The sequence below is a fragment of the Vitis riparia genome, chromosome 12 (assembly GCF_004353265.1).
Source record: "Vitis riparia cultivar Riparia Gloire de Montpellier isolate 1030 chromosome 12, EGFV_Vit.rip_1.0, whole genome shotgun sequence".
In the NCBI taxonomy this organism is placed as follows: Eukaryota; Viridiplantae; Streptophyta; class Magnoliopsida; order Vitales; family Vitaceae; genus Vitis; species Vitis riparia.
In genome coordinates this window covers 12314228-12375085 of record NC_048442.1, presented here as the reverse complement: position 1 = coordinate 12375085, position 60858 = coordinate 12314228, and the positions used below count along the sequence as shown (strand labels likewise).

The window sequence follows — 60858 nt, the reverse complement described above, 5'->3', positions numbered from 1 at the left end:
TATCGGCTGAGGCGTGACAAGCACTGTCCTTGAAATAGATCCACCCTCCTCGAAGACGAACTCGATGCACTAGGGTACTAGTGGTCTACCTCTAGGATTCAACTGTCAAATCTTGCCTTGGGTGCACTCTGTAAGCAAGATGTGTACAACTTGGGTTTTAAAAAAATTCCTCCAAATAGATGTATGAAAATACTCCCTGAAAAAACTTTCTGAAAAATTGGTATTCATATTCGTATTTAGAGAGTGAGGGGTGACCTATTGTTATAGGTCACTAACATAGTCCCAATGGGAATCTACTTGTAATTAGGAGATGATACAAAGTGGAAGGGGAATCTATTTATAAAAGGAATGAGACTCCACTAGCACAATCTCAATAGGACTCTTCCCAAAAATATAACACTAATAGAAAAAAATAAAAAATAATTCTCAATAGGACACTTCCCAAAAATATAAGACTAATAGAATAAAATAAAATAAAATAAAAATAAAAATTATTTACACTCTTCCTTCAATCCCCCATAGAGTGTAAACATAATTTATTTTATTTTTATTTTTATTTTATTTTTTGAGGAAAAAAGAATTCAATGCATCAGTACTAGTGTCCAAAGGCTATGAACCAGTCTTAGGACAAATAAGTATTGAATCAAAAAACATGGTGAAAATAAATTTCTATGAACCAGTGTTTCTTTATGTAACTCAAGGGACTTTTATCCACAACGGTTTTCTCAACTACACTATAAGCTGTACAAAACGGGTTGGCACAAATAGGTCATGCGCCCTGCCTGGATATTCATGAGAGCTCTAGAGAACCTACCTAAGTTCTCATAGGAAGCGGCCCCACCTCCACTCTCATATAGGTGAACCCATCAAGTATGTTATGCATTTAAACATACCATCCATAAGGAATATGGTATTCATTAAGAGTAAACACTCAACCTTAGTCAATGCAGAATACACTCTATCTACACCATAGGGATGAACTCTCATACAATTAGAGTTGATAGATTACCTCAAGTCAACAAGTGATTTGTTAGTACCCATATGAACCTACTTCATGGAATTTCCATTCTAATAGGTTGGGTTACCACCACTCTTGACTTCTGTAATAGGCATAAGCCCCATCCCCCTCGATGTTTCTTCCACTAGTTTCTTATTTAGTGGTTTGGTCAAAAGATCAGCCAAATTCAACTCTAACCTCACAAATTCTAGGGATATAACCCCTATTTCAAGTAGCTGCCACACAATATTGTGCCTTAGGAGTATATGCTTGTTCTTCCCATTAAATATTTTGGTCTTAGCCTCAGCAATTGTAGCTTGGCTATCACAACGCATAGACACAAACGAGGCTAGTCTCGTCTATAAAGGGATATCTGCTAAAAGGTTTCTAAGCCACTCATCCTCAGAACTTGCCTTTTCTAAGGCAATAAACTTAGTCTCCATAGTAGACTGAGTAATGCAAGTTTGCTTAGCAGACTTCCAAGAAACTACACTTCCACTAAGGATGAAAACATATCCACTAGTGGATTTCATCTCATTTGAATCCGAGATCCAATTTGCATCACTAAATCCTTCAAGGACACTTGGAAATCCACTAAAGCACAAACCATAGTTAATGGTGCCTTTCAAATACTTAAGAACTCTACGAACAACAATCCAATGGTCCTGATTAGGACTTTGGGTGTACCGACTCAATCTACCCACTGCATAAGCAATGTTGGGTCTAGTACAATTCATTAAGTACATTAGGCTCCCTATGATCTGAGCATACTCTATTTGGGCAACACTATGTTCTCTATTTTTCTTTAGCTGTGAGCTAGGATCATAAGGAGTTGACACTGATTTACAATCAAAGTGTTCAAACTTCCTTAGGATCTTTTCAACATAGTGCTCTTGAGAAAGTTTAAGCCCATTAGTTGTTCTAGTTATTTTAATTCCTAAAATCACCTCTACCTCTCCTAGGTCTTTCATATCAAACTTAGAACCTAGGAATTTCTTGGTCTCACACACAACCTCTAGGCTAGTTCCAAAGATCAACATGTCATCAACATAAAGGCAGATGACTACACATGTGTTATTCTCATACTTGTTGTAGATACACTTATCAGCATCATTAATGGAATATCCATTAGTTACTAACACATGATCAAACTTCTTGTGCCACTATTTGGGAGCTTGTTTTAACCCTTCCATAACTCATAAAGAGTTTTACCAGTTTTCTTGTAAGGTATTCTACTTTGAATATGACATGCGGATAGGATAGCTTCCCCCCCCCCCCCCCCCCCCCCCCCCCCCCCCCTCCTCCCCCCTCCCCCCTCCCCACAAGTTCAAGGGTACTCTTGAACTTACCAACATTGCATCAAAGGTTTTAGGTCAGTCAAAATGTGTCTCAAGTTCACTACATCAATTGTTGAGAAAACCCTTTCCTGTCATCTCTTAAAGAATGTCCCGTTGAAGGGATTAATTTTAGAGGTGTCAAGACGGGTGTGAACTAGGGAAGTTGTCATTTGGATTTATTTCAAGATTGTTGGAGTTTAAGGGTATGGAAACAAAAGACTAGCCCAAAAGACACAAACAAAGAACATAATGAATAAAAAGAAAAACTTATCGCCTGAGGCGTGACAAGCATTATCCTTGAAATATATCCACCCTCCTCGAAAACGAACTCGGTGCACTAGGGTACCAGTGGTCTACCTCCAGGATTCAACAGCCACATCTCACCTTGGGTGCACTCTATAAGCGAGATGTGTACAGCTTGGGTTTTGAAAAAATTCCTCCAAATAGATGTATGAAAATACTCCCTGAAAAAACTCTCTGAAAAATCGATATTCACATTCGTATTTAGAGAGTGAGGGGTGACCTATTGTTATAGGCCACTAACATAGTCCCAATAGGAATCTACTTGTAATTAAGAGATGACACAAAGTGGAAGGGGAATCTACTTATAAAAGGAATGAGACTCCACTAGCACAATCTCAATAGGACTCTTCCCAAAAATATAACACTAACAGAATAAAATAAAAAATAATTCTCAATAGGACACTTCCCAAAAATATAAGATTGATAGAATAAAATAAAATAAAATAAAAATAATTCCCAAAAATAAAAATATAAATTATTTACACTCTTCCTACATTAATTTTACATGTTTCCATAGCCAAGAATTATCATTTTTTTTTCCTCTTTTTGTGACCTTTCAAGCAACTAGCTTTAACAATTTCGTCAGTTGAACCTAAAGTATGATGAATAGTGCAGTACTATTGGAAAATGCATAGACTCATTAAACTATAAAAATATATATATATCTTTTATATACCTCTCGAAAAATTAGCCCCCATTTGTAATTAGCTGAAAAGATACTAATATAGTGTTTAATTTTGAGTAGTTTTTAATTGTAATGATGTGTTGGAGTTGTAACTCTAAACCAAACACAATTTGTCAACTCCAAACTTGGTTTATTCGTCTAAATTAAAGTCAAGGTTTTGTATTTGAAATTATTTTACTGTGGTGTATATATGTAATGTAAAAGCAAATCAATGAATATTGCAACCTTATTCACGTAATACTTCAGTCTAAGACTATGTGTCATCCTTTCCTGGTATCGAAGCTTAAAAAAACTTCATCTAGTTCTTCAATGCTTAATCCAAAACTTTTGACTCTGTCATCTCCTCTTGACCAACTCCTATCCTAAATCTTTTGAAAACAATCAACCTTTTATATCTATCATCAATGTAGCACAAATTCCTCTGAAAGTCACCACTAACAATTACACCTCATGGCACTTTCAATTTCACATGGTCCTCATTGGCTATTATCTCATGTGATTCATCGATAGAAAATGTCCATGTCCACCTAAAATATAAAAAAAATATAAAAAAAAAATGATGAAAAAGAGCTTATCAACTAAGAATACTCCTTATGGATTCTTCAAGATTAACTCATTCTCAATGCAATTGTCATCTTTCTCTCCCTCTCTTACATGATAAGCTCATTCATAGCCTCAGCAAAGACTTCTCAAGAAGCCTAGGCCACTCTCATAACCACATATGCTAAATTATCATAGGTTAGTAATTTGGAAAAAGCGTCCCAAAAATCTGCCTTTACTACCAAATAGTTGTCATGAGCGGTTAAGTGCCCCTTAAGTGATCAAGTGCCCAAAATTTTCCAAAGGCACTTGAAGCACTTCTAATGCACTATATATGACATTAATGCTAGATGCAGCTTACCATCACTGGATGCAGCTTACCATCACTATATGCACCAATCATCAGTCAAGGCACTCAAACACTAATCTCATCACTTAAGTGCTCCTACAAATTTCTAGAATCCAAGAGCTAGTTCCTGAGTTTTTCGACCAAAGTTCTCAACTTTCTGGCATGATACTATGCATGATCCTCTTATGGTTATAAGAATTCCTTCCTTACTCTCCATTGGTTATATAAAATGATAAAAAATGAATTTTTACAACAAAATCTTATACTCCATTAAATCGAAGTTTACAAATCATTCCAAAGAAAACTGAGATTTTTACATTGAATGTAAAAACCTATGCCCCTTATGGGGCTTACAACCAATCTAGAGAGTAACAACAACAACCCACGAAATAATAATCATGAGTATAATCAACATATTATAACAAGATCATAATATAGGAAGCATTCATTATCCCTAAGGTCATGGGATGAATAGAATATCATGTAAAACCAAATTAACACATCCTACAAAACCAAGTTAACGCATCCTAGAATGGTTCTAGAATGCTTACTAACACATGGCTTTGATACCAATTGATGGGAAAATCCCGAATCTTTCCGTTTCTCAAGCTCGAATCAAGTTAGGAACATGTTTGACAATCTTAAGCTTTTCTAAATCCTATGCAAGATGGAAAAAAAAAATCATTTTTAAACTTAAAAAAGATTTAGAAAGTGCTAACAAAAAATATACCTTAGATTTAGATGTTCTCAAATTGAATCCACGTGGTGAAGATAAAGAATAAAGTTGCAAAAGTCTTTTAAACTCATAGTCTTCCGCCTAATGACTTGAACCTTGATCAAGACACACTTCCAACGGGGATGGAAGAAAGGGTAGAGGTCATGGCTCTCTCTCTTTTTAATGTGGAAAACAACTCTCTAGAAAAAGTTACGGAAACCCTAACTCTTAAGGGAGTAATTATAAGGTTCCCCACTAGGATTAAGTGACTTGAGCTCACTCAGGGTTTGGATCACTTAATCTAGCCCAAAACGGATCCCAATTGATTGATTAACCCAATAAGGTCTACTAATTAATCAATTAGTCCAATCTAAAGACTTTGTTCACTCACCCCTATGCATCTTTATAAAATTGTCAAAATGCCCTCATACACAAAAGTGATCCTAGAAACAATCTGACCCTCATAACTCATGCTAACAAGATATATGAGCTCAATGTGAGAACCACTGAGACCCATAAGAGTACTAGCTCCCTCAAAATCCAATTATGGAGTTAATTCAACACCTTACTATAAGGAATCAGATGAACTATAGTATCATATGTAAATAACAACAAGACACCATGTGCTCAGGTTCGTGACCTACTATGTATTGCATTCAGTCTCCCCATGAACTAGTGTTTGTAGTCTAACAAGGTAAAAGTTATCAGTCTTTTAAAACTACCTCTATTATCCTTAAGTTACAAATCATCCTATTGTATGTACAACTGACATGCTTAACTCTTCAAAAGGTAATGTTAAGTTCCACTTCAGAAACTACTATGGTCATAGTGTTCATGAACGCACATCCTTAGGATCACCCAAAGGAACACACTGTCTTAATCCCATGAGATATCATGATGCCTCTATTATGAATACCTATTACTACTAACTCCCATCAATAGTGACTCAATCCATAGGGAATATATGATCCACGTACGACCTCACCTGTAGGTCAAAGCTACTACTAACTTTAGCATAAGCTCAATATTCTCTTAAGGTTGAGAGATAAGGATGGCAACGGGGCGGGTTTTTTCTGGTACCCGCCCCACCCCGCCCCTAATGGGATGGGGTTTAAGTTTAATAAATGGGTTTGGGATGGGTATGAGATTTTTTTTTTTTTTAAACCCAGGGCAGGTTCGAGTATTGCCCCATCCCGCCTCGCCCCGCCCCGATTATATATAAAAATAATTTTAAATTTAAATTTAATTTAAATTTTAAAATTAATTTAATTTAAAATTTTATTTTACTATTTTTAATATATAGATAATAATAAAAAAAAATTTAATAAAATAAGTTATAAAAAATATAATAATTTTATTATTTATAAAATATATTTATTTTAATGTAATTAAAAAATTTAAAAGTAATTTTTTTAAAAATAATAATAATAATAATAATAAAAAGTTGAACGGGGCGGGCGAGGCGGGTATGGGAAATTCCACCCTTCCCATACCCGCCCCACCCCATTTAATTTTTTAAACAGGACGTGGATGGGAATTGTTTTTAATAAACGGGGCAGGGTTAGGATGGGGACAACCCGTCCCAAACCCGCCCCGTTGCCATATTGAGAGATAACACAATAAAGCAGGTTGGTGAAGTCATGATCGCTTGATAGTCTTATGTTATAACTCATCATAGGTCTTGTTCAATATATAATCATACACACAAATGCACTCACCACGGGAAACTCATCCCAATAGCCAAGACCAGTCATCCCTCCAATTAAAAAGTAGTGCACTATAACCTCTAATGAGTTGCTTAGACCCACAAACCGATTGTGAGCAAGTCATCTATTGGAAAGGAACCTATGACTTAGTTCTTTCATGCAACTCCTAATGCACCCAAATCACATGCAATGCAAAAGATGCAAGCAAGAGTACTTATAAGTTGTAATGCATGGAAATAAGATAGATAAAAGTGAACTAGAACTTTATTAAATAAATAATGAAAATCCACATATTTATTACATCATGTCACGCTTTTAAGGGTTCTGTCCAACACTATGTAATAGACTACCTAGGCTTCAACGCGATATAAACACAACCTACCAAAACAAATTACCACCCCCTAATGATAGGTGACCAACATCAATAACATACGATTCTTTATTAACTAAAATCAAAATCATGTTGAAGAGGATGATGCACTCCATTCCTATAGCTAATGTCCTTCCCAAGTTCCAACAAGCTTGGTAATTAGAGTAGATATGGACTATTTAGACTAACCAACATTGAGGTGCCATGTCATGAAACTTAATACCTAATATTTAATTATTTGAAATAATTTGAACTTAAATTATGTTTAATTTGTTAACTAAAAAAATTATGCTTAATTTTTAGTTGAAACATTAAGATTATTAGATAAAACTCAATTTTTTTCAACTATTAAATTTTCATATTTATAACCCTCGTTGGTATTGAGTAATGAGAGTACAAGAGAAAAACATAAAGATAAGAAATAAGGACAATAAATGCACAAAAAAAAATTTGGATTTAGATAAAAATTATTTATTTTAGTTTATTACTTTAAAGTATTTTTAACTTTTAGTTACAATATTAATTTGTTTTACCAAATATATTTAATATATTTAATGATTTAATCACTAAAATATATCAATTCATTAAAGAAGTTTACTGAACACCTTCTAATTACAAAAGTGACTTACTTTTATATGTTTCCACAACCTAGAATGATCATTTTTTTCTTCTCCTTTTATAACCTTTCATATGTAGCTAGCTTTAACAATTTTTTTAGTTAAACCTAAACTATGTGATAGGAATCCCAGATTACTCCATTCCCTAGCCTTGAATCATGTAGGGTGCATGCATTCTATCCTAGGCTTTCTTAGATCTATCATAGTAGAAACATACAATATCAAAAACCATATTATGATTTAGATCTAGAGATTAAAATTTCATGCATGTAATTTGGATGTTCCTAGATTGAATCCAAGCTGATGAAAATGTTGAAATCGTCATAAAACTCGTCTAACTTGTGTTCTTCCACCCGATCTCTCCTCACATAAGTCTAAGCATAAGAAAATAGTGGGTTTCTCTCTCTTTCTCTCCCATGAGGGTGGCCAAGGTTTCTCTTTGGAATCCCAAAAAATTGAGTAGGAAGAATGAAGCACTAACCCCTTAGGGGCTTTATATAGATTCCCCTATGGGCTTAAGTGACTTGAGCCTAAATTAAGTTTGGGTCACCTAATCCAGCCCACTTGAGTTTTAATTAATTAATTAGCCCTAATAAACTCTGTAACACCCAAATTAATTTTAGAAGTAAAGTAATAAAAAAGTAATTAAATATTTTTAATAAGGGTAGAAAGGTCATTTTTCAATTAATAGTCCTAGGTACAAATTACATTTCTTTTTATTTCTTGTCTTCTCTATTCAAAAAACCTTATTAAGCAAAAATCAGAGAATTGGAGAACGTAGGGTTGAAGGTTTAAAGGTCAAGGTTTGAAGTTCGAATTTTTTCCAAGATTCTAACCCCTAGATTAATATATTAGATTCGTTAGTTAGTTTTTAACACATTAAATATTCTTTAGAAAATTTCAATTTAGATTAAGGTTAGTTATTTAATTTTTCTTTGAGATCAAAATATTGGAAATTTATGAATATGGGTTGATTTATTGATGAAAATTAAGAAATTGGGAAATTCTAGAAATTGGGAAATTCTAGAAATTGGGAAATTTTAAGTTTTTAGATGAATAAATCTAAAAAAATAATAGATAATAAATAATAATAATAATAATAATAATAATAATAATAATAATAATTTGTGACTTATTAGAAGTGTGTTATATAATTTATATACTTATAAAGGCTTTGATGCACAGTATGCACGACAATAATTTGGAGGAAATAAATAAAATAAAAACTATTTTGCAGGAAAGTAGTTAAAATGAAACGTATAGTAGAGTTGTTTGGCTTGGAGTAACAATGTTGAATGGTTGTAGTCGGTGGCTTGTAGGGTATTGAAAAGAATATATATATATGTTTAAAAAATTAAAAAAAAAATTTTTTAAAAAAAAAAAGGAATTTGGAGGAGATGGTTGCAACCTTACAAGAGGTTAGTTGAAGGCTTGTGGGATGTTAGTTAAGCATAAATATATTATATATTAAAATATTAAAGATGCTTCATATTATTGTTTCTTTTAGTAAAGAATGGTGAATATATATATATATATATATATATATATATATAATGAGAAATAAATAAATAACAAGAACCACTCTTAATAATTATTGCATAAACTTTCTAAGAAAAAATAATAATAATTTGACACAAGAAATAGAAAGACTACACTTTTAGGAATTTTAGTTTAAAATATATAAATATTAAATGATTCTTGGGCATGAATTTTATGTTTTTTTTAGAAAAGACACAACTTTTATGAAAATTTTGGAGACTCACTCATTAAATTGTTGTTGATTAGGAAATCAAAAATAATATAGACGATAAAAAAATATATCAATATAGGATTTTTTTTAGAATTGTCAAACTTATAATTTTAGATATATAATCAATAATAATAGTTATTTTTTATGTTAGGTGAGGAGTAGATTATTCAAAATTACATTTTTCTCCAAGGTTTTTGAGGACTTCTTTTGAGGTAAGGGAAATTAATATAGGCTTTGCAAACGAAAATGATTTTTATATATGTTGTTTGAAATGTGTAAATATTTTTTTTTCTTTTATGCATGGATCAAATATATTTTTGCATGAAAAATATATTATAGCATTTCTTTTGTTTGTAACAGAACATATGGAGATATTATACTTTTGTAAGTTTGAATAAATAAAACAAAGAATTTGACTCTGGTTTGTTTGGCCCTTGTCAACGGGATATAATAGTTGACTTTTTGGCCATTCTCAACAAGATATAATAGTTAACCTTAACATTTTTGTAGTGTGGAATGTAATTGATTTGGACCCTAACCTCTAAGGGTTTGGTTAGAAGTTATTAGTACTTGTAGTGTTTGGTTTTGTCCACCTTAAAATGAACAAATTTGAGGCTGGCCATCCATTTGTAAAGTCCCACTTAACTAGGCACCAATTATTATTTGATAATCAGAGTGAAAATAATTGAAATCTATTTGATTTGGATTTGATATGAAATGGTTTTAGCATGTATGAAAATGTTTGGTTGAACAGTTTAAAATGTATTAACATGTTTGAACTCAAACGTTTTATGAAGATGATTATACCCTTTATCTCCTATTTGCAAGCAAAATGAAAATATTTAATCCATGAAGCTATATTAATATTCTTTATTGGGCTTTGATTTCATCCCCCTTTGTTGTTAATTTTTCAGGTACGCTCAATTCGGGCGAGAAACGACGATTAGGATGGGAAGTTTGGCTTTATTAGGACATTTGTTTATACTCCCTTTTTGGGACTTTGTTAAATGTTATAATTTGATTATTGTTAGCTATTGTTTAAGTTTAAAATTACTTGGACAAAAATACTGTGGTTGATAAGTTGGTTTAAAAGTTGAGATTTGAAGATCTTAGCATTTTTGTTCTACTACTCTGAATAGGAATTTGATAATTGGTAATTTCCAATTAGAAGATGAATATTTGTGTCATTTCCACTTTGAGCCTTTAGGCTTGAGGTGTGAAATGATCGTCATGCCCTTGGAGTGGGTTTTGGGGAGTGATAAACTCTAATTAATTAATTAGCCCATTCCAGAAAGACTATTCATAAGATCTAGTGCAACCTTATGTTTTTAATAAAATACTTTTCTACGCACTTATGAATTACATATCCAAATCCCTCAAATAAAGTGTACTACCATGAACTAAGAGCTCAAGTAAGGACCATTGAGACTCATAAGAAAATATTAACTTCCTCATAATCCAATTCTGAAGTTGACACAATACTTCATTAGAGAAAGTCAACTACACTCAAGTATCCTATGAAATTACAATAAGTTAAAGCTCAAGTCTATGACCTACTATTCAATGCATACAACTCCTCATGAACTAGTACCTATAATTCAATAGGATAGTACTATCAACCCATTAAGATTACCACTTCAATCCTTAAGTTACGGTTTCTTCTATCATGTGATCAACTAAAATGCTCTAACTCACATTAGCATATTTAAAATTCCACTTAAGGAATTGTTTAAGCCACAAATTTCATAATCACATGTCTTTTGGATCACCTAATGGGACACATTATCTCAATACTATGAGATATCTGGTGCCTCTATTAAGAATATCTATTATCTTCAACCTCCATCAACAATAATTGAATCCATAGAGATATATGATCATATTAGGTTTTCACCCATAGATTAAAGCCGCCTGTTGATTTTGGCACAAGTTCAATATCCTCTCAAGGTTGAGAGTCTATGTAGCATAGTAGTTTGGTGAATCATGACAATTGATAGTCTTATGTCATGATTCACCATAAGTCATGTTCAATGTGTAACCAAACATATTAATGCACTCACAATGGGAAACCAATCGTAACGACCAAATCAAGTTATCCTTCAAGTTAGGAGGTAGTCTACTACAGTCTCTATTAGATTGCCCAAATCCATAAACCAACTATGAACAACTTATCAACTTATAAGGAACCCATGCCTCATATCTTCTATGTAACTCCTAATGCACTCAAGCCATGTACAATGTAAGTGATATGGGCATATATGCTCAGAAAACCAATTAATAAAAATGGAATAATAAAGGGAAACAATGAAACATAAATAAATAAATTTATAAATGAATCTTAATCAGTTATATCATGTCATGCTTTCTAAGGCTTAATCCCAACAACATAAACCCTCTTAAGGTTTAGGATTAGTCTAACTTCAATTTTTCCATCTTTTAGAGAAAACTATAATATCCTTTTTCTCAAGGTTGTGTAACCACTCTACATAAATGCATAAGATCAAAGATAAAGCCATTAGGTGGAAGACACCTAGTTTTGAGATCCTTATATTAATTGGAAACTGATCTAAGAGCATCCGGATCAAAGGCATTTTTTATAAAAAAAAAAAAACAAAACACCTAGATCTAAATTCTATTGTGAAATATATTTACTTTCACAATTATTAGATCTAGTAGCTCTAGGATCTTAGAGAGTATGCACCCATGATCCATATCCTACACTATCGACCTAACAAAATTGTCTTCAAAATGAATGCATTCTCCCTTCCTAAGCTTTTTCTCTCTAAAAAGCTCTCTCAACCCTAAAATTGAATAACCTTCTATATTATCATCAAAAGCATGACATGTGGGATGCCCTAATTTGCCACTTTAATCCCAAAACACATTAAATATCCAATATATATATATATATATATATCACACACAAAAATATACAAGTTCCAAATTATAGTTCCTAAAGGAATATTGAATTTGCTAATTTCAAACTAGAGAAACTTAATTTTGAATCACATATATGTGAGTTTGAAATATTTTAAACTTAGCTTTTCCTCATTTTTCTTCCTTGCTTTTCCTAGTTCCAAATGCATATGCAATTCGAACTCAACAACTAGTCTTGCTCCATTTTGCTTCTCCAACTTCATTTTGCCTCTTTTCTTCCATCATTTTCTTATTTTGACCTCCCACATGTCTCTAAACATGATTAAATCATCCTACATGCTCTCCAAAGCTTCCAAACATGGTTAACTCTCATGTCTTTGGTGTCTATATCTTGCTTTTGCTTATATTCTTGCTTTGGGTTCCCATGCACTTTCCTTGATTCTTCTCATCTTTCATAAAGCTTCAACTCTCTTTTCATGCATGATTTAGCCGTCTTCCACTTTGATTGATGAATGCTTGCTCTTTTTCATTCTTTTCCCCCTTTATCCTACTTTTCTTTTGCTCAAGATAGGGATTAAATCCACAACTAGAGTGCTAACACAATGTCAAGCTAAGTTAGATTATTTGAGCCTTAAGTATCGTCTAGATCATGTCATTCATGTGCCTTTGGAGAACATGTTTGGGCTATAATTTGAGAACCCTAATTTCTTTGGGCAGATGTAAACAATAGATTCAATCAAACAAATCACAACCCTTAATAAAAAAAAAAAATGAATGAAACCATAAATAAGTTTCTATCCCTCTCACCATTATAATTGTCTTTAAAGATGTCATAAAAAATTAAGGTCCTCAAATCGATAAATCGAAGCCCTCAATCCTAAAAATTGAAGCCCTTAATCCCAAGAATTGAAGTCCTCAATCCCAAAAATTGAAGTCTAAAACAAAAATCCTCAAGTATTCATTATCAAATGTTGTCACCATAAAACAAATAGAAGCATAATTTGAAGCATAAACAAAAAATGGGAATAAACAAATTTAGGGAAGAATGATATTGCCATTGAAGGAGTAGATGAGAAAAGTGACAAATAAGAGCTTTGAAGCTTAGTCTTCACATATTTGAAAGATCGTAACATAAAACTAATATAACTTCATAAAGGGTTAATTTCACTCACCTCTTTTAAGATTGAAGATAAATATAAATTTGTCATTGAAATTTCATCAAATGTCTCCTCAACCCTTTTTATTTGTTGATTTCATACACCTTTCTTCTAACTTAAAGTAAGAGAATTACTTGATAAAATTTCGAACAAATAATGATTAATTGTATTTAACTCAAACCTCGAAAGAGATTAGTGAAATTAGTCATTTCAGATACTATATAATGGGTTATGTAAATGTCATAAACGTGAAGGGATGTAAGTATAATTATCTTTAAGTTGAAGGACTAAGTTAAAATATAATTGAAAGTGTAAAGATACTTTTTTTGAAACAATGATCCAATGTATTTTACTTCTCTTTTCATCTTTCCTTAAGAGTCAATAAAAAATAGAATTAAAATTCCACTTTTTTTTCTTTTGTTACTGTAATTTGCTCCATTCAAATGTATTCTTAGATTATTAAAATTGCTCATATCATCAAATAAAAAACACTTTCTATTTTGATGATTTTTTTTTCAAATTATTATTAAAATGATATATAAATTAGAATTAAAATTATTCATATTTTTTTCTTATCCAAATAGTGAGTAATCATATATTAAAATTGCTAATATGGGAAAAAAAAAATAGAGTATTGAAGAGATACCTATATGACATCCGATCTCTATATTGAAAGTGTATGAAAAAAATTAGATAGTTGGATAAAGATACCAATAATAAAATAAAATATGAAAAAAATTAAGAACAAATACAAAAAATAAAATTGAAATACAAATTAATGAGATTAAAATATAAAATAATGGAAATTAAATGCATACATTGCACTTTTTGATAGAGAATCATTTCTAAGAAATTTTCTTTTAGGGCAACATTTTATTTTTTTAATTTAATAAATAATTTTTAAAAACAACTTGAAATTGGCTGCCAAACCGAACCGACTTATTATCCTCCAATAAAATTCCCCAAAAAATGTCTTTAAAACATACAATAATAACATGTAGAAATAATTTTAAAATATTCAGAAAATGCTTAAAATAAATAAATGCCATGTATGTAGTAATAACAAAGTACATGATCATACCATTTGTAGTAATGGCATTAGCCTGTTGCGATTTAAGATTGTGTCAGAGGAGGAGAGAACCGAGGACATCTGTCTCGTACACACGTCTTATCGAACTAGCCCTTTTCTAAGAGCACACCCTTCTCCTCCCCCTGGTCCCCATAATAATTAGATCCTCTGCAATGTCCTAAAACCCTCAAAACCACCAAAATCTCTCTCTCCTTGAGCAGAAACCACCTATTCCAATGTTGGGTGAGGCTTTTTCACTTCAAAGCAATAGCAATAGCAATGGAAATGGCAAAGAAAACCCAAAGAGGAAAAGCCCCATCAAGAGTAAGAAGAAGAAGAAGCGCGGTGGCCGCAAGAAGAAGATGACAGCTGAACAGCTCCATGCCTTGAATTCTGTCAAGGAATGGGTGTTTTTGGACCTGCCTTCCCCTGCTGTTGATGATGATTTTGGGGTGCAGAAGAGTCAGAGCAGAGTTGGGGACAATATTGTGTTTGATTTGCATTCACATTCCATTCGCAGTGATGGGTTCTTGTCGCCCTCCAAGGTGGTTGAGAGAGCTCACGGGAATGGGGTGAGTGATTCTGTTTTTCTACGCCCTTTTATGAAATGGGGCTACCTATTTTTTTGAAGATATGATCTTTTTGTTGTTTGTTGTTTTTTTTTAGGTGGATTTTTCTTGCTGTTTGTGTTGGAGGAAGGTTTTATTTTGATTTCTGTTTTCAACTTTGCTTTTGGGTTTTGGATTTTAAGACGGGTCTTTTGTTTTTGGTGTTGGTATATGTTTGGTGTCTTATTTGCTTTTGAATTTCATATGTTCTCAATATTTGTAAATTCTTATTTGAAGCTTTACATTCTGCAGTATCTGGCATCCAGTTGAGGAACTTGTTTGTGTCTTATCTCATATTTTATGGGCAGTATAGTTAATAAAAATTAGTGTGATTAATGACGCTTAGGACAATAATCTTAAAATGGAACTAAGAACATATTAAGCACGTAAAGAGAGGAATTTGATGTATGATTTCATTTGGGGCATTTTGTTATTTGGAGAAGCATATCAGAAATTATTTCAGAGAATGCAGTTCGGCACCATATTTGATGTACAAGAAGGTCTGCCTATGTCATTACCAAATTCTGTTATTCCCAAGAATGGGCTTTAGGGTTCTTTGATTTATTGTATGAAGTTGTGACTCTTGAAACTATAGAAGATTTAGGGTTTTGAGACACACTCCGTAGGGAATAAGGAGTTGTGCAGTTTTACATTTTTCTTTCTTTTTTTTTTTTTTTCCTTTTTTATTATGTGGGTGGGGGGGTGTTGGTTTGTGCCAATTTCCTTCTTTAGCTTAGTTCCTATTTTATTGGAATTTATTTTGAGTGTTATCAGAATACAATTCCTGGTCTGAGAAGAAGTTAGCTTTATGTGTTTTGTGTATGTCAAAATCGAGTCCTTCTGATCAATTGGATACTATAGAGTTTATAAGAGATCATGAAAGTTTCCTTATATCTTTCCCAAGCTATTTTGGTACAATGAATCTGTTTAATTGTAGCCTTCTTGGGAAGATGAGAGAATGAGAGAAAGAAGAAAGTATGTAGAGAATCAGAAGCACATCACTTTTAGGTTTTTCCTGGTGCTATTGTTTGTATGTTCATGCTTCTGTATAATAATCATTTCTAGGAAATGACATGAAAAATAGAGGTTAATGACTAGAATGAGTTTATATTGATATTCTTGATCAAACTTGGGCCTTTTTTGCTTGGTTTGGAAGAACTAGGGCTTGGAGAATTTAGGATCTCTAAGAGAGTGGCCTTCAAAGCTCACTCCAAGAATATGGGCTGTAGTACAAGGGAGGTGATCATTCTAATGTCATTAAGTGAATTATTTGAAGGAATATGGAGATGACCCAATTATTGATTGAGAGGGACTAGTATATTGTTATTGGTTAACTAATGCTGGTTGATGGAAACTGGGTACTACGATTATTTCTTTCACATGATTTTGGTACTCTCTTTAGTGCTGAGTAGCAGCTTTATTTTGTTTTTGCTTCATATTGTTTTTTTTTCTTTCTTTTTGTTTCTTTCTTCTTTCCTTAAAGGACCACGCGTCCATGATTCATTGACCTCCTTGAATAAATTTTTGTTTATCGTTGTGAAGACGAAAGGAAGCTTTTAAAGTGCTCTAATCTTTGTTGCTATGAGGTGTTCCTTGTACACCAAACCAGATCCCCATATTCAAGGATTCACTGCCCATCGTGTCTTTAATATATTTTCTTATCTATAAAAAAGGAAAGCTATAAAATCTTTTGAGAGAAACACTTGATATTTGGAGATGACACCCGTGGCCAAATGAAGCACAATGGCTGTAAAAGATAATATTTTTTTTCACTTTAAGTAGTCTTTGTAGTTTATCATATCTTCCAAATAATTCTTCTCCCCTTGGTCTTCTTTTTGTAAAATATTTCATTTACCATTTGAAAAATTAACACTGTACTTCTAGATAGAGCTGAATGACATAAAGGATTCATTCAGCAGAGACCAAGTAGGGTTTAAGAGCCTTGTTAAGTAAGTTATGAGCCAGGAATTATGTAGGGTGTACCATATGCATTGTTTGCAGATATAGCTTACTTTCTGCCATTCATTGAACAATTTTTCAGGGGCAGGCCTGGAAAATTTTCCTGCCCGTGGACATAGGTGGACTGGCAGCCCAAGTATGTGGTTGAGTGAGGATGTGCAGGGTGAAGGAGGGAAATGAATTACTTGTGAGCCATAGTTCTTAATTTGGAAGTTATTTGGTAAAAGTTGTTGGCTGTAATTTGACTTCATCTAGAATTAGTAAATCTACTAGACTACTACCAACTTATAAGATAATTTCTTTCCCTTTTCTTGATATATGAAGTGAATCTTTATTAAACTGCCAACTTGTGCAATCCGGTCTGTTAAAATTTGGAAAATTTTGAAACTAAAGTAACAGAATAAGTTTACAATGACAGCTAAAAAATGATAATTTAATTACTGGCAGTATTATATCTTTTGAGTATCTAAGATATCTTTTTTTGGCTATTTTAGTTGAAAGCTTTGCAGTTGAAATGCATTTGACCATTGTGGGGGCTGTATTTGACATTCAGACATTGGTTTGGGTGGGTTGGGAGTGGGTTGTGCAAGGGCATGTCTTAATCTTGGAATGGTCAGCCTCTGCAATTTGTGAGGCAATGTTTTTGTGGAGGATTGCGATACTAAATCTACAATGTTATATTATAAAAAAAAAATTGGTTATGCATTTTCAAAATGGGACTGCACTTCATAGTGCATCACATGAAATAGCATGGATGGTACACAAAGTATGATGTGTGATAGATGGAGCAAACTAATGCATTTTAGCATCAGAAAATTTAAAAAAGAAATTAATAAAGAAAATAGAAAGAAGGAAGAAAAAAATTACCTTAGTCCCTGGCTAAGCGTGCCCATATACGCACACATGCATTTGTTGGCATTCAAACTTTGTAACTAACTTGCTTTACCTTTTTGAATGTGGTAATTGCAAACTTACAATAGCACATGAAGGTAATAACATCTCCAGATGATATTCATGAATATAATTGATAAAATTTATGAGCTTTTTTGTACAAGGGCATGAGTATCAAAGCAAGTTGCAAGCTTTGAAATCCTTATAAATGCCTTTCTTTTTGTCTTTGTTTCAGCAGCTTTTTCTTATACATGCCATCAATTTGTATACTACACAAGTGCTAAAAATGGTGCTGATGTGCATGTGATTTAATTTTTAACTCATAGATTTAGGCATTTGAGTTGAGCTTGTCTTCTTTGCTGAGTTGACCTTCTTCTGGTTGAAATGCATAAGGGATGAGTGGTGTACTGTGCATCAAAGGGTGTAAATATCTGAACTCTGTGGAATGTTGGGTTGTTTGAGCTGGTTTGATTTTGTTCTGGTTAAGCTTCAGTTTGACTAAGTTTGGCCCTTACTTGGAATACCTTTGTTTAAGCTCTGGGGTGGTTTTTTTCCATTTTATAGAGGTGGCTTGTAATGGATTTTATTAAAAGCAGCTGTAGTGGCTTTGAGTTTGCTGCTTGCTAATGCTGGAAGTTGATTGATTGATTCCCAATGTGTTTGCAGGCTGTCCTTGGTTGTTATTATAACTAAACCAAAATATTAAAAAGATATCATGAGTTCTTTTATATGAAATAAATTATAGCATGATGTCCTTTTGATTGTTTAGCAAGCAATTGCTATAGCTATTAATTTTAAAACTATTTCCTTTCTATGCTACTATTACTAAGCTTTGATATACATAATAAAGCTGGTTCCTTTTGATATTTCCTACAACCTAATCCCAAATAATTGTATAGATCCAATCCATTCACCAGTTGTTTTGGCTCTTTTTCCTGTGGGCACATGCTGCTGGTTTAATCTCTTCTTGCACTTGGATATCATTGTGGCATCATGTGTAGCATGAGTAGCCATATGGTTTGAGCCTCATAGTGGTGGTTTTGCATAGATATTGAAAGTTTCAGATCTTGTATCATGGAGCTACCTAGAGGAAGGAGGGAGGGGGCAATTGTTTATATATTCTTTGATAGGATATAATCAATCCATGAACACAAAGAACATCCAATCGTGCAAGAGATACACGATTTACGTGGAAAACCACTCATAAAGTCTTCGTAAGATTCTGGATGTAAAAACCACGGGGTCAACAGACCACTAAACTAAATCCACTAAATATAAAGGATCAAAAACACAGATTTACCTGGACAGTCACTACTCTCCTTGAGACTTACAACAGAACCTATTCATGTCCTCAACACAATGCCTCTGTGCTCCTTAATGGACACTGTGGACTCTTCAACTACCTGAGGGGATGTGATTTGCTACCACAAACTTGATGAACAAAGGTTATTCTTGTTAGAGTGTTGGGTTAAGCATAGAGTATAATGACATTACGCTTAGGATGTATTGCAGCAAAAAGATATCTCTTAAGAGGCATATTTATACTAAATAAATCCTAGTGGACTTGGGCAGATTTTGAGAAATTGTAATCAGACAAATTCAATTTAGAAAACCCAGTGAAATTGGAAATTTGTCAAAACTCAGCAAAATCAAGTGCGAGCACTCGCGCACCATCCAAGTGCACTTAAACACTGAGGGTGCTTAAGCAATTGAGCTCTCCTTAAAGTTCCTTTTTCAAATTCACATCCAATTTTCTTCTAAGTCAACAATATACCAATTTTACGTCATTATGTTGTAATTAACTCAACCACACATATATGTGCTTGCCTGAGATGAATTTTCTGCAATCTTGAATCTTCATGGGCAGTGTAAGTCACAGGCATAGTTGTGAACAGCATGCCTAGGCTCGGGGCGGCATGATGCGAACTAGTGTGTGCCTTGGCTGAAGTCAGATGCAACTAAAGGCAAGACTTAGGCTTAAAAGGTGTGCCTTGAGCTAGGCGCAAAGGCTCTTCCAAGGCATGTTTGGGCCCCATTTTATTTTATTTTTTTCCTCCTACTTTGGCCAAAAAAGTATAATTCTAAGCTGTTTTTAAAAGAAACAGGGCAAAATGATGCTGTGTTGAGCCCTTTTTTTTTCTTTTAAAACAGCCCAAAAAACACCATGTTAATGGGGCTTTAAAAAAAACCAAAAAAGGCCCAAAATTAGGGCTCGATAGAGAGTAGAGACTGAGAAGAGGAGAGAAAGAAAAACCAAAGAAGAAGAAAGAAAAAGAAGAGTGGAAGAAGAGAGGTGCATACCTAGTGGCAGCTTGGGATGGGGTGGAGAAGTAGTTTCAAAAGAGATCAGCTATGTAGAAGAGGCAGTACATTTCTAGAGGGAGACTCACTCTCATTCTGAGCACTTTGTCCAGTATGCCCGTTTACTACATGCCTATTCTGTGTATACCTAGATCGGTTAGATTGAGACTCGAGCAAATCCAAAGGGATTTCCTTTGGGGTGGAGGGGCTTTGGGGTGGAAGACTCACCTTGTCAAATGGGTGGTTGTATGCTTAGATAAAAGTAAGGGTGGATTGGGTGCTAGATGCCACACTTAATAGAGCCCTCTTGTGTAAATGGAGTTGGCGCTTTATGGAAGAAAGGGAAGCTCTTTGGAAACAAGTTTAGTAGAAAATATGGAGTAAAAGATGGGGGGTGGTATACCCGCGAAGGAAGAGAGGGATTTGGAGTGGGGTTGTGGAAGGAGATTAGGAAGGAAGGTTCATTGTTGAGCAACAATATTGTATTTTCTGTGGGTAATGGTAGAAGAGTTAGATTTTGGAAGAATTCATGGTGTGGTGATGAGACTTTTTGTAACTCTTTTCCCTCTTTGTATGCTTTGGTGGTTTCGAAAGAAAAGTGGGTGGCGGAGGTTTGAGACCCTTCCGTTGAGGAGGGGAGTTGGAGTCTTCGTTTTTCTAGGGCTTTCAACAATTGGGAGGTGGTCTTAGTGGAACGGCTGCTCATGACAATTCAAGGGAAGAGGATTAGTGCAGAATTGGAGGATAGGGTGTCATGAAAAAAAGACAAAAAATGGGATTTTTTCAATTAAGTCCCTTTATAGTGCAGTAGAGCCGGGAAATGCAGTCCGGTTTCCAAAGAACATCATTTGGAGTCCTTATGTTCCTCCCAAAGCGGGGTTTTTTGCTTGGGAAGCCTCGTGGGGGAAAGTTTTAACATTGGATCAACTAAAGAAGAGGGGTTGGACCCTAGCTAATAGATGTTTCTTTTGTCTCACCAAAAAGGAGTCTACTAATCACATTTTAATCCACTGTACGAAGACTAGGGTTTTGTGGGAGTTATTATTTGCTCTTTTTGGTCTCCTTGGTTGGTATGGGTCCTTTGTTGGCAAGAAGCGCAAAAAAGCTTGGAAGCTGGCTCTTTTATGTCTTTTTTGGACAGTGTGGAAGGAAAGAAATAGAATAGCTTTTGACAATGAAGAGTTTTCAATTCATAGGTTGAAGAATTCTTTTGTATGTAGTTTTTGGTCTTGGACAAAGTTGTATATAGATGTTGGACCTTTACCTTTAATCAACTTTTTTTATTGGTTGAGTTCTAGGTGAGCGGGTGAGGTTTTTTGTATCCCCTCTTTTTTTGTTCTTCTTTGCCTTATTGCACCTACTGTATACTTCCTATATGCCTTGGAATGTCCTATGGGCTTCCTTTTTCTACATTTATATATTTTATTCTGATTTGACCTATCAAAAAAAAGAGAGGTGCATACCTAGTGGCTGGTGTTGGTAGTTCAGCTTTTGTAGCTTCTCAATCTCTCTAATTAATACACTCACAATGTCTCTTGAGCATTTAAATTTTATATTTTATATTTTTATTTATTTAATTAATTTATATATTATTTATTTATTATGATAATGAAAGCTTGAAAGATTGAAACTACTTATATATCTAATTGTTGTTTTTTTTGTTTTTTACTCTTTTTATCTATCTCTTTATATAGATAATGAAATTTGTATTTATTATTGTAATGAAGTGAATATATATCATGTAATATTTTTATTTATCTATCTATTTATTGTGATAAATGAAAATACTTATTTTATTTATATATTGGCCTATTATTATGATAACTAATGTGATCACAGAGATGATAATTTGTGGATTTGGAGGATGAGTGATAGTTATCCCATTGCTAGAAACACAGTTTCTCTTTCTAATTCTTGAAATGGCTATTAGAATTTGTGCTTCTATCTTTGACTTTAAGAGCCTCATGTATCATATGTAAAAGTAGAGTTGGCCGTAATGACTAGTTTGAATGGAACATGACTTCTTAGTTCATAGCAATGATTGAAGAAATGAAAAGTGCAACCCTTCATTTATTAAATGAACTAGTGAACTAAAATCAACAGTTTTTTTTATTTGAACAGGATGGTTGGTTAGAATTTATGAATTACTTTGTTACATAATCTGTTGGTGTTGATGGTTGTCCAACCCCAAATTGATCTCTAAAGTAATATATCATTGTTGATCATAAGTCCATTGGCTATGGCACCTACTCTTCTGCATTTTTTATTGCTCTAATATTTAACTTAGTAAGATGTGTTCAGAACAGGTAAAAGTTCTTGCTCTGACTGATCATGACACAATGTCTGGCATCCCTGAGGCATTGGAAGCAGCTCGCAAATTTGGAATGAGGATAATCCCGGGTGTTGAGATTAGTACTATGTTTTCCCCAAGGTCACTTTTTTAACTTCTGCTTTAATGGTGCTTACAAATTTTTATAAAGGATCCATATTTTTCAATCTTGTCTCAACCACAAATAGTCCTTTATGCGATTGTCATCATCTAGTTTTAGGAAACTGCTAGGATGACCATCTGTTTTATTGCCTAACATGCCGATGGTACTGTAATGGTGATGTTCCACAGAGGAGAGTCTGGGTCAGAGGAACCAGTTCATGTCCTTGCCTATTACAGTAGCTGTGGTCCAACAAGATGTGAGGAACTGGAGAAGTTCTTGGCTAGCATAAGAGATGGGCGTTACCTTCGTGCAAAGAACATGGTTTTGAAACTGAACAATCTCAAGTTGCCCCTCAAGTGGGAGCACGTAGCCAAAATTGCAGGCAAGGGAGTTGCTCCAGGGAGACTGCATGTGGCTCGTGCTATGGTTGAAGCAGGCCATGTGGAGAATCTGAGACAAGCTTTTGCCCGATATCTTTATGATGGTGGACCTGCCTATTCTACGTAATTTTCTTGATATTGGTAGTTTGTCTTTTCTGATTAGCTTAATGAAGATTTTTTTATCAGAAAGGTTTACTGATAAAGTGTTCTCGATTCAGGGGAAGTGAGCCTCAAGCAGAGGAAGCAGTGAAGTTGATATGTGAAACAGGAGGTGTGGCGGTACTGGCACATCCATGGGCATTAAAGAATCCAGTGACAATTGTCAGGAGGTTAAAAGATGCAGGCCTTCATGGGATAGAAGTCTACAGGAGTGACGGGAAACTGGCAGGTATACAATTTGCAGCCTAAAAAATGTTGTTTTCTTCCCTCATGCAGCAGAATTCACATCTCCCATGCAACCTCAAATTTCTTCCTTCTGAAATTTAAAATATTTTGACATTAGAAGGTTGCATAAATTTGGGTTAAATTAACTTCTTCGTGTCACATTAATAACTAGGTAAGTCCTACTTGAGGGTTAAATACATTCATGCTGGTTCAGATCAGCATGGATAAAAAATTATTGGTGTGATGAATGAAAATTATGAACTGTTCTCCAAAATGGTAATTTGAATTATAATTATCGTAACAAATGTTGAAAGGTTCAAGACAGAAGGATATCATATGATTCTGAAACCAAAAAATGGTTAGCAGTAACCATTGGTGATTATTTCATAACTTGTCATATCCAGCTTGAAAACAAGCACACATCTTTACCTCTTACTCATGTTTGGATTTACATCTTTGTGTTTGGCCAACAGCATATAATGATCTAGCAGATGACTATGGTCTTGTGAAGCTTGGAGGATCAGATTATCATGGGAGAGGTGGACAGGGTGAGTCGGATCTGGGCAGCGTGAACCTTCCAGTGTTGGCTGTACATGACTTCCTGAAGGTAGCCCGACCAATCTGGTGCAATGCTATCAGAAACATTCTAGAGAGCTACATCAAGGAACCCTCCGATATGAATCTAGAGCAGATCACTAGGTTTGCAAGGAACAGAAATTCTAAAGGGGGATCTCCTCTGGGATGTGGGAAGGACTTGATTGATCTTTGTTTATCCTCATGGTTGACAAACGAAGAAAGGCAGAATCCAGAGTTTGAAGCCATCAAGCTTAAGTTTTCCAACATCTCAATTAATGTTCCCATTGAGAGTAATTAGTTCTCACTTCTCACCCGAATTAATTTATTTACCTTCACCATTAATTTTTCCTTTGATGTCCCATTTCCCATTCTTTTTTTGGGCTTTTTTTTTTCTTCCATAGGCAAACATTTACCCAAGGAACATTACAGCTTTTAATATCCAATTTCTCCATTTCATTAGAAGAATATTTCCCTGGAAAGACTGCATTTGAGTCATTAAAGACAGTTTCTGCATATGCCAAAGAAAAGCTTATGCATTTTGGCTTGTGCCTTTTGAATCTCAATTGGAATGTGTTGATTTCAATTCAATTTGCTGGTATTCATGTCTAGTTTATATTTAAGTCCTGACATATTTTTTTGAACTAGAGAATCCCAAGAGACCAAAAAAGAGGGGTGAAAAAAAAGATAATTCTTTGTACATGGAGTCTGAACGTTGTTTATGTGAAAGTTGAAAGGACATTGGAAGATCTCAAAAGGAAGGAGACTTGGGGGAGAATACCCATACAATAGTCCAACTCATAAAAGGAAGTTAAAAGAGTATGATTAATGCCTCAAATCAATGTTTATGTCTAAGGGGAAGCTGACCCAATTGGCAAATGCATAGCTTCATGTCCTACATTTTTTATAGCACCAGAAATTCACTTATCCCTTATTCAATCATTAAGCTTTTTCTCTTCACCATTGGCTTTTATGCAAATTGCAATCCTCCCCAATGGTTTTGTATCTGGGATCTTCTGATCCTTTGAGAGGGATCTTCCCTCTTTCAAAACTCATTTTCCTGAATTTTTCAACTGTAACTAGAAGCAAAGGACACAGCAGATGGCCAACTTTAGCATCCATCCTCTTCTTCTGTTGAATTCCTCAACCTACTTCCATTTTCCAATGCCAAGCATATTTAAGAAACACCACTTATTGACTGCTACCAAAAATAAATTATTTAACATGCCATTCATATTTTCAAGGACAAAATTCCAATCCTCACCTAAAAACGAAGATAAATTTCAATCAATTTCCGTTTTCAACAAGTATCCAAAATAGAAATAAATTACAGAGACTGAATTGAGGGAAACCCAAAAAAATAAAAAGGGGCAGAAAGGGGTTGTGTGTGGAGGTCTAGGGAGGGCAAGGCAAAATGAAAACAAAAGAAAGAACCCGACAATTAGTCCAGCTTTTTCCTCACATAAACCTAGTTTGTGGCTAGAGAGAAGCACCTGGCCCTCATCAGAGAAATTCCAATCGATTTCAACAGGGGAGACAACCGAGATACTGAAAATGACCATAATTGGCAAATAATCAGCTGAATTTCCCAAGTTCCATCTTCTTCTTGATTGCCCTTTGACCATGGTACACGAATGAGTCTATTATACCTGAAACTGTGAAAATACCTGAACAAAAAGTACAGTTGTTCATAGTCAGTATTAGTTGTTTCCAAGTCATCAGAGGCATAACTGACAAGGTGCAAAGAAGAATTAAATTCAAGAATTTGCTCATGGTATATATCAATGAGTCTCAGGTTCAGTGAGCAGAGGGTCAAATTTGAATTCAAAGGTTCTTAAATCTGAATCTTGCATTTGAAGATTCCAACTAGAGTCATTCCAAATCCAGTAATTGAATTTGAGTTATACAGAGTAAGAAATCTCAAGGGGGTGAGAGATTCTTTCCAGCTCCCATTTAAAAATAATTCGAGTGAGGGGGCAGGAAACTCACTGCTGCCACTATCAGTGACACTGCCTCCACTACCACCATATCACAATCCCCACCCTCTGTCCATCCAACCACTAGCACCACCACAACTGCTCATATCACTATCAAATGTTTTAATTTTGAATTTTTTAAAATAGTTGTAATCTTTGGTAGGTCTTTTAACTAATGTTTTTCTCATTTACTATTTGGTATAATCTCGGGTAGGGTTCTTCAAAAGCATAAAATATGGTTGTGGCAACTACTAAGAACATAACAATGAGAAAGTGAGAGAGTGAGAGAGTTATAATCACCTCCAACTATGGCACAAATATTTGTCATGAAGTGTAGGAATGACGAGTGTTCCTCTTTGGAAGTAACCTACAACATGCAAACATAAAATGTATCAGAGGATCAGCAAATTAAGGCAGCTGATTATTAACTTCATCCATCTCTATGACTACCAAGCCCTTGAGGCTTGGGATGGGTTTGTGGGAGGTTTTAGATCAAGTCCTAATGAGGACAAAAGAAAGGAAAGAGAAAAAAAAAAAAAAAAAATAGAAACAAACAAGAGGGGAAAAAAATTACCTACCAAAAAAAAAAAAAAAAAGAAAAATTTATAGGGACCGCAGTTGACTAGATAGAATTATTTTCTTGCATTTTTTTTGTTATTTTATGATTACCATTATTTTTATTTCTTTTCATTTTTCTTGTGTGATGTGGAGTTCACTTGCCGGCTTTCTAAAATCCCAAGATGCTTGGGGATTGATTGAGCATAATATTCTTTTTCTTCCTTCAGAAAGAATTTATGAACTGAATCAATTCCTCAGCAAAAAACAAAAAGAAAAAATTCAGAAATGAAAATCAACCACCTTCTAAACAAGTTTTCAATTAGCTCTTTAGATAATGGATAGAGGAGCCCACCTTAATTGGAGAAAGGTCATAAAAGAAGTACACTCCAGGAAGAGAGTGTGGGCGACCAGGTTCTGCACTCCTAAAATGCTCTGTGACAGAGAACTGTACAATACCAATGCTTTTGCATCTCAGTGGACAACACGATGAATAACATACAACAATTAGAATATGTCAACTTTCAAAATACTGAGTAATACCTGATTTGACTGAATAGTGTGCCCTCTAATGTCGGTGTATATGGTAGGAACCACCTGGGAAGCAAATGAAAAATATAGCTTAAGATCATTGCTTCTGAATGTCAAGAATTTTGAGATCCAAAATCCACTTTTAAATACTGCAGTTACATAAATTCAATAAAACTAATTGTGACTCTTCCACAGGATATTCAACATCATCATAATGGTTCTCTAATCTAAGCTACCCACTGATCAATTAATAAAGTCCGTAAAATACAATTACTATCTCCTTCCTGAGTAGAGTAAGAAAGCATTGCAACTTACATTTATGAGGAATCCAATTCGTTTTATAATGCAAACCATTTAGATGGGAAAAGATATCAAAATATAACTTGCACAAATGTTTTAGATACTTGGGGAAAAGAAAGGTAAATAAGACAAAGACAAATCCTTCAAGAAAACAAACCTTGATGAAATACTGGTACATTCCATCAGGTGCATCTTGAAACCATTGTGCCCTGAAAAGAGTAATTAAGTACCAAAAATTAAAAACTACAATAGAACACAATGAATTTATATTAGGGAATTTAATTCAAGGATTTGCCTAATTTTCTCTGCAAGGCAAGACTATGCATGAATCAGATGGTTGGATTTTCCACATTGGGTTCAGAAAATAGTGTTGCTGACTTGCTGTCTAGAAAGTGGACTGTTTGTTCTTTTGGAAGTCCAGAATGACAATCAGGAATCTGATAGGTTGCTCAAGAGAGGAGCCCCATCTGTCCTAGGTCTTTTGGGAGACCATATCCCTATTGATACCTGTCTTTTGTGATTACTTCATGGGGTTCCTTTTTAATGCTCTTATTTTTTGCTCATTTCTTTTCTTTTACTGTTCTTTTAGGTTATGTTTGGTTCTCGGAAAGCACTAAGGAAAGAAAAAAATATTAAAGAAAATTATTTTCTCATGTTTGGTTATACTTTGAAAAATGCAAAAGAAAATCAAATACAATTAAAATTATTTAGAAATTTGTACATTTTCAAATTATTTAATCTTTATATCAAAGAATTAAAATAAGTTAAGTGAGTCTGAAGTAACATAAGAAAATAATTTATTGACTTTAAATTTATTTTATTTTCTCTCAAATTTTCTAAGAGCCGAACATAACCTTAACTTTGAAGGATCTATTAATATTATCTTCCTTTGTTTTTCAAAAGACAAATTTGAGCCATCAAAACAAAAAATGAATTCACCAGAACATGAGAAGCAAATGTTCTAGGCAGAAAGCTTTTACTCAATGGACAAGTACTTCGATAAAATATCAAATACTGTTGATTGTTTCTGACTTCATTTTGATTTCAGCCAGAAAGTCATTGATGAGAAAACAAATGAAGCACTTAACATCATAAGAACCAAAGGATTAATGTTTAACCAACCATATCAATTTCTTTTTAAGAGAAAAGGCATAATTAACTGTATCAGTGATAGCCGTGCAAGAGGAGAAAGTAGTTACCCATCAAGGGGATTTACAACACCAGGGAAATGGTCTCCAAAAGCTAATTTATTGATCCTGTGACTTATCTGCATCATGTGCCAAGAAGTTAAAAACAAGATGACACTAAAAATTTAAAAATGAAAAAACAGATTAATATTGAAGAAATGGAATTAAATATAGAATGTAAAGTAAAATGAAATAAAAACCAAAACTACGTCTTACATTATAACCATCCTTCGAAATAGCCAGCAAATCATTCACATGAATATTTGACTGGTAAAAGCCTTTCCCAGGTGAAAAATGAAAGTTTCCTGCAACTTTATTAACTTCTAAAAAGCCATAGACATTGCATCCTTCACCTTCTTCCTCTTTAACCTTTTGGACAAAGCCTTCTCTTTTGCACTAAATGCAACAAACATATAATTATAAGCTCAAAAACTATATAACAATAGAAAATGTTTATCATTTTCACAAGCCTAAGAGCTAGAAAGATTCAAAAAGAAGTAGAAAATGTGATTATGTTTGTGTGAGTAAAGTGCTTTCACTCATCAGTAACCTACTTTAGAGATTTTTAATTCTTAAAGCTGAACTGCCAAACTGTACAAGAAAACAAGGGTGTGGTTAGTACCTTGTGAGAAAAATAATCATTTTGGATGTTGAAATTTGAATGATTCTGAGCTTATGTATTTAATCCTTTTATAAGCCTCATGTTGATAACATAAACATGTATGCCATGGAATATACTAAAGATGTTGCATGTCAGAAATCTAAATCTTTCTTAACTTTGAAATCACTTTGTTTTTTTCTATGTTTCATGTTAAATTCTACAATAGAAGTTTTTTGAAGAAAGGTCGAAGTAGGGAAACTCGGGGCAGGAAGGCGGTTGGTGTTCCAGGCTCAGTAGGGAGTTATCAGTTCAGGATTTTGGAAATCCACTGGAGGTGGGATGATTTCCAAGCTCATACTAGAATTCTGGGGCTAATGACAGGAGGAACAAGTTTGGGATTGATGTATGGCATGGAGAATCATCAAAGATTTCGAGCTTATCACCATTGCCCCAAACAGGGATGTAATAGTTCAATATTACTGGACCATATAGGGCAGTAAAGGTCACTGAAATAGTAGGTAATAACTTCCAAGAAAGTTACAAGTTTAGACATTGGTTAAGTTCTCATATAATGAATTTTCAAATATAAGTAATTGATGGTAGAAGAACAAACTCAAATGCAAACTCTCAAAGAGTAGTTGCTTTTTGGTTAAGTCTTGCAAGTTGTTTCAGAAACCAGCTCTTTTCCTTCCCATCATGGGTTGTGTAGGTCTAGTGCTCTATCTAAGATTGATCTTTTTCTTCACATGACACATTGGGGAAGATTCTAATAACCAAACAGCTAACAAGAAAAGGTAGTGCTCTTGCAGATTAGTGTTGCGTGGGCAGACGGGAGGAATCAGATATGACCGGCTCATTCATTGTGGGGAAGGCTCACAGCATATGGTTTATCATTTATTACCTTGGAATCTACTGTGTACAGCCAGTCTCTGAAGGACAACTTATCCAGCTGGCAAGGAAGTTTTTTTGGCAAGAGGAAAAGAAATTCTAGGCAGCCTTGCTGAATTTGTTGTAGTACTCAAGGAAGGAGCACACTTGAGGAGCCTACTAGACCTCAGAATTGAATTTGAAAAATATTTTCCTTAAAAGTACTTATTTGGTCGAGAAAGTCCATGAGGAATGGAGCTTCTCTTTTTCAGATATCACTTATAGGTTTAAGATGGCCTAGATGATTTTTTTCAGACTCTTGGTCTTCCTGTTTCTGTTATTTTCTTTTTCTTTTTTTTCCTTTGCTTGTTATGTTTTCATTGTATGCTTATCATATACCAGGATTATATGCCCTTATAAATAGTGTGTTTGTGTGGGTGTGGTATGCTTGTCTGTTTGTGTGTGTGTGCGTGTGTGTGTGCATGTCTTTGCTCATCAAAGAAAATGTTAAACAGATGTTGTGAGAGCTCATCAAAGAAAATATTAAACAGATGTTGTGAGAGTACCAAGAATAAGGAGAATTATTTCTTTCTAAGAATTATAAATTTTTTTTGGTGTAACAGAATAGTACTATCAAATGTTTAAAATGTGAGAAGACTCTATGTTTAAGGCAATTGGCAAAGCCAAATTGTTAATTATTTTTACAAATTCAGATCATAATTAGAAGAGTGGGTAATATTTAGTTGTTGATGAATCAAGTATTTCAAGCTTCAAGATATTTTTTGTCATTACAAGTTTTCTTGCTAGCATCACCTCAAATTTGTTAGTAAATATCAATTTGAACAGTCTTAACAAAATTTTAGTAGATATAAGCTCCTAACTGGCTGGGGAACTAGCAACAGGGATTCTCTTAAAGAATGTGAAGACTACCATTTTTACTCGACATGAGGATATATTGGTAACATATGTCTGCCAAAACCGAAATTTTGCAGAGGTTTCTTTCTATTTTTCTTTTTTTGCTCGGCAATCAAAAATATATTAACCACTGCTAACAAAAAGCACACCAAAGTACGAAGGACCTATAAGAAGGACGCCAAGAGGCAAAGCCAAAAAAAAAATGAGCAACAAAAACAAAAGCCACCCCTCCCTTAGTCCCAAACCAATCTATAAAATTTATCATCAACATGGATCGCTCATCCATATACTTCCTAACCCACAACAAAAAATTACAAAGAAACATGGGTTTCAGCGCTTGATCCAACTTATCTTCACTCGCAACCAATTTTTTATCCCTTCCCCTCCATAATGACCAAAACACACAAGGAGACAACCCTCTTAACTTCTTCCGTTTTTTCCCACAAAAGCTCCATGTCACCCTAAGAGTTCCTCTAATCAAAGGAGTCACCCATGCAATCTCAAACAAGAAAAATACAAATTGCCATAATATCCTTGCTTCAACACAATCCAGGAGGATGTGATCCACTAATCCTTCTCCATTGCATAGAAAGCAACGGTTCGCCAAAAACCATCCTCTCTTTTGTAGCTGATTCAAGGTCAAGACATTTCCCCAAGTTGATTCTCAAGAAAAACACCCCACTTTTGTCGAGGCCCATGAATTCCAAATGGCCCTATCTAGGAATGCCTCAGATTTTTCCTGCATAAGAAAAATGTATTAGGATTTGACTAAATATTTACATTTCTTTGCATCTAGCCACTCCATCCTATCCTCCTCATCCCTTCTCATGGCCTTACCTTGAAGCCTTAGGAGGGATTCCCAACGCTTTTCAACTCCCTATCATTCAACGCCCTGAAAAGTATGAGTTCCATTGACCTCCCTACCTCAAAATCACTCCTACCTACCCTACAACACCAAACCCCTCTTCTTAGACTGTGTGGCGAAAGAAAAATGCTAGGATCTTTGAGGATAAATGGAGGACGTCAGAGATGTCGTGGGATTTACTTCACATCTTTTCTTCGTTTCAAGGCCTCTTGTACTGATGATTTCAAAGACATCCCTTTAAATGTCATTCAGCTCAATTGGAATTCGATGTGCACACCAATAGGGTTGGACCAACATTAAGAGGAGTTGTTTGCTATGTTGGGTTTAAGAATAGGGAGCTGCACACCATGTTTTTCGGTCTCTTGTTAGGTGCTTCCTATAACATGTCATTGGTATTTACCTACTTGTACACCACTAATAAGCAAAGGTCTTAACCTTTGAAGAAGCTTTTGATTTCCAAACAAAATCGGTCGAAAGGAACAAGATTTAATTTGAAGAATTGGAAAAAACCAAGAAGAAAGATTTTACTGAGAATAAACCTAAGGAGAATAGACACCAAGCTCTTGAATCTGAGATAGAAGGAGACAAGTGTATTGAAGTGAAGACATGAGTCTTTCAAGAAAATCAATTTTTATATCAATGAGATTGCCATGAAAGTTAAAATTCTCAAAAGGCGGATAGGAATTACCAAAGACGACCGAGAAGGTGAGATTTTTCATTGAGATAACTTGATAGAGCCCTAAAAATTATGAACACAAAGGTTAACCAACCCACCATAAATCTTCCCAAAATCAAATTCTCTCCTCATTCCCCATCACAAAGCAAGTGTATAGGGAAAGACTTGTGCAATAGCCTTCCAAGGACATCTGTGTGACCATCTACCAAAATGTTGACATCTCATCTACTAGGACGTGTCCCATAAATGCTCGTGATAACCCGATTCCATATACCACAACTTTCCTTACGAAAACCTCCAAAGCCACTTCCCTAAAAGAGCATGATTTCTCAAGGACATCTTCCCAATCCCCAGACCTCCAAACTCCCTTGGCTTGCACACCACATCCCAACTTATAAGATGATCTTTCTTATCATACCCAATCCCCAACCAAAGGAAGTCCCTTTGTATTTTCTCAATCTTTATGGCTACTGATATTGAAATCTTGAAAAGAGAGGAAATAGCTAGGGGTGTGAGACAAACAAGATTAAATTAAGGTTATCACCCCCCAAACCCAAAGACAAAAAAAGCATTTTTCCACCCATCCAACCTCCTTTAGATTCTATCAACCACTAGATCCAAGCTATACCTTCCTCCTAAGAAGATCTTGGAATCTAAAGCCAAGCAGTTAAAGCAAACCAGATTGTCAAAAAGATAAGGCTTGATGACATTAGCAAAAATAATGGAAACTAATAAAAAGGATAGGATTATCTTTTCTTTGAATTTGTCATCTGGAAGGGAGCTGTGTTTCAATTCTGTCCATCCTAATCACCAATACTAATCATCATCATTATCATTTTTAAAAGAAAAGGGGTATAATCCCAAGCAGTAGGTCATGTTCTTCCAACCATCAAGCTATAGGAGCATCATCAAGACCTAGATCACAGTAGAGGCCATGGAGTCGGGCCACCGATTTCTTTTGACGATGTGGAAATGCATTCATCAGGTTCCCAAATATGATCATGGCATCTGACTGAAATTAAGCCCAGTTGGCTGTTCAAAATTTATGTTTAAGCATTAAATAGTTTCCACAATTTTTCTATCTTGTAATAATTCAATAATCTATTTGGTCAAAGAGTTCTTTGAATTGAGGAAACATCTCCCGAGTCCTGACCAGGCAGAGAGATCTAGTTTCTAATATTACTTCTAGAGGACATGAGTTAAAGAGATTCCAGGTAGCAAGAAAATACTGCTCAGCTCAGTATTGGTTTTCACAGTTTTCCAAGGAGTAGGCCAGACAATTTTCTAAGAATTTGAATGTGTAGGAACAATTTACAATTATCGGGAAGCATGTTAAGAATTGCACTATTCATATGATGGAATTTGATGACCTTTCTCATGTATGAGGCTTTATTAAAAGCTTTTCTCTGCACCAGGAATACTTTGGGCAATCCAAGATATAAATAAGATAGCATGATGATAATTTTTTATTAGGGTTCTAACAGGAGAGAGAATTGTACCATAGGTGCATGATGCTTTCAAGGATTTGGATGTCATAGTTGGAGATGAATGATTTTCTAGAATAGTATTGGCTCCAAATTGAGGTATATAAGATCAGGCTCACATCTTTTTAGGCATAGGTTAACGCCTTAATTTCCATGAATGTTCCTTGGGCATCAGGAAGATAGGAATTGCAGAATTCATTTATGGTCAGGAGATTATGTGAGCTCTTTCTCAAAGAGCTAGTTTGTAGTAGCTATCAAAGTGAGATTACATGATTAAGGATCTGAAAGTTGCAACAGAAGTGGGTGTCACTGATTTACAGGTACAGGGGGATTCAGGAAGTTTTATCTCAACTAACAGGCAAAAAGGGTCTATGATATGATCACACTGATACCAAGGATTATGGACTTGGGCAAGGCACTGGTTTGTTTCTTCTCATGGAAGCCAATAGGCCAGCAATAGAGAAGCCTTTTCTCTAGTTGATTTCGCCATGGATCTCATGGCCCCTAGAGTTTTTTCGATAATTTTATTCCTTAGACATTAGATGCCTTCGGCTTCAAATGAAAGGATTTTTTGTACTCCTTTATAAACACCTACACTTTCTTTTCCCTTTCCAATGATTTCTCATTATTTCCTTTGCACAAATTCTTACTTTTATCCAATATAATACAATTATAGTTTCTTACTAAAAGAAAATAAGCAAGGAAAAGAAACTTATATACATATATACATAGAGATATACATAAATACATACGTTTAAGTGTGCATGACAAAGGATAAAGATGTACTATTATGATGCCTTGTTAAATTCTATCTAAAAGAATTTTAAGAGTGTAACCTGAAATTTGATGATGCTGTGCAGCGCACATATACTCAGACCTCCAGTTACAGAAACAACAAAATATACCAACAATTTGTTCCACACATGCAATATGTTCAACAAACTTAACCACCTTATCTTGAGCTGTTTCATTTTCATACTAGGCTGAACAAATTATATCTGGCAGCACAGAAAGAGACACACGAATAAAGCATTGCATGATAACCAACCTGATCAATCAAATCTGGATTTGTCATCCCCCAACCTTTCTTTCTATATGCTTCACGAACTTCATCACATGAATTACAACAATCATCATCCGTCTGCCAAAGACAATGAATTAAAAAACAAACAGATAACAGAACAAAGATGCATTCAGAAATTTATTGTGTATTGGAAGATCCATCATGAAACAAATACTAATCAGCTTGAATCAGAACTGCCAACAGATAGCTGACATTAGAAAAGGATGAATGCTACCAATTCCATTTTAGCCCCCACAGCGCCTTGCATCTTAAACATTATTTCACTCCACCAGTCTTATTTCAGTTGTTACAATAATCAACACTCCACTCCCAGGAAGTTTTTACAAATCAATACAAGCAACTTGTCATTTTAATCACCTTTGTCTTATAAGTAAGATGTCATTTAAGTAAATTCCCTTGAAAACTGAGACTGATCATTAATGATGCAAATCAGAATTATTAAATGACAAAGTCATCAAAAATGTTTAGATTGTGACATTTTCTAATCACATAATCTGATAGAAGATGTAGTCTCAGATAGGGAGAAGTGAAATTCAATAATATCTGCAGTTGACTTCAATCTATCTAGATTTAATATATATAAATAAAGGTGATTATGATAGCAATGGAGCCCAATAATAAAGTTAAGCATCCATGTTAAACCAACTACTCTTACTTAGAACCAGACATGTTGCTAAGAATTTTCCAGTTAACCAGTTTGAGAGTCCACATATATGGTAAATATTACTGACACATACATAAAAATTAGTAACACATCATCTAAGAAATCCTAGGGAGTGCCAGACAAACAAATGTACCACTTCTGCTCCATAGCATGAACCACAATATTTTTCATTGTGTTCAAGCCTGCCACCATGTCTTTGTAACGGCTTTTCAATCTGCATTATCAAGGTAGGGGAAAAAAAGAGAACAAAAAGAGTGGTGAGTCAACAAATAGACAAAACGAATGAAAAGGGAAAGTTAGAAGTCAAAATTCATTTTCAAGAACATGCAATAAGCAGAAGTAAGGACAAAAACAGAAAAGTCTTTTTTTCATTTTAGCCCAAAATTTGGCAAATGGATACAGGAAAGTCAGGCAAAAACATAACCAAATGCTTGACATGTTGGTCACATAAAGTGCTTTAAAAAAAAAGCCCATTAAATGCCAATGTGCACTCTACTCTCTCTCTCTCTCTCTCTCTCTCTATTAATGGGAAACAGAAAATGGAATTGACAATATCACATAACAGATGTAAAATGAGCATGTAAAGATTAGAAATCCTTCAAACAAAGAAAAAGATAAAAGTAAGACAACAAAGCTAAATCCCAACTAAACCTCAAATTTTATAACAGAAGATAATAAATAGATGAACAACTAAAACACATAAAACAAACCACAAAGCAAAGAAGAGCCCAATAAGTTCATAGGATAAGCAGCCTCAATGCATGGTTTACCAGTCAACAAAGTTAAAATAATCATGCAGCAACAGAAGTCACTAATTAATTCAGACTGGCCATACTCCATAAAGGGATCTAGGCCAGTAATCAAAATTGAGTGCCAACACAACTCCTACCAGAACCTTCAATGCAAGTCCTATTCAATAGGCATTGTCACTTCTTTGGACCAACATGACACTTCTCCAACCAACAGGTTGATATGTTGTCAAGGACCTTGGCATGCACATCTCAGTGCAACCTAGTTAACCAAGCTATGCACTATTGAGCATTAAGCTACTGCACAACCACAGGCAATTCAAGCTCTTTTGAGAAATGTTTGAATGCAATTTCTTTTGGTTTTGGTTCCTTCAAAAAGTTGCCCAACATTCCACACAACTAATATTACAATATGAGACAGTTCCCAATCGATGGACCACAAGCAATGAATGAAAAATAGAGTTTGGAGATACTCGAATAAAAATAAAAGAAAATAAAGAACCTAAAAAAGGAATACAAAATGTCCACCATGTACCAGAAAACAAAACCATCTGAATATCCAAAGTCTATCTGGCAATGGATATTGGCCTACTGACAGGTAAATATACACATACATCCAAAAACACAGTATGCGTGTGCTTCAAGTAAACATCCTACAAACAAGCGAAGAATGACTACAGTATAAACAAAATTTCTTTAGAAGCAATGGCATCAGATCTCAAATTAATACAAGATATGTAAACAATTCCTCGATTTGAAAAAAGGGTAAAAATAAGGTTTCACTAACCTGAGGGCCACCAATTCCATCTTGCCTAACTGCTACCACATTACCATGGGCATCAATTCTTTTCTTCACAATATCATGTTTCTACAAATAAAGAAATAAATCAAATGCAGGTATAATAATTAATAAGTGAGAAGAAATTGACCTAAAAGTGTAAACACTGGGAATGATTTCACTCCTAGCAGTACTTACTATATCATGATGCTGTTCTCCACTAATATCCATGGCATCAAGAGTGAGTACCGAACAAGGAACGGCAGGAAAAGTCACATCAAACTGCACTTTCAAACAAAAAGGAACACGGACCAACAAACAATGAATTAGTGGAATATTCAAACTAAAAATCAAACGCAATTTCACAAGTTAATATTTTACATGTGATACCATTGGTAAAAGTTCAAATCTTCCAAACAACAAAATAGAAAAGAACTAGCAGTAAAGAAATTACAGCGTCAGTGTATGGCATAAATACAGAGTTTCACAAGGTATACAAACGCACCATACAGTAGCATATATCAAACTGGAGAACACGTATGCTTATTAGAAAATGAGAATATCAAGAACAATCATATTTTACATTGATGCGAAGTGTTCCTCCTCTTGAAGTATCGACCACAAGTTTTGTTTCTGTAACTGTGTGGAGGTATAGTCCTGCAATAGAACCGCATCTGTTAGCAGTGTATAAGAAAGAAAATATTGAAATTTAAACAGGGATAGATATGTAATCAAGAAGAATAAAAGGGAATTGGAAAAGCTGACGGCAATGGGCTCTTTTGATTTCATACAGATTCTCAGGAATGCAAAAAAGATTGTTGCATGAATTCTCTCTAGGGTTTATGAACCAGTTGACAACTGAAAAAGGAATGATTTCTGCGTGGAGCTTGGAGCAACAGGCAGACTATAGGGGTATCCCTGGTTTTTAGGTAACAATTTCAATGCTTTTCACTTGTCCCACAAGAAGCATAATTGTGTAAAATCTTTTCAACTATATGGTGCATTTTCAGAGTTCATTAATCATTACAATTTGATGGATTTGCTTCTAAAGAATAGAAGGTTTACTAGGACATAAAATCACAATGACAGTCTATTTCGAAGATCGATCATTTCCTAAAGTCTCCAGACAAAGGAATCCTTTTGGGCTGCTGTTCGATGTTTGCTTCTCAGGTCGTCTCAAATATATGCCCATCCTTCTAGTTGGTGGATATTTGTAAAATGGTAGATGTCCTTTTAGGTTTGAAAAAATGTGACTCAAGATGGTCAATGAAAAAGTCCTATCAGGAACTCAGAATGCTCGTTTAGAGGATAGAAAAATTATGATTGTCATCGCTAATTAGTGTCCAAATTTAAGCCTGAGTATGCAATCAAGAGTAATGCTCAAAATTGATTCCAGAAGGCTACAACCACGTCTGTTGGGATTTTTCTTGCTATTTGTCAACTTTGATGGGGTTTGGAGTGAAAGGCTAAGTGGAGTGGGGTTCAAATCTCCATAGTATGGTTTTCAGTATAAATCGGACCACTTCAGTCTCTTCAACAATTTTAGGGACTCTCAGTAGGCTCCTTACCATAACAGTGGAAGGTGGTTTTCAAAGGGGTTCCGAGTTGGGTCAAGGGGGCCAGAAGTAGATGTTCTGTCAGAACCATATTCACTCCACGTAGATAATAGGCTTTTCTTTTCAGGGTACAAAGATGAATCAACGTAGATATCTCAATTGCTTTAAAGCACTTCTGGGTTGAAAGTGAATCTAGAAAAGAGTGAGCCAATCCCTAATGAGGTCGGGAAAGATAACTGCAAACATGCTTCAATTTTAGTACGGAAGGAGGGATGATTGCCTACAACCTATTTCGTTTTCCTTTATTGTCCTCCATTTTCCCACAAACCAAACAAAGATCAAAATAGAGAATAGAAAAAATTAACAACCAATCCTCTATCCTTTGCTGAGAAACCCAAAATCTCTTTCCTTTCTAACAGAAGAAAATAAAAATCGAATCAAATCAAATCGACTAAGCATTGAACTCGAACCATATTCCTTTCAAACAACCCAAATATTTCAAAATAATTTTAAAAAAAGAACACAAGCAAAGAAAGGCTTGAAATTTTCACTTTACATAACTTTCTCGGGACCCAAAGACAGCTTATCAACACAAAATCAATCCAAATTCAAAACGAGGATTTTTAGAAAAGCAATCAAATCAACTGAAAACCCAAAATATATTTCCTTTTCAATTCTAGCAAAACAACGGAATAAACTCAACTAAACTTAGTCCTTGAATTCTAATGCTTTAGCAAAGAAAGGCCTGAAATTTCCACTCCGAATAAGTTTCTCGGCAATCAAACATAACTCAGAACCAAAAAAAAATCAGTCCAAAAGAGAGAAAAACATACTGAGCTCAGAGAAGAAGAGGAAGAGCATAACGATGGAGGAGATTAGCGTGATAAGGCCACCGGAGAAGGTGCGGCTGTAGAAATCCTCATTGATTTTAGGGTAAGCGTCGAGATTCCGAAGCCTCTGGAACACCCTATCCATCGCCGCCCAACCCCAAAACCACCCTCAAAGCTTTGCCTTGTGTGTTTGTTCCTGTGGGCGGAGACGCTGGTGGTGCGTACAAGGGGAGGGACAAGAGCCGGAACAAACGACGTCGTATTCAAGAGATGAAGTTTCGTTGGACTAGTTGAGGGGAGAAGAATCCAAACTTATGAACGGAGTCTAATTGGGTCCAACCTCTCTTGTGTCGAAAGTTAGTTGGTCAACGCTTTCACACTTACCCTTTTTTTTTCTTTTTTCTAAATTAAACCAAACAAATCTTTGGAATCTTGATTTTGGATTGGATTTTGGAATGGGTCAAAATCTTTATTTATTCTATACTAAATTACTCAAATTGGTCATTTAATAAGACGAATTAAAGTAATAATCATAGTTTCTTAACTCATGAAAAAATAAATAAATATAAATATATAAAAAAATCCCACCAAAACTACTACAAACGATGTCATCAAAACTTCCAAAAATAAAATTTATGGTACGATGAATGTGATTAAGGTAAAATAATTTGATTAAGGTATATAATTTTAAAATGTTACCTCATCATAATATTAAAAAATAAAAATTGAAAAAAAAAATCTTTTTTTTTTCATCATATTAGTTAAGTGGCAAGTGATAATTAAAGAAAATTTTAAATATTTTTCTACTTAATTACCATATATGAAGATAATGGTAAAAGAACTACAAGATAATGATACCAAAAAAAGGTGTGAGAGAGAATATTTTCTCACCTTTCCAAATTTAAAAAACTGATTTTTTTAATTTTGAGAAATAATTTTATTATAACCCATCAGGCTAGCTAGTTGGTCAAGACAAAGGAAGCATAATCTCATTAAGTAACATATAGTCCTATGTTTGAATTAATGATACCTTAAATTTATTCAATGGTGATTGTCGTGAGCAGTCAACACCCAAGGTTTGAGTTGTGTCTATGAAGAGTTCTAAGGGTTTGACCATAAAAGATAACCCTCATTTAATATCTATATATATATATATATATATAGTCATTTTTTATAAATAAATAAATAAATATAAAGGTAATAATAATGATAGTTTGACGAAGAAAACTACCTAATGATGGATTTTGAAGAGCCTTAAATTCCTACTTTTTCTTTTCTTTTCTCAATAAATTTTATGGGAAAATTGGAATAATGTGCAACACAAAAACGATATTTGAAAAATGAGGCTAACTTTTTAAATTTTTATATACAAAAAATTAAAATATATTTTATTTAGCATAAGGAGACTGATGGTTGAAAATTACTTTTATGACTTTTTATTAAAAGGGAAAAGTAGGTTTTAATTCACTTATTTGAAAAAAAAAATATAGAAAAAACAACTTCAACTTTAATAAATCAGTTTTATCTTCATTCATTAAAAATATTTTAAAATATATGCACTTTCTCATAATTCAAATAATCATTTCTTGAAATACCATTTTACTTGATAATATTAAATAAAATTATTCAAAAATTAATTTATCATTTTAATTTGATAAAAGTATCTTACAAATAAATTTTTATAATTTTTTTATTATATAATATGAGATATAAATTATTTTGAAAAAAATTCTTTAAGATATAAATAAAATCATTCTAATTCCCTAATTAATAATGATTTTATATATTGATATTATATAAAAACACTCATCTTTTTTTTTTTTAATAAAATTAAATAAAAATTTTGTTAGTTGACATCAACAATAAAATAAGAAATTTTGAAAATTAAAAATACAATTAAAATCAAAATACTTAAAAATCAAATACAATTAAAACAAAAAACAAAATTAAATACAATTAAAACCAAAAAAATATATTTGAATTTCATCATATTTCCAACTCTTTTTCAACATCTATATTTTCTACTAGTATCATTTGGCGAATTGAAAGTTAATATTTTGTTTTTATATTCTTAGTTTTAAAGATTTTTTTTAGTTTTAATTGTATTTTAAATTTTAAATTTTTATTTTATTTTAATATGTTCTCACGGTAAAAAAATAATAATAATTAGAAAAATAAAAATTGTTAATTAGTGTTATTAGCCTGACAAATAAAATGTCATTTTAGGAAATAAATATTTAACTTATAAAAAAGTGTATATATTTTAAAATATTTTTAAATTGATGAAGATAAAATTTATTTATAAAAGTTGAGGTTCTAAAAATCTTTTTATGTTATAAAATCATCAAAATATGGCATGAGTAAAATTTTTAATTTTATAAAAATAAAATACCATATAAGCATATAAATTATTAATAATTTATTAAATGTTCATATCATTTATAAACTTTTTTATGAAAACTAAATCATGAATTTTCTTTTTATTGCTCCTCCAAAAAAAACTCTACTATGATATAATATTGTTACTCTAAGCTTCAACCCCTCACATGCAACTAAATCATGAATTTTCTTTTTATTGCTCCTCCAAAAAACTCTACTATGATATTATATTGTTACTCTAAGCTTCAACCCCTCACATGCAACTTTACTGTTTTAAAAATTCCTCTCGTTTAATATGATCTGAGCCCATTTAGTAGTAATTCTAGTAAAAGTGTAGCGTTTTTATTAAAGTGTCTTCTTCTATACTATTTCTATGAAAAACACTTTTATGAGAATTATAAAAAATGATTCTAATAGTGTTTTTTTTTATAATTTATATATAAAAAAACACTTTTAATATTAATAAATGACCAAAAAGGACATACAATTTAATTACAAAAAAAAAAACATGATAAACCAAAAACTTTTCATTACAAAAGAATAAATAAGCGTCCATCTTAAAAGAATATATAAACATTTATATTATTAAAAAAACTAAAACTAATCATTTTTATGATTACAATAAAACTATATTCTTACATACTAGTTTCATAATCAAACATCAATGAGATATAAGAAGATTTGCAATTCAATCATGTTCCTCTTCCATCTCTCTTGCATGATTTGAACCATCTTTCTCAATAAGTGAATCCATTCTACTCCTTTCTTCATTAGGTGGAAGTAACCTTTGATCATCATCATAAGGTTTAAATTCCATATCCATTCTAGCATTAAACCTTATGAAGTTGTGAAAAGTCATTAAAGTAGCAACAATCTTTACTTGTGTTTCAAGGAGAAAACTATGCATTTCTTGTAGCAGTCTACATCTATTCTTCAAAACGGAAAATATTCTCTCAATTGCGCACCTCAAGGATAAAAGCCTATGATTAAATATTTCCTTTTTACTTCTATGTAAACTACCTCATTGAAAATTTGGAAGATGGTAACGCTCGCCTCTATATGGGCCTAAATATTCACTCATTTGAAGATAACCAACATTAACTAAATAATATTTACCTACAAAACAAAAAACAAAAAAAAAATTAGATAATAAAAATTTTATCACAAAAGCAAGTTTAATATTTTCATTCACAAACCTCTAGGTAGATGAGGAAACCCCAATTCTAGCATTATTAATACCTCTAAAAAGACCCACACATCATGAGTAGCTCTTTCCCATCTGGTCATGCAAACGTGAAACACATTGAAATCACATAATGTCATAACATCGAGTAGTCATGTCTTTTCTACCAATATATTGTGTTTGTCTATCTTTAGGAATCACAATGGGTATATCATGAGTTCCATTAATTACCCCAATACAATTCTTAAAATATGGTCAATATCGATCATCATTTCTTATTTTATTAGGGACTTCCCTAAATTGTGGATCACTTGGTTTTATAATATCCATAGTTATAAGACAAACAACATTTAATATAAGCTTAAACCATCCAAATACATATTCACCAAAGTGTTGAAATCTTTCTTTAATCATCTTATTGCTAAGTCCATGACCTATTTGTAATGAGAAACATTATTAAAGCCTTTGTTAAGGGCACATAAAAACCTTCTTTAAGACCATACCTTTTAGTACATGTTTCTAATAAATTCATAAATGCATGTTTTTCGATTCTAAGTTGCTCAAACACCTAATTTCATGACCATTCAAGACATCCATTACAAACTTATATCCCGTGTGGGAATAAGTTCTACAATGTTTTTTTTTCTCTTTGTAATTGGTAAGTGTTGCAATTGCAGCACAACCTGTAAGCACCAACTCATAAAAATCATGTTCATCATCACTCTCATCTTCAATATTTTGATAATTATTATTAGAAGACATATCTAAAAAAATAAAATAAGAAATACATAAATAAACAACAATAATATATTTTTTCAATTAAAATATTTATATAAAAAAATAGACATTTTGTAAGAAGTTTAAAATTTCCACCATTGCTAGACATTTTGTATTAAAAAACTATCTTTAATGAACCTCAAAGAAAAGGTCAAATGCCTAAGATAAAATATATATATATAAAAAAAAAAAAGAACAAAGGAACTACACATGCATTAAAAAAAATAAAAAAACAATACAAAATTTTATAAGAAGTTTACCACTAAAACTCATCTAATGGTCACAATTTTCAAAGAAAGAAACAATAAAAAAAATATCAAATAAGGGCATAATGACTTTTCAATTCACACACGAAGCAAACCAACATCTTCACCCTCCCTTAACAACTAAACAATATTAGGTAGCAAAAATATATTTCCACATTAGAACAAGAAATTGTTGGGAACTTTGAATTACTTCGTTCTCATGCCTTGGATCTCATAAAGTGCATCCATCTATTCCTAGGCTTCTCTAAATCTATTGTAGCATAATAAAATGATAATAAAAACTATTATTAACTATAGATCTAGAGATATAATACTCATACCTGAATTTGGATGTTCCCAGATCAATTCTTGACTGTGAAAAACTTGTTTGAAGGTCTTGTACACCCAAGATCTTCCACTTGATGACTCGGAATAAAAGCCAACTCTTACACCAAAAAGTGATAGAAACCTTATCCTTAATGGGGTATTTATAGGATTCTCCTATCAGGCTTAAGTGACTTAACCCCACCAAGGCTTGGGTCACTTAATTTAGCTCAAAATGAGTCCTAATAAATAATAAATAAGAAATCTTAGCATGCTTGTTATCTAATTAGCACAGCAAAAATGATCAAAATATACGAAATCATCAATTATCGCATGCATCTTGTATATAATTCCTAAAAAATAGATAGATATGATTTCAACAAGTGGCAAATGTGGCAACAAAGATGATTTTTGAAAAGATTTTCTTATGTAGGGGTTTCACCAATTCCCCAATTGATATACATGATTTTAGTCTAGAATTATCCCATTTATTTAGGATCACTAGCTTGGATTCGCGTCTTACTCAAAACCAAAAATTTTCATTGAAAATCGAGAAAGATGTGAACCGATCAAAAAATGATTACGTATTATTTTAAGAAAATGAGATTTTTGATTCTAAGGACTCTGAATGGGTTTTTGAAATGCACTTTGAGGAGGAACATTTTAAGAAAAGGTTTCTTTTTTTTTTTTCTAAAAAAAAAAAGAAAGGAATAATTTACAAAGGACAATATTCAAAGATCAAACATGGGCAACCCAAAAGAAAACAAAATCACAAAATAAAATTTTTGACAACCAAGCAAACTAAAGTGGTGAGAATGGAGGTTAATCTTCACTATTTTCATATGGCCTCTGAAAAGTAAATTTTACCAAAGACTATCAAAGCAATAAACTATTCAAACTTAGATCAATTAAGCTAACGAGATACCCACCAAGAATTAATGATTGATATTCAAAAAACACATCAATTGAGAATAACAATCAAGAATTAGCACGTGATCAATTAAACACACTAACACATCTAGACCGATTAACATGGACCAAATTAAATCAGGGCAAACACGAATTTTCAATCACAGAATTAATTTTATTAATGAGCTAATATTATAGAAAATACCTAAACTGAATAGATGAGTGAAGCTAAATTAGAGTAAACTAAACATAGGCACCTTCAAATATAGAATTGATTTTATTAATAGCTTGAAATTATAAAAACACCTAAAATAATTAAAATGAATCAAATTAAATGAAAGCAAACTAAAAACGAAATATGAATTCATGGAATCAACTTCCTAAATAAATTTACATTATTAAAATGAAATCTAAGCTCAATATGAATTAATAACTAATTAAGGCAAATCTAAAAAATCAAATGTTTAACACATAAGGTAAATTATTTTAACAAACTAAAATTTTACTTAAACCTAAAATTAAATTGAAAAACTATCCAAAACAAATTTTAAAACTAAATTTCTAACCTATAAAATCAATCTCATTAATAAATGGATAAATAGATAACACATAAATAAATAAATATGACTAAAACGAAATATGAACTCATGGAATCAATTTTTAAAATAAACTTACATTACTAAAATGAAATCTAAACTTAAAAAATGTTTCTAACACCAATTATGGCAATCCTAAAATCAAATATTTAACACTTAATATTAACTATTTTAATGAACTAAAATTTCACTTAAACCAAAAATTAAATTAAAAAAACTATCTAAGACAAATTTTAGAACTATGTCTCTATCCTATAAAATAAATCTTGTTAATAAATGGATAAATAGATAGCATATAGATAAATATATCTCAAATTGAAAATGACTTACAAAGGTGTAATAGTAAATTCATAAAGAACCTTTAGTATATTGTATTGATTGATTAAAAATATAAGAGGAGAATAGTTCACCCAATCGGATATGTGTACGGGTAGTAGGCTTCCCAAAGTGGCAGCCGTGTGAATGATTCGACTAGCCAAAACCAGTTGGCTGTACAAATATGCAAACTTCCAAAGACCTCCGGGACTTGCTTCGATAACGACTTTAAGACGCATGCTATCATGGACCAAACCACCTTCAGAGAACGTGCTGCAATATCTCCTCTCCATAGGTCGGAAACCTTCTTTCACTAACTCGGACTTCCTCTTCTAGTTTTGGGTGCTGAAGGTGCTTCCCGTGGAGATCAAATAAGCTAGCCGGCTGTGATGCTATCAAAATAATATGGGTGGTGTGCAACTAATTCTTCTCTTGTCCTTCAATGGTGCGGTTGCACCTCCGAAAAACCTCTCAATGGTGCGATTGCACCTTCCCATGCTTCGGAAAAAGTGATCTTCCTCTCTAAGGGTGCGACTACACCTATTCTTGCCCTTCAATGGTGTGACTGCACCTTGCACCCCTCTACCGACAGAAAAACTCATATTTCCGATCACCTCTCTCATTTTCTATTTTGGTGCGGCTGCCGATCTTACTTCTCAATGGTCCACCCTTCTTCTCTCTCCTTTTGATGCGTGTCGCTTTCCTTCATTCACCGGTGCGGCCGTCCCAAAAACTCTCTCAATGGTGCGGCTGCACCCTCTCATGCTAAAAAAATAATCTCTTTTTTCCACTTGATTCTTCTTGGTGCGACTGCTAGTCTTCTTCCCGTTTGGTGCAACTCCCCTATCTTGCCCATCTCCACTGACAGAAGAAAAAACCTTTTCTATCACCTCTCTCATTTCCTTGCTTTGGTGCAGCTGCCCACCTCTTCAATGGTGCGTCTTACTTTTTCTCCGGCTAAGTGCTTTCATCTTAGTCGATTTTCTTCTCGGCTGTCTGCTTTCTCACCCTCTCTTTTCCCCCATCGGCTATCTAAATTTCATTCTCTAAAATAGTCCCTTCCTTTTAAATGTGTTCCTTTCTTTCACGTTTTTCAAACCACACCTTTCTTTTCTTCTCCATCCCTCTCATTCCAATCACCAGCCGACTGTCAGAATTTCCTTGTCTCTAATGGTGTTCCCTTCGTTTCCCATGCGTGCTCCCTTTCCTTTCTTTCTTTTTCTTCTCCTGAACACTGTCTCACTCCCTTTCTTATATGGAGCACATGGAATCCCATGCAAAACAAATAATAAATAAGTAAAAGGAAAATAAAAATACAAATAAAAGAAAACTAAGGGTTAGAACAATAGTAATAAAAAAAAGAAACATGTAACTAATAATTAAAAATCCAAAATATGTAATTTTAAACGAAATTAAAATTATAGATCACATGCAAAACTAAAATGAATTATCAACTCAAGCAACTCTATATCAAATAAATTAATAAATAGATAAATAAAAACGAAATAAATATGATTATTAAGCTCATGCAATTTTCTAAAAATAAGTAAATAAACGAATAAAACTAATAAATAGAAAGAGATAAAAAAAGACAAAAACAAAATCAAACACATGCAAGCCATACGAGCCATGCAACCATGCAAATCATGCATTCATGCAAAAAATGATCTAAATGAGCCTAGTGTCATGGACTTAGTCGTTCACTAAGCTCGTGCGGCACTTAGACAAGCCAAGACGCTTGATCTTGCTAAGTCAGCCTTGTTCCCCAATGCTTAGCTCGCTCGGCTAAGACACTCGCGACTCAAAAGCTTAAGAAGCTTGGTAGGCAACTTCTTAAAGAATGGAAGCTCTTATTAACTCAAGAAAGCCTTTACAAGTGCTTGGATGCTCACTTGCTTAGTGCCTTGGCCAAATGAGGCCCTCACCTATTTATAGGCACCAATGGAACTCTTTGGAACCTTGGAGGGTTCCTTACAACTCAAGACTATTCTAGAATGTCCTACATCATTCTAGGTACAAGCCTATATACAAGTATATACAAGAGTCTTCTAGATTTCTCTAGAAAGCCCCGGACTCCTCTCATGCCTTCCACCATGATGTAGAATTGTGTGGATTCCTTCAGGCTTCTCTAGAACCTTCCACACTCTTCCCACTCTAGGAGTCTCTAGAAACTTCCTGGCTCTATATAAGACCATGGGGAGGCTCATTTGAATCAGCTTGTGACACTAGGGTGCCTAAGTGGGCTTAAGGTGGTGCCTAATGGGCCAAGTGTATCTAAATGAGCTTAGGGTGCCTAAGTGGGCCAAGTGTGGTGCATAATGGGCCGAGTGTGCCTAAATGGGCCTAGGATGTCTAAGTGGGCTTAAGTGGGCCTGGGGTGGTGCCTAATGGGCCGAGTGTGCCTAAATGGGCTTAGGGTGCCTAAATTGGCCTAAAATGTCTAAGTGGGCCTAAGTGGACCTGGGGTAGTGTCTAATGGGCCAAGTGTGCCTAAATAGGCCTAGGGTGCCTAAATGGGCCTAGGATGCCTAAGTAGGTCTAAGGTGCCTAAGTGGGCTTAAGGTGTCTAAGTTGGCCTAGGGTGGTGCCTAATGGGTAGGGATGACAATGAGACAGGTTTTTTCGGGTACTTGCCCTACCCCTAATGGGACGGGGTTCAATTTTAATAGATAGGTTTGAGAATTTTTTTAAAAACCCAGGGCGGGTTCGGGTATTGCCCTATCCCGCCCTGTCCTGCCTCGATTATATATATAATTAATTTTAAAATTAAATTTAATTTAAAATTAAAATTAATTTCATTTAATTTTTATTTTATTATTTTTAATATATAGATAATGATAAAATATTTTTAATGAAATAAGTTATAAAAAATATAATAATTTAATTAATTATTTATTTTAATGTAATTAAAAATTTTAAAAGTAATTTAAAAAAAAATTAAAATTCAAAAAAAGTTAAATGGGGCGGGGTGGGCGAGTATGGAAATTTATCATACCCGCCCCGCCCTGTCCTACCCCATTTAATTTTTTAAATGGGACGGGGATGAGAATTGTTTTGAATAAACAGGGCAGGGTTGGGATGAGAGAGACCCATCCCGAACCCGTCTCGTTGCCATTCTTAATAATGGGCCAAGTGTGCCTAAATGGGCTTAGGGTGCCTAAATGGATCTAGGGAGTCTAAATGGACCTAGGATGCCTAAGTGGGCATAAGGTGCCTAAGTGGGCTTAGGGTGGTGCCTAATGGGCCAAGTGTGCCTAAATGGGCCTAGGGTGCATAAATGGGCCTAGGATGCCTAAGTAGACCTAATGTGCCTAAGTGGGCCGAAGGTGTCTAAATGGGCTTAGGGTGGTGCCTAATGGGCCAAGTATGCCTAAATGGGCATAGGATACCTAAATGAGTCTAGGATGTCTAAGTGGGCCTAGGGTGCCTAAATGGGCCTATGATGCTTAAGTGGGCCCAAGGTGTCTAAGTGGGCCTAGGGTGGTGCTTAATGGGCCAAGTGTATCTAAATGGGCCTAGGGTGCCTAAATCTAAAATAGGTTTGTCAAGTGTCATAATGGAGTTAGATAAGTCCCTCAACTAAAGTCCCCAAGGTGGCTTAGAAAAAATAGATTACACGAGTAGTAATGGGCCACCAGGGAATTGCTATAAAGTATCAAACAAATACCTAATAGGACATGTTCTAGGAGGACAAAATGGAGGGTCTATAGTAATACAATTCTTTAGAAACATGAATCAAGAAAGATGTAATTATTTTCAGGAATTTAGAAATAATTTTAGTATATCTGTATTTATAAATTTAATAAAACTATACTTTTAGAAACAACTCAAGAGGATATAAAAAAAACCTACAATATATTTCCATAAGTTAGAACAATTGAAATTATGTAACCTGTCTTATATAAAAGAGTATGAACAAAAATTTAGGAAATATGCAATTCTTGCTAGAGTAGATAGAACTCCTGAATATTTAAATAAATATATACAAGGACTTGTAGGACTTAGCTTATGGAATGAAATTTCAACCTCCAAATATAAAAACTCCCCTTATATAGGTGCTAGAATAGAATTTGTAAAAAAATTGGCTAGAAAGAGAAAGTGTAAGTATAGGGGAAAGAAGCCAAATAAAGAAACAAGATATAAATCAACAACTTTGTAAAAAACTGCATATAGGAGAAAATCTAGCCATAAGATATAGAGAATATAAGTTTAAAAGAACTAAAAACTACAATAGATTTTTAAGAAGGAATTCAAAAACCTTTTCTAAAAAAAGACGTTATCAAACAAGATATAAGAAACTTGGAAAGTTTTGGAAAAAGAAAGAAAAAGACAGTGTAAATATTACTTGTGTGGACAAAAAGGCCATATAAGATCCGAATGTCCTAAACTTAAAAAACCATCAAATGAACGAAGTAGAAAGACCCAAGTAAAAATCAACCTAATAAATAAATATAAGGTAGATAGTGAAGAAGAACTCATTAGTGAATTAGACTTTGAAAGCGAAAATTTGAGTGTATATAATCTAGATGATAGTGAAATTGAAAGGGAAGAAATTTGTATGATTATTGAAAAAAAAGAAAATTAACCTAAGAAAATCCCTTTTAACCTAGAAAACCTTGTTCAACCTTTAGAAATTAAAATAATTCCTTATAATATGTGGAAAGATTTACAAATAATAATTAAAGGAAAAAAACTCGGAAGAAAGTAAAGACAATTCAAACTCTAAAGAAATAAAAGTACTAATAAATCCCGTAGATACAAATATACAAATAATAGAACAAACAAATATGACAAATAAAGTTAAATCTATCATATTTCCAACACAAATTAAATTAAAAACTATAGAATTAAAGGTAGATGCAATTTTAGATATCGAAGCTAGTAAAAACTTTTTATTTGAAACTTTAGTACCTCAGGAAGACCAGCAAACATTAGTCCAACCAGTAGAATTAGTCCAATATAACAAATAAAAACTAATATTAACTACATAAATTTCAAAGGTACCAATCATAATTAACAGTATAACCTTAGTATTACCTCAAACTTATCTCGTACCTACTATAAGTTTATATCATTTCATTTTAGGTTTAAATTTTGTCCATTCTTTACAAGGAGGAATAATAATACAAAACAATCAAGTTAACTTTGATCATAAAACCACAACAATTGTTTATACAAATATAGAAAGTGTATCAAATAAATCTTAGTGTAACCTCTCATCAGATTAACAAAGTAGAAAAGCAAAAGGATAGTGGGATAAATGATTATTCAAAACAAATAAGGAATGCGAGTAAGTTAAAATCCCTTATATTAGAAGTAGAAAAAAATAGGAATTATAGGTGAAGACCCACAAAAATATTGGAATAGGAATAAGACAACTTTTAAAATACCAATTAAGAACCATGATTTAACAATAAAAATGGCAGATATAGCATGTAACCTTATAGATACAAAGGAATTTAAAATTCAAATAGAAGAACTATTACAGAATAACTTCATTAAACCAAACTTTACTCCCCATAGATCCTCAACCTTTTTAGTCAAAAACCATAATAAAGAAAAAAGAGGAAAAGGTAAGATGGTTATTAATTATAAAAGATGATACCAAATTTTCTAGAAAAATAGAGAAAATTTTCTAGAAAAAACAAGGAAAATAATATAAGAAAAGAAGAGAAAAATCTCTGAAAAAATAGAGAGTATCTCTAATTTTCAAGATCCATGAGATCAAGATGAATTGAAACATAATTTATTGACCACCAATAATAGAGATTATGAGTCCAATGCATGAGAATACATTTTATTTGAAAGAGTATTATTAGAAAATAAATGTAATTACTAAAAGTGTTTGAATAGAATTCTTCAAATAATTTGTTTTTTCAACATGAATCATAATTTAGACATTTTTTTTTATAACATTTGAATATTAACATTTGTTTCTCAATGTTCAAGTTTTTTCAATATTTTTCTAAAAAAATATACTCTTGATTACTATTTTCTTCGTATAAATTTTCTATCTTAGTAATTTTTTTCCCTAATCTAAGAAACAAATATTTATTAAAAACTCCTAGGTTTTATTTTAATTGTATTGTCTTGTAATATGGTTAAAATTAGTTCCTAACAAGATCATAATATTAATAAAAAAAATACAAGAAAAGAAAAAAGAAAGAAAAAATTATATATATATATTTTTTAAAATTTGACCGTCCATAAAAAAATCCCAAGAAAAAAAATTAATTAAGTTATTACAAAAATGTATTTTCCTCAAGGTTCCTTTTTTTATTTTATTTTTTTATGTTTTTGCTTTTCATATGACATTTAAATATAAAGAAAATATAGTTTTCTTTTATTGGCCGCCGAGTATGAATGAGGAAAGAACGAGAAACTTTCCTTATAGTATCTTTTCTCTCTTTCAAACCAAACCAGGCGTATCGCGCAGAAGAACATGTCAGGAATCAAGATCTTTATAAAAAAAACTTTATGCAAATTTTTTTAAAAAAAAAAGGAAAAGAAAAAAAAGAAGTTAAAAATTCAAAAATTTAAAGATAAGAGCCTAAGCCAACCGATTAATTCAATTATTATTATTATTATTTTTTTTTAGAAAAGTGGGTTTTGAGTCACTAATTTGAAACAATATAGTAAAAACATTCCAACTTTTATAAATCGGTTTTATCTTCATCTATTTAAAAATATTTTAAAATATATGCATTATTTTATAAGTTTGATAATTATTTTTTGAAATACCTTTTTACTTGATAATACTAAATAAAATTATTAAAAAAAATTAATTTATCATTTTAATTTGGTAAAAGTATCTTACAAATAAATATATTTTAAACTTTTTATTATATAATATGAGATACAAATCATTTTACAAAAATTCTCTAAAATCCTCAAGTGATAAATAAAATTTTTTTAGTTCCCTAATTAATAATGATTTTATATATTATATTATATACAATTTTTTCATCTTCTCATCTTTTTTGAATAAAAATTTTGTTAGTTGACATCAACAATAAAAAATAAAAGATGCAACTAAAACTAAAATAGTAAAAAATTAAATACAATTAAAATTTAAAAATTAAAAAAAAATTGAATCTTATTGTATTTCCAACTCTTTCTCGATATTTATATTTTTTACTAGTGTCATTTAGCGAAGTCAAGTTAGTAATTTATTTTTATATTTTTAGCTTAAAGCTTTTTAATTTTAATTGTATTTTTCAAATGAAGACTCAAAGTGGCAACCCCCTTTTCTATATTGATGGTGCGGCTGTTCAAGGATGATAGACGGTGTCGAGAATGCCCTTGTCGGTGGCTGTGTAGTGATTTATACACATGGCAGCATGCTTTCTTTAATTTTTTTTTTCTTATGGAAACTTGCGGTTTTTTATTTTGTATGGAAAGTGGTTTTAGTTTTTACATGGAAACTCCTTTGATTTTTTTATAATGGAAAGTGGGTTCTCATATTTACAATAGAAAGTGGTTCTTGATTTTTATAAAGGAAAGTGGTTTTCGGTTTTTATAATGGAAAGTGGTATTTGATTTTTATAATGAAAAATGGTTTTTCACTTTTATAATGGAAAATGGTTTTCTATTTATGCACATGGCCAATAAAAAAATTATATTAAAAGCACTTTTTAGAAAACTGACTTACTAAAATTTTATTTACATATGTACCATTAAAAATTTGATATTCAAACACTTAAAAAAAATCAACTTAGTAAAAATTTATTTATATATTTGGTATAAAAATTTGATATTGAGACTTCTCTTTAAAAAATTAACTTATTTGAACTTTATTTACGTACATGGAATTAAAAAAAATTTATATTGAAACATTTAAAAAAAAATAACTTACCAAAGCTTTATTTACGTACATACCACTAAAAATTTTATATTAAAAACACTTAAAAAAAATAACCTACCAAAAATTTAAGTAAACTAAAACAAAGCCTCTAAGTGACCTAAGCCTAAAAAGTGTCAAAGTGAAATCTAATCTAAAAAGTACTTAGGTGAATTAAGGTATGTATAAATGGGTTAGGGTGTGTATAAATGGGCAAGACGTGTCTAAATGGGCTAGGTATGCCTAAATGGGCTAGAATATGTCTAAATGGGTCATATGTGTCTAAATGAGTCAAGGCATGTCTAAATGGGTTAAGGTGTGCCTAAATTGACCAGATGTGCTTAAATGGGTCAAATGTGCTTGGCTCAGCCAAATGTGTCTAAATGGGCCAAGGTGTGCCTAAATGGGTTAGTTGCATTTAAGTGTTATAGAATATGTCTAAATGGTGTCCTAAAAAGTGCACCTAAACATGTCTAAGTGTATTATGGCAAAGGTGTACCTAAATGAGCTCTCCAAAAAAATAAAATAAAATAAAGGTCAAACTCAAGGATGTAGATGATCATAATGAGGGGCCAAATTAATCCCTTTAGTGAAGTCTCTAGGGGTGGCTCAGAAATAATAGGTTGTATGATTGAAAATAGGTCACCAAGAGAAGACTCCAAAATTGTGGGATGCATAGGAAAACCCTTTGAACGGCATGTGCTATGAGGACAAAATAGAGGGTCTATATTGTGATTCATCCCATCACCTATCCTTACCTATTTATTCACAAAATTTCAATTTATATACAAAATATTTGATTTTTATTCACATCCAAAATTAATTCCAAAAATAAGACTTTTCTTGATTTTCTTAAAAGAATTTTGATTGAATTCAAATTTATTAAAGAGAAGAGTTTCAATTTGATTTTCTATTTACAAAGAAATGATTTTGACTTACACTTTATTAAAAAAGAAAAAAAAAACAAGATTCCATAATTATAAAGAAAAATCAATTCTACTTTTGGAAAAATGATTTTTACAAGGAAAGGGGGTTTGCTTGTGTTAATCATTGGAACAAAATTTTAATTTATTAAGAAAACAAAATTTTTACAACTATTATTTATGAAAAATATTTCTTAATCAAATATATTCAAAAAGAGACTTTAATTAAAACACTAACTTTGAGAAAATTCATTAAAACACTTTGTGGATTTTTAAGATTAACTTTGAGGGATTTTATTGAACAACCTTTAGAATTTATTAAGATAAACTTTGAGAATTTATTAAAAACGATTTTTTAGAATTTTTTTAAGATTAAAACACTTATTTTGAGAATTTATTAAGACAATACTTTTTCAAACTTTTAAGACTTTTATGAAAACAAACTTGAAGTAAATTTGAAAGACAAAACTTTGAGAACGGTTATTAAAATATTTATTTTGAAAATTTTAATTAAACCAAATTTGAGAACTTTTATTACTTTTACGACTTTTATGAAAACAAACTTTGAGAATATTTATTTGAACACTTAATTTAATAATTTTCATTAAACAAACCTTATATTAAAAAAAAAACAATTTTGTAAAGAATATTTATTAACACACAATTTTCAATCAACAAATTTATTTAAAAAACAACTTTTTAGAGAACATTTATTAAAACACAATTTTAAGAATGTTCAAATTTATTAAAAAAATAATTTTCTAAATAACATCTATTAAAACACAATTTTTAGAATTTTCATTAAACAAAATTTTTGGACTTAGAAACTTTTAGGATTTTTATTAAAAAACAATTTTCTAGATTTATTAAAACACAATTTGTTTATTATTAAATTAAAAAATTATTAATATATTAAAAAAAACAAATTTATTGAATTATTTTATTAAAAAAGGAATTTTATGAATTTATTAAAAAATGATTTTTTTTTTAAATATTTTATATTAAACCAAATTCCTGAATTTAGTAAAAACAATTCTTTCATATTATTCTATTAAAAAAGTTTTTCTACATTTGATGGGCACCAAATTCTAGATTATTAATTAAAGAAAACTATTTTGAAATTTATTAAAAACTATTTTTTTTGGAAAATTTATTAAAATTGATTTTTCTAGAAAATTTATTGAATAAAATAAGGAAAAACTTAAGCAAGAAAGATAGGTCAAAACCCAAACATGACAAGAAATGAAATATGAGACAAAAATACTAACATAAACAGAATTACAAAAAAAATTGAGACAGAATGAAATATGAGGTAGTGTGACTAACATAAACAAAATTACAGAAAATTTAAGAAAAAATGAAATATAAGACAACAAGACTAACATAAAATAAATTACATGAAAATTTTAGGACATAAATTACACAAATATAGAAAGCTTGAAACAAAGGTTGGATTGGTTCATATACTATGTTGGCACAGTTTATAGGGGTTGGATTGGTTCTTGGTTCGCTTTTGTATATAAAGGCGTTTTGGTAACTAGACAAGGTTGCACATGGATAGTGAATAAGGTTTTTGGATTGGGAAATTTGATTAATTAGATGGCCCGACATGGTTAATTAATGAATTAAAACTCATTTTGGGTTATAGCAAGTGACCCAAGCCCATGAGGGCTTAAATAACTTAAGCCTAGTAGATGAAACATATAAATACCCCTTTATGAGGTTAGAGTTTCCTAATGGCCTTTTGATTGTTGTCTTTTAGATCCACATATAGAGAGTGAGAGTTTAGGCATCCACCCTTCCAAAGTCCACTCTTTGAAGTGTCGTGGACATGGTTTGAGTCATCAGACAAACAACTTTAGGTGTGTGAGACCTCCAAAACATTCAGGTGTATTCTTCATCACATAGATTTCGATCTAGGAACATAAAGATCATAGGTATGAGTTTTAATCTCTAGATTTGTATTATTATTGTATGATTTTTGAAGCCATTTATTTTCATTGAGTTAGATCTAGAGATCCTTAGGGATAAATGCATGCACCATAAGAGATCTAGGACATGGGAACAAAGTCATATGGGGTTCCTAATAACTGGTATTAGAGCCCTAAGGGAAGGTTCTTGTATGCTAGATCTATCCTAAGGTATGCTTTTATTTGTTTTGTAGGGTATGTTTATTCATCACATGGCCCAAAGGGATGAATGAATGTAATATGATGGTTATTTTGTGATTGACTGTCATTTTTTCAATTGAATGAATGAATATGAATGGACACAATCTCTACATTTTAATTCTCTAGATTGCATTGTACATCTCATAAAGGGTATAAGATTTTTATTTTATTACAAACATCTTTTCTTTTCAATCGATAGGTTGTAAGCTTTATTATAAAAACAAAGGAATTTTTTAAATTATTGTAAAAAGTTTCTTGTTTTTATCCATATACGTTGACCTAAGAGAAAGGAAAGATTCTTGGAAGTTTCTTTTTAGAGATCATATGGCTATTTAAGAAAAAATAAATATTTTTAGAAGTTCTTGTTTTGAGATCCATGGTCGCATAGTGATATTAATTTTGACTCAAAATTGAGACTATCTCTCGTGAGTTTCTTGGGGCAAACCACATATGGTTTTGAAGCTTAAGAAGTTAGGAATCCAATGTTTTAAATGGTTTTCCATTCAAAGTTGAAATGAGTGAGATATGACATATTGAAGAAAGGCTATGCAAATAGCATGTTGTTTTGGGATTGAGTTCAGACCATTTTTTTTTTTTTGGCTTGATTTTAGGTTTTTTTTTCTTTGTGGCAATTGGGCATTTTAGGGTTTTTCAATTTTTACTAACCCTAATATTTGGTTATAAGGTTATTTTGGTAATTTTATATAATTTTTAATTACCAAATATGCAACAAGATTCCTAAAGGCCATGTGAAATATTTATTTAATTATTTCCTTATTTATAGATATGCTTTTTATTAATTGCATATGTGGACTAACTTAAGTGATCTTAGTATTCATATATGGAAATAAATTTTCATGAATTTTTCAAAATTGTAATACATATTTAAATTGGAATATGCATGGTTAGGAAATTTTCTTTTAAAGAAAAGATAAGTTGGAAAAGAATTAAGAGCATTCTTTTCTTTTTAAAATTAATTCTTAGATATTTTATTTTTATTTAAAATCTTCTCAAATCTTTGAGATCTTTAAGAATAAAATCTTTCTTTTAAGGAAAAGCTCTTATTTTTCCAAATCTCTGTAAAATAATATTTTGCTATTTTGCACAAGATTCTAATTTAAAGAAAATAAGTGCATTTTGGAAATTCATGATAGATAATTTATAATTAAGAAGATTACCAAAATAAGTGTTAAAACCTATCTGTTTTGGCATTCTTATTAAATTTTCATGAGAAGGTTTTTTTGAAATTATTTATTTAAATTGGTTGTTGCTAATAATAACATGGAGCTATCCACATCGTTATGAATAGGTGGTTCTCTAGGTTCTCTCCCCCCTTCCCCCAGAGAAGGAAAAAACCATTCAGTTTGGTTATGAATAGTTTAAGAATAAGGAATAGGAGAACAATTCTTTTGGTTTAGGAGTTTTAGTTTAAAAGGTAAATAATGGATTTAGAAAATCTCATGATAAAGAATTTATGATAAGAAGGGTTGCCAAAATATTTTTGGAAACTTTTAGTAATTTAATGGAGATATAAAATATTTTCAAAATACTTTCCAAAATGGATTGTTTAATTTCTTTTAAGGAAATAAACATTTTTTGGATTTTTTTCATAAAGAATATTTTATCCATTAAAGAATTACTAAAAGAGTTGTGATTTTCGTAACATTTAATGGAATAAATTATTATAAGGTTTCCATGAGAATATTTATTAGATTGGAAAGGTGTAAGAATATGGAAAGTAAATTTGTAAGGAATTTTGAATATGAGAAGTTAAAGTTCTTTTCTTGGATAAGGTGTTCCCAAGATTTTCAAAATCTCATAAATTAGTAATTTCCTTATTACACTAGTGTTTACAATTTGGAAAATACCAAAAGATTTAGTAATTTGATGGAAATAAATTTCTTTGAAAAATATTTATTATATTTATTAATTGGATTAATTGTGTATAGAAGAAGAATTTTATGAAAATAGATTTTAAATTTTGAGAGTGGATATTTTATCAAAATTCATTTTGAAAAATACTCTCATGAAAATTTTAAAATTTTCATATTGATATTCTCCTATTAATGTAATTATCCAATTAGGAAATAAATATTTTTAGAAATTCTTAAAATAAATAATTTATTCACCAAGGTAATTACTAAGGATTTAAAATGCTCTTATCTATATCAAAAGATTAAGTGAAGGAAGGCCCTAGGTAAATCTGTAGTCTCCATTGTCGAGCCTAGCTTGATTTTAGTTCATCACCCCCACAGTGGGTTGGCCCTAGGAATCAGGAAATATGAACTCTCCATATGGGTAAGATTAGATATGTTTGTAGTGGCAGTGACCACCCCTATGATGGGATTCTTTAGTTGGTGACATTAATAGTTCAAGGACAATGATTATCACTTAACATTGGATATGAAGTAGTAGAATCACCCCACGCAGTCTTGCTTTCGTAGTCCATGGGCCAAACTTAAAAGGTATGTTAATCTTGTCTTTAGAAACCTTTCATGGTTGAGACAGGGAAATTAATCTGATAAGGTCTCTAACTAGTAATAAGGTTATCACTTGCCCCATGTAAGCTTAATTCTTATGATACTAGGATACCTTGTAAAAAGACATGTAGTTTGAGAACATTATATTTTTGCTAAATTAATTACCAAGTATCTTGAATGCTCAATTATGTCATATGCATGGTTGTATTCTTTATTATAGATATCATGTCAGTTATTTATTATCACTCTTTTTCTTACTTTAGACCAAGCCCAACTAATCATTTGGACTAATTTTAATCTATATTTGGTAACTAATTTCAAAGAAGCTAGTTTAGGTAGATTTAGCTATTCCTTATAAACTAACTTAGCAAAATAAAAGAGTGGTATATCAAAGGTGGTGTTAGACGGATTAGCAGACTAAGTGTCTAATACTTGGAGCTTTGGATAATGTGTTGCAATAGTAGCACATGCCTTTGATATTTTCTTTCTAATATGCAAGGATTGTTTGGTGATAAGGACATGTCAACTTAGACAAGCTACCCTTAGGAGTATTATGAACACTAGAGTTCATATGATCTTAGAGACCTTGCTAGTTTCCTTTGGGATGGTTAAAGAGATTCTCAAATAATGCAGGGGTATGCATATGGAGATCAAGATTCAACCTAGCACTAATTAAACATTTGATATCTAGACCTAGGTCATATTAATCTAAATAAGATCCAAAGGTTGGTTAAGTTTAAACCTTTTTTACTTTAGAAGATTTTCCAATCTATAAATCCTATATAGATGGTAAAATGACCAAGAGGTCATAAAGCCATGGAATGTTTGGAGTTGGTGCATATTGACATGTATGGAACATTTACTGTCCATGTATAGGGAGGGTATGGGTATTTCATCACTTTTAGTGATGATTACTCTAAGTTTTGATATTTACATAGGAAATTTGATGCCTTGGATACATTCATTGAATTTAAGGCTGGATCGAATAACCTATTGGGTAAACATATCAAGAACTTCAATTGGATTGAAGTGGTATGCCTAGTAAGTTAGATTCTTTCCATGAAACACATAAGATTATATCTTAGTTATACGCACTAG

General features: G+C 32.5%; 2 protein-coding genes across 2 annotated transcripts; one reads left to right on the top strand and one right to left on the bottom strand.

The window, feature by feature from the left end:
- Nucleotides 1-14535: 14535 nt before the first annotated feature.
- Nucleotides 14536-24591, top strand: LOC117927164 (3',5'-nucleoside bisphosphate phosphatase). Its single transcript, XM_034846582.1, has 5 exons — nucleotides 14536-15044; nucleotides 22538-22662; nucleotides 22852-23166; nucleotides 23262-23431; nucleotides 23901-24591. Exons 1-5 carry the CDS (start codon nucleotides 14709-14711, stop codon nucleotides 24299-24301), a joined length of 1347 nt encoding a protein of 448 aa, XP_034702473.1. The 5' UTR covers nucleotides 14536-14708; the 3' UTR covers nucleotides 24302-24591.
- A 605-nt stretch (nucleotides 24592-25196) lies between these two features.
- Nucleotides 25197-39895, bottom strand: LOC117926901 (endoplasmic reticulum-Golgi intermediate compartment protein 3-like). The gene is made up of 13 exons (XM_034846208.1): nucleotides 39622-39895; nucleotides 37816-37889; nucleotides 37431-37514; nucleotides 37242-37322; nucleotides 35839-35919; nucleotides 35006-35098; nucleotides 28766-28945; nucleotides 28562-28629; nucleotides 27520-27571; nucleotides 27075-27128; nucleotides 26887-26979; nucleotides 26277-26343; nucleotides 25197-25667 (listed from the first exon to the last, which is right to left on the bottom strand). The coding sequence occupies exons 1-13, from the start codon at nucleotides 39761-39763 to the stop codon at nucleotides 25576-25578; spliced, it is 1161 nt and encodes a 386-aa protein (XP_034702099.1). The 5' UTR covers nucleotides 39764-39895; the 3' UTR covers nucleotides 25197-25575.
- Nucleotides 39896-60858: the final 20963 nt, after the last annotated feature.

Bases quoted from the DNA above. Each gene is read 5' to 3' on its own strand.
- LOC117927164 (XM_034846582.1), top strand. From the start codon at position 14,709: ATGTTGGGTGAGGCTTTTTCACTTCAAAGCAATAGCAATAGCAATGGA. The intron at 23,167-23,261 runs GTAATTTTCTTG...TTCTCGATTCAG, and splicing joins GGTGGACCTGCCTATTCTAC to GGGAAGTGAGCCTCAAGCAG. The intron at 23,432-23,900 runs GTATACAATTTG...TTTGGCCAACAG, and splicing joins GAGTGACGGGAAACTGGCAG to CATATAATGATCTAGCAGAT.
- LOC117926901 (XM_034846208.1), bottom strand. From the start codon at position 39,763: ATGGATAGGGTGTTCCAGAGGCTTCGGAATCTCGACGCTTACCCTAAA. The intron at 27,572-28,561 runs GTAACTACTTTC...TACTCTTTTCAG, and splicing joins GTTGTAAATCCCCTTGATGG to GGCACAATGGTTTCAAGATG. The intron at 27,129-27,519 runs GTTTGTTTTCTT...TTTGCTTCCCAG, and splicing joins TGTACCAGTATTTCATCAAG to GTGGTTCCTACCATATACAC.